This window comes from Hetaerina americana, unplaced genomic scaffold, assembly GCF_022747635.1.
Source record: "Hetaerina americana unplaced genomic scaffold, ioHetAmer1.1.p SCAF_1, whole genome shotgun sequence".
In the NCBI taxonomy this organism is placed as follows: domain Eukaryota; kingdom Metazoa; phylum Arthropoda; class Insecta; order Odonata; family Calopterygidae; genus Hetaerina; species Hetaerina americana.
Window position 1 is genome coordinate 95,823,758 of NW_027286069.1, and position 72,089 is coordinate 95,895,846.

General features: G+C 39.5%; 2 protein-coding genes and 1 long non-coding RNA gene across 4 annotated transcripts; 1 reads left to right on the forward strand and 2 right to left on the reverse strand.

Moving 5' to 3' along the window:
- Nucleotides 1–4,031: 4,031 nt before the first annotated feature.
- LOC139686720 (uncharacterized) lies at nt 4,032–15,103 on the reverse strand. The gene is made up of 4 exons (XR_011700554.1): nt 14,980–15,103; nt 7,451–7,540; nt 7,057–7,241; nt 4,032–4,125 (listed from the first exon to the last, which is right to left on the reverse strand). It is a non-coding gene; the product is annotated as an uncharacterized lncRNA (long non-coding RNA).
- A 3,500-nt stretch (nt 15,104–18,603) lies between these two features.
- Nucleotides 18,604–39,984, reverse strand: atos (atos homolog atossa). 2 transcript variants are annotated; one of them, XM_071593752.1, is made up of 12 exons: nt 39,596–39,984; nt 38,004–38,182; nt 33,023–33,279; nt 31,165–31,459; nt 29,860–30,053; nt 29,125–29,408; nt 26,002–26,521; nt 24,999–25,362; nt 24,309–24,538; nt 22,870–23,332; nt 21,242–21,492; nt 18,604–20,590 (listed from the first exon to the last, which is right to left on the reverse strand). In XM_071593752.1, exons 1-12 carry the CDS (start codon nt 39,612–39,614, stop codon nt 20,419–20,421), a joined length of 3,228 nt encoding a protein of 1,075 aa, XP_071449853.1. In that variant the 5' UTR covers nt 39,615–39,984; the 3' UTR covers nt 18,604–20,418. The 2 variants fall into 2 exon arrangements, with proteins under 2 accessions (XP_071449853.1, XP_071449863.1); XM_071593762.1 differs by lacking the exons at nt 38,004–38,182; nt 39,596–39,984 and adding an exon at nt 35,452–35,668.
- Nucleotides 39,985–53,933: 13,949 nt separating this feature from the next.
- Nucleotides 53,934–54,347, forward strand: LOC139692353 (uncharacterized). The gene has a single exon (XM_071590537.1). It carries the CDS (start codon nt 53,934–53,936, stop codon nt 54,345–54,347), a length of 414 nt encoding a protein of 137 aa, XP_071446638.1.
- The last annotated feature ends 17,742 nt before the right edge of the window (nt 54,348–72,089 follow it).

The following is a 72,089-nucleotide window of genomic DNA, read 5'->3' on the forward strand; positions in this document are numbered from 1 at the left end:
ATAACAAAGCTTATGGTTTTTTCTTTGATTTTATTTCACTTATGAAGTAAAATTTATATCCTACTTCACATTTTTGGTGTATTTCATGAAATTGCTCTTGATAAAAAATATGAGGATTTTCTCTTATGAGTTTTTAACTGAAAATACCTGCAGCTCACTCAATTCAATGTTTAATGGCAAAGAGTCTTATTTTAGAATTCAAACTAACCGGTAGATCATTTACATGTTTTTTTCCCACCCAGGGCGTTCAATTCAAGTTGCTCTCATTTGAAATACATCCTGACATTGTCAAAGTTAGGAGATTTATGCAATGAATGCCTCATGATGATACTGTGGTGGCGCTCGCTGGATGTTTCCACGTGGATATCCATATCCACTATAAATTACCCAATTATTAAATCAAAGCATTACTAAAACATTTCCTTGATTCAGACATATTCAGATGCATTTTACTTATTATTGGGACCAATTATCTGGATCGCAAATTATCAATGGAGAAAATGACGTCTATTATACAGAAAGTACCTCCTGAAATGAGTACCAATTCATTGTATTTTTTCCTCAGCATTAAGAGGAAATTTTATTTCCCTAATATAGCTCTGACTCATTGACACATTTTTTTAATTTTACAAAAATGTTAATGGTCAAATTAATATATATATGATCTAAGATGACATTTTCTGCAATCAGTACAAAATGTTGGATGTTGAAGTCACTTCTAAAGCAAATTAAACTGTAAATAAAATTCAGTAATAGGATTTGTATTTTATAAATAATTCATATGTTGTTTATATGTATATTTGCATGCATATATGTTTTAGTTGTATGTATTTTATTGTTCTGAGCATGTGTATTGATCATGTATACAAGGGGATAAAATGCTATCACCTTAAATTCTCCACTGGCATGCTTAAAATAAACAAACTTTTCAGTTTGCGAAGAACATCTTCTCATTTACCATTCACCATATTGTCCCTGTGGTGCATTATCCTAGCATGTATGCATAGTAGCAGTGAATTGAAGCGACATAATCGCTCATCACTTTTTGATGATGAATTTACAGCAATGGTTGCTGATCCATTTTTATTTGAGACATGCATTGTCCAAAAAAACACAGCTCTTTATGACATTTAATTACACTGACTTCATAAAGTCTTGATAAATATTTCTGATTCTTCTTCTGGCTCATGTCAAGTTTTAAATTCTTATTCAGATTCTAAATATATCTCATTTTTTACCTTAACATCTAGTATGTTGATAAATATTATTTCATTATTGCTTTAAATGTCAGAATTCAATTATTTTGACCCATTGTGGATTTGGGAATGGATGTAGCTTAGACATTTACACAGTACATGTAGCAGAGAAATTTAGATATTCGAGGAATTTTGTTGAAATTAAATTGAATAAATTCATTAAACTTTCCTTATATTTTCTATGATGCGTGGGACCTGAATTTCCATTTGCAGTTGCTAATATCATTTCATAGATCGTCAAATTTTTTTTTAGTGTGCCTCTTAATGTGGGTAATATTTTGTAGGCTAAAGATAAATTTAGAAAGCTTGTACAGTCAAAATTAAAAGAAGAAACATCATATAATTGACGAGTCTAAATTAGTGAAATTATGTGAGATGGAAGGTGAAGTTGTTAATTTCATTTCAAACAAAGAAAATAAACTAAAAATGTTTTATTGTAATATATACAGTTGAAGCTCTTAATATTTACGGGTTCGTGTCAAAACTGCTTGCATCAATCCCATTTGTTGTTGAAGATTTTTTCAAGCTAGTGCACTATTTATATGTTTTAGGATGTGGTTCTAAACCTGGAAGTAATTGATCGTGGGTACTGACGAGGAATTTGAATGATATAGTCATGCTTTGTCAGATATTATACATGTGCAAGAAACAAATTGCTCTGCCTCAAGAGAATTTTTAATTAGCTTGATATATTTTATCAAATCGCTATTTAAATTTAGGGTTAATCATAAGGCCGGTATCCCAACTGCATCCAGCATAGGATATAATTGCTAGTTTTTGTAGGAGCACATTTATGTTTTTCATTTTTGAGGATCATGTCTACGTTTTTCCAATAATTAATTTTAAAGGTCGTCAGATATGATGTTCTTACACTGGGAGACTGACTTCCTCATTCTTTTGCTGTTGTTGATTGATATTACATCCCTCCGAAGTGCTTATTCACTGCATGTTCACGAATATATCTATTTCATCACCCTTTGTCCCTATTTATTTTACTAATTGTGTATCGTTACCATGAGTGTTTCCACACTACACCAGACAAATATGGGTACAACTGGAGGAACTGGGACCATCTTTTATTCCTACGATGTAATTCGCACATGACTGCATATAATCAATCTTCTTCCAATGCATGCCCCTCTCTTTGATTGGAAAACTTGCTATTTCCATTACATTCCTACCTACATTCATTTACATGCTAGGTAATAGGTTGCACCATATTTTCATATTCATCAATTTGAAATTATTTCTCATAGTGAACAAATTGTATACCTAGTCATTCCCCTAGCCCTAAGTTGTTCCTTCTCCCATTCTAGATGATTAATGCAATATCCATCGTTTAACTGGGACATCTTTCTCATGAAATTCTGTAGTACATATTGCTTTAGAGGATCCTCAACTGTTCACAGAACACCCCTGGAATTGTGACACTAATGGCGAAGAATTTAAGGGTGATGGTATTTTTCTCTAAAGCCTTTCTGTTGCTCATCTAAGTTGCAAAAAGTTTTGAATGGTGTTCTTATTGCATTATATTTTCCATTGTCCTTTTTCTTTCTTTCGTTACAAGTCTCTTTTGCCGGAGCAGATGGCAACCTTGATCCGATGGAATATCAGTTGAGAGATTTGCACTTGGGTGCTTCCAGAAATAGCTTCATCAATGGGCCTCTGTTAATTGTACTGGTGTTGGACTCGTGCCATGTGGGATGAAATCCAAAAGACGGCATCACCCATGGTGCCCCAGCAGGAGGAGAACCAGAAGACTATTTGTGATTGTATTTTGTTGAAACCAGGTTCCCTCTTAAGGTGCCTGTCAACATAATTAATGGGACATGGAAACAATTTACAAAATTGTTGAATGTAGGCCATATATTCTGGGAGTAGTTGACTTCTATAGTTGGACATTGTGGAGGAGTGCATTTCAGTGGCTTAAATAGGTCATCTTTGATCTCTTGTTTAAAAGCCACTGGAGTGCACCTCTCCAAAATGTCTTCCTTTAGAAGTCAACTACACTCAGAATATAGTCTACATTCAACAAATATGTAAAAGGTTTCTCATGACCACTCTATGTAAAGTAACATGTAATTTATTTTCAGGTGAAATAAAATTTTTCTAAACCCTATCCAAATTTTAATTACCAAAGTCTCAACGTTGGACAGAAACTATTTTTAAGCAAATAGGACTTAAGGGTATATTGTAAGCATTTTTGCACCATTTTTGCATGAAAATGAGCAAATTTTGCTGTTTTTTTTCATTTTGGTCCTATTTTTTATTAGAAAATGATCTTTTTTAATATTGCCAAATAAAATTATATATGTATTGTTAATGTAATGATTAAAATTTAAGTTTTTCAGCAGCTTTTCATGGAAAATAAAAGCTGAAAAATCGTGCTAAGTCCAGAGCAAAAAATTCTATGGCCAGGGTAGTAAAAAAAGAATGTGTTCAAGGTTAAGAAAATAATTTATTGACATGGCTACAAGAAAAGTTTGACAAAAACAAAGACAAGATTTCCTTCAAGGAAAAAGAAGCCTCTCTTCCACGCAAAAGTACTTTATTGGCGTGGAAGGATGCTGCACAGTGGTGTTATGTTGCATGATATATTCAACAATTCAATCAATTAAAGTTCCAGTTGTTGATTGAAGTGATTACATCAGTGGACTGGTGCTGCAACCCACAGGAAGGATGATATATTCAACAATTCAATCAATTAAAGTTCCAGTTGTTGATTGAAGTGATTACATCAGTGGACTGGTGCTGCAACCCACAGGAAGGATGATATATTCAACAATTCAATCAATTAAAGTTCCAGTTGTTGATTGAAGTGATTACATCAGTGGACTGGTGCTGCAACCCACAGGAAGGATGATAAGTCCTGCAATAAAGAAAAGTTCATTAATCACTTGTGGGCATTGAATTTAAGATTAATTTCAAGCTGGATACGTAACATGCATCGCACTATTCTCTTGACAAACTGATAATTTGCCACAAAGTAACCTAACCCAAGTTGTTCCCTTACTATTCTCAAAGATATCAAGTCTTTAACAGTACCTAGCATTGATCAGTTTAGACTGACAAATGGATTTAAATATCAAGTTTCAATTCATTTTATAGGGATCATGAGATTATTTAAATTTCAGTAAACACAAGTAACTAATCAAGTTTCTCCAAATTATTGATATGGACGCTTTTTCCTTTTCACCTAGGGATTCAGTTAATATCGACGATTCACTAGAAGAAATTTAGTAGATAAAAATGTTATCCTGGCGTTTGAGTCTATGAATTTGAGTTTGAGTCTACGTATTTATTCCATTAATGGTTCTGCAGTGTGACTACCAATGCCGACTTTACATGAACGACCGTTTCTAAACTTTTTAAAATGGATCAGAATGTTCTCAAGATGAATTAAATCAGGAAAAATTGACTGATACAAGCGTAATGGGTCAGGAAATATAAATAGTATAAAACGAAAAGATAGAAATCCAAAAATTAAAATATTGACAACATTTATTATAGAGAATGTGATAACATCTTACATATCAGATACATCATGAATTGCTCAACGAATATGACATTTGGAAAAATTAAAAAGAAAAATCGAAGTTTCTATAAATAAATAACATTTCTAAAAACTACAGCTAATTTACAGTATGTTTGGTGATTACAGAAAATTAGGCATAGTAAAATTTGCTGCAAGTTACCACCACAGTATCAAACAGACAATTTTAAAAATGTAAATCAGTATTGAATTCCTAAGGATTTTTAAGTTATCTTCCAATTTCAAATTAATTTAAGTTGATTCCATTCCTGATCAACTACCCAAAAATTACCAGCCTTGCCACCAAAATACCAACACTGAAAAAGAAATTATTTTTACGGCCCACAAAGTAATCTACCCAAGCACATGCATAAATTAATATGAATATTAGCATTTCCAAGATTTAACTATTAAGCGCTAATACTTCAACTATCAGTGGAGAACAGCAAGGTAAGATTACTATTCAAGGTGAAGCTTCAGCAGCATAAGTCAACTTCCACAAAGAGTTCCGATTGCTCCAAACTTAATTTATGCATTCTTTATGTTTACAAATAAACTTGAGAGAAAAACCAGGAACTTAAGGGCAAAATATACTGAAATACTGTAACTACTCTAATTTTCGTCTCAATGGGTGATCATTGACAATGTAGTGTTTTTAGCCTAGAACATCTACTGAACTTCGAATCGAATAATCGAATAATAAAGTATTTTTAGTTCAAAGTTAAAAAAATTAATGTAAAATACCGAAAAATGACTATCTCTCGTGCACCCGTTCTTCCTGAAATCTCATCCACATCAAACTGCGTACACGTTTATAAGTATCATTGCTCGGATAGGTTGGCGTCTAGCTTAAGCTATGGTTTACTAAAACCACCCAAAGCTCCCATTTAACAAAAATAACATCTTACGTCTTGCTAGCAATTAATGTGTACAATTTATTTGAGTGAATTGATATGCATGTATACGCACGCGAAAGAAATTTAAAATATTCGATATGCCGAATTCCTTCATATTCTGCCCGGCCCTTGAGAAAACTTACTTCATCGGTCACCCAAACTCGTTTCATCACATGAATACTTAGGTCCTCCCATATTACTAACGAATGAAGGATAGTATGATGAGAGAGAAACTTTAAACTGACCATCACCAAGTTCGACTACTACTCAAATTTTGTAGTGTTCAGAGCTCTTCGCTTGTTTGAAGCAGCTGTCTTTCGGTAAACAGAATACAAGTCGTGAAATGCTGAAGTCAACGAAGCAGATATTAAAATAAGAGATTGAAGATACACAGGGAAATTTCAATGATTTTGATTGAAGTAATGGTGTTCGCAGATTCAGGAAAATTTGAGAGTAACCTGTTCCGAAATATTATAAAAGAGGAGCACAGTCGATGGAAAAAATTGGCTCAATTTCGGTTATGTAATACCACCGAATCAACAATTCATATTTAGCTAACCTGGAATATGGCTGAACTGAGGTTAACACCAGATAAGATTTAAGGAGTGGTATCAAGAAAAAGGAAGCCGAATCAATAACCTGCTGCTGAAGCTTTGTCAAAAGGTGTAATGGTAAAACGTTGAGGCTTCATATATGTCGGCAAATGGTACAACAAAGTCCGATATTGTTCCAATTTTATCTATTTGGTTGATTAAGTCAGTAGGCCAAGTAAACCTGTCTATGCTTAATGAAATAAAGCTGAGCACAGAGCAACAATATTTACTTGCTAAAATATGTTCGCTAGGGAGATAAATGACGTCGGCCTCGCCAGATATCCAGGACCCTAAAAGTAGAAATCATGGGGAGACAGGACCAATAAATTTCTTATGAAACAATCATCCGACATCATCCACTGCCTCCAAGAGAGCAATCGCCTGGCAGATGATTAATGGTTAAAGAATAAATTAAGTGGTCTTGTTTGTCCCTATTATTTCTACAGCTAAGTTCAAATCTATGTGATAATACCGCCAAAAGCGTACTTTAGTCTACATCATTTTAAGTTAATTTCTCATAACCATTGAATCCACGTATCGCGCCACAGACTATAATGCGTGTAACATAGGTTCAGCTCCTTAAGTAAAAACCTTTTCGCACATTACGACGCCAAAGCAAATTAAGAACAATATTGCGAATGAATATTAACGTATTAATTGTTTTACCAATTTCATAGTTTAACTGGGTAGGTAAAAATTACAATTAATATAGCTAAATGAGTTTTCAAAGTTGACAAATTTCACAGCAAGGTAAAATTAAATTGCAAAAATTGAATTACCTTCCCGGAGTTTACAAATAGCATCATCAGGAAAATCATTTCGCTGATCAGCTGATCACAGAGCATTCTCCATCTTCCTATTTCGAAGCGTATCCCTCGATTTGATGAAATGTTGATGTCATCAATTTTTCTGCAGTGGAATTGGTCCTCCAAGGAATACCACCGGCAGGTTGAAGTTGCAGCGTCTGTAGCACGTGAAAAAAGTTATTGGCGTTCAGAGAAAAAAGATAATTGCTGATTATTTCTAAGATATGCGTATTACAGTCATAAAATTGGCAAGTTCAAAACATGATATGGAACTGACATTTTAAAATCTGGTAGATTCAATCTTAAAATTAGTAAATAGACAATACTCAGTCAGAGAAGAATCAATGCTCAGGGACGGGGAAATCACCATAGGCGGGAAATGGTCTTCCCTTAAACACCACTTTTTCTCTCCAGTTTCCACCAGTCTCTCCCGTTCACACTCGCACCTTCGGGTGAACTGAAAGAAGAAAGTCGCCCCGAAAGTAAAATTGCATCACATATTCTTAAATGGGAGATTAAATTCATATTTTTTTAAGTTTTCGTATTGCAAAATCACGCATAGAGGCAAGTGAAATTTGACTAAAAATTATTCCCGAATAAAAAGTTACTAGATTCGCTAATTCCTACACATTTTCACATATCCCGAGTACTCTTTAGAGGAATACTTGGAAAACTTACTTCTCTCTAGTTTAAATGTAGGTCTAAACAGTAAATTCACTCAAAAAGAGAAGAACATTCTCCTTCGGTAACCTCTTGTCAAATCTCGCCTCGCCCAAAATTTCGAGAGTTGCGATGATATACCTCCATTCGCTACGGGAATTTGTAAAATATGTAATCAGGTTACGAAAAATAAAAATGAGTTGAAGGCAGTATTCAACGATCTCTGGAAATGCATTTTATGAATATTGTCAAGGGTATTGAATATTTTTCGAAAAATGACCGAGAATTAAAAATACATGGCAACTTACTTGACTTATTCGATACAAGTGTGATATTCAGTCGCTCTCACTACGTCTGCTTCAGAATATGCAAAAGGGTATGGGCGTGAAGATTTGAACAACGTTTTCATGCATGCGTTTTTACGTCGCCGTCATACCGTTTCCGTACCTACGGCAGCGCCGGACAGAGGCAAGACGGTGATGTCCCATGTGATGCATGCTTTGATGGAAGTTTAACAAATGGCAAACTACGAGCGTCGGATTTGCCTCGCCGCTGCAACTACGGTACCTCAATAGTTGTGAGATAGGCAATGCGGCCCTGCAACATGCGGCGGCGATCCTCGTCCTGAATACCTGGGCAATCTGCGTCCCCGCAAAGACGGACGCATGAAACCGTAACTTTATGGGCCGACTTTTCGTTCATCCTGGGCAGTACGCATATTTACTAACAGTTCCGTGTACAGTATTGCATATATTCGAGGATACCACATAGGGTTGAGCGTAAACATTGATTACTGCCGTTATCGCTCCAGAGGAAGTTCACGGGGCGGAACTTCACGGCAGGGAGGGAATGGAGGAATGTAGATAGCGTTCAATAGGGCCCATCACTAGAAATGGAATCACAAACTAAGGTTTTATAGAATGGACGAGAATGTGACTAACTGTATCAAAGACATCTTGCGTAACTGTAGGTGACCGTCGATGGTTGAGTTCTTTAGAGAGAGACGTGGCAGAGAACCAAAAGGAAGTGTTATAGGACCACTAATATTCTTGATATGAGAAGGACGAAATCTCCCATGTTTTCGGCAATCTAATATTAATTGAATTTCAAATTGTGAAGCTTCCACAGATTTCAAGAAAAATGAATTAAGGTTGTTTATGCACTTCCAAAGAGAAAAGGAATAGGGAGAGATCATCTGAAGGAAATTAAATACATGTTAACAATAAAATAACCTTTTCAAAGCATGTTATGAAAAATATGCCAAAAAGTGGATCCCCATTTGCATCAAATGGCACACCACCTCTCATCATGCATATCTCTATACCTGAATAGCCCAGACAACTTTTCCTAAGGCCATCATGTGTCCCTTCCCACTTGAGGGAGGCACTTTTGACTGCTTGGAGAACACTAGTGCTATCCTCCATCATAGGCATTGCATGAAGTGTATTAAATTTGAATTCCCAAGCACCTGATTCCAATTGTCTCAAAAAAGTAAAAAATGTGACATAATTCAGTAAGTTTATCATAAGCAACTCATATTCCTGTTTTCATTGAAATACTTAACAGCCAAAGATATTGTACTGAATGTGAGTGAAACTAGCATAATCGTGTCCGGAAGTGGCAACAAGGTTATTAAAAAGGCATGGGTTACAAAATATCAGTAAATGGAATGTTAATGAAACCTTGTACATGCTCTATATTATTCTATTCTGCATCCTTCTGGATTTCATTCTGTATTCTATTACTGTATTCATCGGTGGGGCATTTTTAATGCATCAGAATCCCTGCTGAGATAACAGAAAAAAATTACTTAAATGTTTATCCTATTATTTCATTCCATTCCACACTTTTATGAAATCTCTTGAAGTCATCAAACATAACGCATAAAAGCCAATGGCATAGCTGTTAAAAAATGTAATTATACTGTTAAGTTTTAGAGAATTGTACTTTGCCCTTTGGAATAGGGAAGCAATGTTGTATGGCATAGAGGACCAGCTGGAGAAATTTCTAGTCACTGAAAATACAACTGATTGAGAAATGAATAATTAAACCCTATTTGACATTGGTTTTGGCTCCACTGAAAGTAGAGTCTCTAGAATAGAAGGATTTGCTTCTACCTGTTAGAGGCTAGTAGTTTATCTGTCTACAAATCCATACTTTCTTTAATAACTAAAAAATATCCAGTAAGCTGCTGTAAGGGCATGTGTTATGATACCAGCCATATATACACATTTTATACAGGTATATTAGTTTTTACATGTATTCAAATGCATATTAGCTCATATAAAAACACTTGACTTGCACATATACATGCCTGTATACATGATTGAGTATTGGTCCTTAAGTACACATATTTGGGTTCTGGGGTTCCAATTTTATTTTTGGTTGTGTGTTCCCTCTTCATTACTGTTTTCTGCCGAAATCTCAATGAATTGGCAAGAGCCAAGAAATTGTGTAAGCAACTTATTTTTGCATAGAGATAACATCAGGATATAACATAAAAAATAAATGAAGTCTTAGAGTATGCTAGTCTAGTGTATGCCTTTCTGACTCGTTCAGCTGAAATCCTAGTGCAGACTTGTGTTACCTTATCCTCCCTTTAAGAACATGATTATGGTGTTGAAGTGCGTGACTACAGTGATATTGATTCTGCCATTTAAGATGACTTTTCACCAGCAACCCTGGTGCGTAATTGGGTAGAATAGGAATTTTTGGGAGTAGGGGGAAGGGCGAAGAGAAATCCAGCATCAGCATTTCCCTAATCTTAACAACAGACACCAAGGGGCCTTCAGTTTAACTATAATGGCATACTCACAGAGCTGCTCTTCGCAAAACATTATAAGAACAGATCAGGTTACTGATGAAATATTTTGCCTCTGCCATGATTAAACCCGAGTCCTAAGCGTGGGAAGCTAGAACATTAGCCACAGCACCATGCTGATCCCCCTCTAAAGTCTGGTGTTTTGGACTCATGTAAACATAAGGAAAAATTAAATTACTTGTGGGTAGGCGAGGTTTAAAATATCAGTAATTTCCATCTTAGGATTTCAGTGAGAAAGAATTGAATTAAATGACAAATTTTAAAATAAATTACAAAAAAGTGATTATGTCCATTTGGAGAGTAAGATATGATCACAGAGCTCTCTAGAAAAATAAAGTAACCCTTGTGTTTTTTTTGCTGTCATCAATAGTTTTTTGAAGTATACTCTATTAAAAGACATTTGGTTGACAACCTTTTTATAGATTCGCTCTTACATGTAGTCCTCAGGTCTAAAATGATCATTGGTACCCGAAGTACTAAACAAAGAAGAACTATAGGTGAAAATTTTTTCTTTGCATTGATTTGATCAAGGCTTTATCGCTATGAAAAATATCTGCCGACAAAATGGCAATAACCAGAGCATACAGGTAAGGTGGAATGAATTAAAACATGTATTTAAATACATTTATCTGAAAGGTACTTGAAAATTAAAGAAGTACATGGTACTTATACTTAAAATAATTTTAAATTTGAACTTAAAACTTAAATTTGAACTGCAAAACATTCATGATGATTTCTATTTTAATATGACAAACAAAAATTGATGGGTACAAATAAATTTTTACTCTGATACTCTAAATAATATATCGTTATATTTAAGAATTGCTTCCTTTCCTAGAAATCCAAACTAAAAAAAAAATTTCACAACCACTAGGTGTACTGGATGGTTTATGGTTTTTCCAGGTGATAAATTAAGTAATATGTTTAAATGCAAGGACCTTTTTGTAAAACTAGTAGATAAGTATGCTGAGACTTGGATAGTTTCACCTAAAATGAGACTTAATTTACTTAGTTGAGTAACCTTTAATGATTTAATTTATTTTTTCTATTGACATTTCATCGTAATGCATTTTATAAGAAGGAACTGGGCAAAAATTGACATCAATAATTAATCCATCTCGCAAAACACCATTATTATTACAATAATTTTTCAATATAAAGAATAGATGAAAGAATGATAAGAGCAACTTTTACATGACACTTTCACATTATTTAGAGTAATTTAAATGTTCAGTAGATTTCATAATGATTTATTTATCTCTTAGAGAAATCGATCAAGTTCTTGAAATAACATTTATTGTGGGTAAAAATAGTTTTGTTAAATTAAGTTGAGGAAATAAAGCTATTTCTGATTTTACTGAAATTATTTTAATTTGGTTTAACTTAACTCATTTAAAAATATATTACATAAAGTAAGAAGGGTGCGTGGTAGTCAAGTAGGTAGTGTTTTGGTTTACTGCCCTGGGGGTCTGGATTTGATTCAGAGTGATGCCTCTTGAGACCCTCTGCCCTTCATCCATGACGTGGGATTTATAGGGTGTCATATCTTCCCGGGAAGCCACAAAGTGGCACAAAAAAATGAACTGGCCACTATTTTACTGAACCCTGTTGATTAGTGAATGTCATGAAATTCAGCTCATTATTAGGTGAGGTTTAACAAAGCCAAACTGAGTTTATTAATGTTTTTGGATAAATTAAATGAAAATAGCATCCCAGTCAGCATAAGCTTAGTATGTACTATGGTTTCACCCAAATCCATGATACATAAGGCCAAATTTGAAAACAATTTAAAAATCAAACCAAACCAAATGATTAAATAAGAGAAATCACAGTGATCAGCACAAAGATTGGTTTTCATAAATATGAGAGAGCAGCTCACCTCACGAAGGCCAAAGGCAAATGGGATTAAAAAGTTTGACAATACTTCACACCCAGTTGCAAAGGTGTTTGACAAATTAGGGCATCATGCCAAAATTAAGGAATGGAGATGAGGCAGTTCATTTTCTTGGGCTGCCTGTGGTTTGCAAGTTGAGCACCCTAAAAACAATAGAATTATGGTGAAGCTGGCAATTTTCCAGTCATAAATACTTGAGTCAGGCCTGGCCCTTCAGATTTAAATTGAATCATCAAATCCCTCGGCTACCACACCTTACAGGAGAAATAATTGTATGCTATATTTTCATCATAAGAATATGATAATTTAATGATGAAATTTGAAAAATCCCTTTTTTCTACAAATATTAAGATATCAACAATCCTGCATGAATTGGATGATTACAATCTTTGGTTACTCTTTGGATCTTTTTTCCCATGGGCTACTTTACTCTAAAAAAGCTAATTTTAATCTGTAATTGCACCTCAGGCATAATAAAACTGCTAACTTTCCTCGTCTTATTAATACAAAAAATCTGCGTAAGCACTTAATTTGGCAGATGCTAGACATTTAAGATGGTCTCTCAAAATCTTTTGCCACAATCCTAAATTGGTTCTATAATTTACAAGTAAGTTTTCACTGTAGAATGATTTTTTAATTAGGTAAAATATTTCACAACAAAAGGTAAAACATACTTTTAACTAATATTACTGAATAATAAAATTAATTTTTCAATAACATTAGTTCATCTGAGAATAAAAGTTTAAAGTTTGTATTGGAAAGACATTAAAATACAGCCACTTCACTTCTCACCCTTGCCAAAAAGAATACCTGACACCACTCACATTGATCCTTCCATTCCACATTCATTCGACCTCCCTCCATTCCACTCAACATCCCTAGCATATTCCTACTGTCACCTGTCTTCATACGTTCTCCCCTTTAATACGCCTATTATCAGGCTTGATTACATGAAATTTATTTTTGAATGAAATGAAAATGCGATATATTTCCCACAAAACTTTTATCGGCTACATTAATTTCAACCCACAGGCCTCACCTTAAGGTACCCAAGGATTATGACTGAATTGAAACTAGTTGTCGCAAATGTAAAGCTTTATGAAAAATACATAGTGATCTTTAATTCTCGGCTCTATTAAAGGGTCAAGGTTGACAACATTTCTACTTACTTAGACAAAATATAAATAAGTCATCATCGTACTTCTAATACTTGGGAAGTGAGTGAAAATATTTTCCAATTTGTCTCATTAGAACCAGAGCAACCTTAAGTTACAAGATTTAACCCATATTTTTTCCTCTTGGCAGTAAGTGGACATTTTTTCAGGTGAAATTCCTGTATTAGGCCTAGGATTAAATGACGAGGGAAGCTTGACATGTTTCAGCCTATGAGTGACCTTATCTGAAGCGTATCTACATAGAGCGCAATTTCAAAAGTATTTTTTCAATACCGACAAAATTAAGGAATTGTTGGCTAATTATCCCGAGCTGGAACGCGCCGGGACGGTTGATTTGGTCTCCTTACAAGGATTAATGGAAAATACAGTCCAGTCGCTTGCTAACCCGACGCTACATTTGAGCGCACAGCCTCTGTGCTTGGATGGCGAGCGCGATACTAATTAGGGTGCCACCGTCGCGTACGAAGGAATGAACCACAAAATTCAGGTTGAATTTTTACCTAATTAACACGCGATCGAATTTGCAGTCCCTCCCTATTCCGAATCACAGGCTAATCGAGGGGTAGATCATAAGGTAATAAGAATATAATTTGTGGAGCGTGTACAATGACGAAGAATTGGACGTCGAAAATCGAAATTTCAATGCGTGTGCATACAAGAATTGGAAGCTACCGCGGCCGTGATTGCAACCTCAGTATAGCAGAGGATCGACGATATTTTTAATTTTAATGGGAGGTGTCTGAAAGCAGAGTTCAATAGCGCCATTAGGGGTGGATGAGGCAGGGGGAAGGGTGGAGAGAAACCCGACGTCGGCAGTAGTCAACTCTTATCGAAAGGCGCCAAGGGGTCCGCAGTTTTACGTCCAAAACGACGAACGGTGTCCTCACTCAAAGTGCTCTCCACAAAGTACTGTCATCGTAGTGATCGACACACCACTGAAAAATATCTGCCGCCTCTATGATTCAAACTAGGACCCTCTGACTGGGAAGCCAGTACGTTACCCACCGCACAATTCCGATCCCCGGAGATGACAATAACGGGACCATTATTAATACAGGACAATAACCAACGACATTTGAGCCAAGCCGAAGATCAGATTCACCGCGTACTTAAACCCTTTTCTCAGTGTATGTATTTACGGATGCCAGCAAGAGAAGGCATTTTTCAAAATAATTTTTGTAGGCTATATACGTACCAACATGCAACCGTCAATTTTGGAAAGTGGACCTAAGATCTAGACAATCGAAATCTTACAATTAGAAACTTGATGCACTGAACACGTTTATGAAGAAGCTTGATCTACCACTAAATGTTTGCACGTGGGCTTGTAGGAAATCGCCACTCACCAAATGATGTACAGCTGCCCGTGATTTCGACCGCTTAGTCTTTTCTAGAGTAGCTCGGCGATATGCTCCCGCGGGTTCCATGTACTCCGGAATAGCGATGAGTCCCTCCGCTTCGGTCGGCTGTCTCATCCCGACTCTCAAAGTGAACTGGCGAGACCAAATGCCCGTCGGCAAATAAGGGGGGGCGGGGAAAGGCGGGGGAGGCTAAGGGGGTTTATTGAGTGGGAGACTTCGCACAAGAGAGAGTAAAATCGAATTGGGACGATGGAAAAGAATGCGGAGGGAATTTTCAGCCCATTTCAATTCTGAAAGTGCGCATTTCGCTCAGGGCTTCGCACTGGAGCGACCTGGAGTCCAGCAGTTGACTGCTCCCTACCTCGCCGGAAGCTTACGTGCCGAGTGTACGTACAGCTGCCTCCAAGACCACCAGTCAACAATGCCAATGCGTGCCCCTCCAGGAATGCGCGCGCCATTAAACGAACCATCGTATGACCTCTAAGAGAAATCAGACTTGGGTCTCATTGTGAGTCCATGACTATACAAATACATACCGTGACCCACATGTAAGTAAATGAGCCCAGTGATGATGCTAATGCCTTGCGACCCGGAAAATAATTTGCAAGTTCCAATTAAATTGGCGATAAATTAACGTAAGGAAAATTTCATCAGGAACTCGGTAAAATAAATTTGTTGGCAACCACTATTCATCAGTATGTAAGTATGTAGCATGGACCTGAATATTTCCTTAGTTTTCTTTGAGTTCATTACACAAGGGCATGGCAGCCTATGCATAACGGGGAGGGTGGGTTGGATGGGGGGTCAGAGGAGAGGGGAAGGGAGGGTTGAGGCACAGGTGAAGCAGCATTGCCAATCCCTCCTCGGAAGTGCGATGAGTCAACTGAGTCCCATCCGACGGACTGTGCAGTGCACTGGGATATCCTCGGGTAGTATTCAATTCCTCTTTTGCGGTGACTCTATCTTCTCATTGGTTGGTGTCAATCCCCCTACCCTCATGCGGGTAGGGGGATTGAGAATTCTCCCGCAGTATCCCTGCCTGTCGTAAGAGGCGACTAATAGGCGGTGAGACATACCCGAAAACTAACCCCTAGTAAGAAAGTGATACTTAACAAGCAGTCTAATGGATTTACTGTCTGCCTACGGCCATACTTACCGGCCTGCGATCCACATGGGTGTTTACCGCGCCTGGAGGAAATGGAATTGAGACGCATTAACTGGATTGACACGAAAGCAATATCAGCAGGCTGAATTTCAAAATTTTCTAGAGAATATTATATCGAATTTGATGACCCTCAACTGAAGCTAATACTCGAAAAGGAAGAATGGTGGAAGAAAAAAGAAATGAAACTCTTTGAAATAACTCCAGTATCACTAAATTTCAACTTCTAACCCTATACATTACTGACTCTTTTGTCTCATTATGACATAAACGGAACATAAAAAGATAACGATTAAAGGCACGGATTACTGCTGATGGGAAATAAAATCTCTTGTCGCACTGAATTTCCAATTCACTAAGCAATGCTTGCAACCCCTTGGCTGACTGACAAACTAAAGCTTGGTCATCAGCGAACTTAACTAATTTCACGAATTCCCCGCCCACTTTCATTCCTACCTCCAGTTCTTCCCATGCCTCTTTAATGATTTCCTCTGCATACAAGTTGAACAGCAACGGTGATAATGGGCAACCCTGCCTTACACCTCTTACTAACACTGCCCATCCGGACTCCCCGTTCCCCACCTGCAACTGAGCAGTCTGAGACATGTACAGGTTGCGGATTAGCCTCCTTTCCCTCCAATCTATTCCCATTTTCTGCAGAATACCCATTAGTTTTTCCCAATTCACTCTATCAAACGCTTTTTCGAAATCTACGGAACAGGGAAATACCTCCTGGTTGTGTTCTATATTCCTCTCGATTAATAATCACATTACTGCAATGGCATCACGCGTACCTCTCCCCTTCTTAAACCCAAACTGATCATCCCCTAAGTAATCATTTGCCCTACTCTCTATCCTTTTGTTTATGATCCTGAGAACAACTTTAGCTGCGTGGGATATCAAATTTATCGTCCTGTAGTCCTCAAATGATGTAGCCTTTACCTTTTTAGGCAACTCTTATATAATATTATTTATATTTTACGAAATCCTCTGCCTTCAACATGCCTCTCTATTGTAACCAATAAAAAATGATGATCAAACAATAGAATAATGCCTACAAGATAAATTGCAAGATTTCTCCACAAATTTAGCGCTCACTGTATCGACTTCAGTCAAAACTTAATATCTTACTTCGTTGCAATGGAATATCGCAATAGCTTTAAGCGAAATATCGACAGACCTCCGAACGCGGGAGTTTGTGTTACGATTTTAACTTTTACTTAGCATGTTTATATTTTTATTTAACTGAGAAAACTTGTATCCTTCACCGTGTGTTTTTTCGAGGTACCAAGTAAGTACCGAGGAAATCGTAAGTACCAAGGAATATTCAGTGTACCAAACACTATTTTGCCGTATTGATTGACCCCACCAACAACATGTTGACGAGGAATTTACTGCCTGCATCCCCTTTCTCCACATTGCCCAGCCAGTAGTGATATAATGTACTGAAATGCATGAATCCTCCAAGAATTTACTTCATACTCCCAGTTTAGTACCAATGTTTGTGGGGTACTGGGAATTGAAAAATCATTGATGGTGACCGATTTTGGTTTGAATTTGTCCAATTTTAGGATGCTGCCCATTGATGGAAGTAAATTTCATACAGGCACATACAAGCAGATGATGTAATCTTGCCTACTTGTGGCCTTATTCTGAATGACCTAAAGAATTAGAATGTCTCCTTTTCAAGGGTGGTTACACATACTTTTGAAATGTATCAAATCATACATGTAGTTAATCAACTTTGCTAACCATTTCCCCAGACCTGACTGACCAGTATGCATTGAGTTTCTACAATAAAATTGTTAATCAACTACACCGCCATAATTATGCAATAGTTTTTTGCTCATCCCTTATTTATCCAGATAATTGACTTAAAAGGGGCAAACATCAAATTTAGTTTTGAAGCTGAGGTTGTGAAGGGGGTAGGGTGCTACAGGATTACTGACTGTAGATTACTGACCTGGAGGGCTAAGGTTCGATCCCCAGATATGTCTATGGGCACCACCAGCTTCACAGAACTTCCTGAATTTTCAGATACTAGATCTTCCTAGGAAACCACTGATATTAGAGGGAAAAACACTTGCCTCCCTACTGGAACTACTAGGTGAACTTTACTCCCCATTGAGTGTGTCCCTATTGTGTGAGCTCTACATTGGCCTAAACTACTGGTTGATAATGTGCTGTTCTGTGATATTTTCTTACAGAGCCTAACATGTACTATTAATGAAGGACATATGCCATCTCTCTACCATCACACTTTATATATACATGCTATATGATTAATGACATGTAAATGTTTGTTTCTTAATACTTTACTCCAGTCAAAATCTGTTGTCAATTATTTCATTACATAGGAATTGACTCAATGCTAAACATTCACTCTAATTATACTATATATCAGTCTACTTGCATTTAAAACTAAGGAAAGAAAGCCATTGATTAAATAATTAAAAAAATTATGGAAGCATATTTTTGACTCACTGCTAATTTTCCAAAGGTGTTTTTAACAATAAAAAATAAGAGGACAGTAAATGAAAAAAAGCTTTTCAACACTCAAAACACTTTTTATTATTTCAAGGAAAGAAGTAAATACCCTCTCTGGGCCTAAATCTACTTCCATCAGTAATAATAAATAAACTTCTCAAATATTCACTAAACATTTATATATAGATTTTTATGTGTATATAATTATATTATTTTCATATATGTAAATATATTAAACTAAGGACATCTGAATAAAAAAAGATGCACAATATTGAACATCAATGGTAGATTTTTGCAAAGATGTAGTGATTTCAAGGCTATTTGGCATTGTTTCAATCAAGTGAATGACATTGCTGTTCTTTTACAATATGTATTTTTTCTCAATGTCAATCACAGATTGATACAATGCCTATCCTGCTTAAGAACAACCCTACCTACTCAAAAGTCGTCAAACTCTTCCAACATCATCCCATCACAGTTAATTACAGATTTAAGGGAAATAAAGCTTATTTATCAAGGTCGGTTGTTCTCAAGTGAAAGACTCTTTTTGAGTAGACGGCGTGTTGATTTTCACCTGCAATGCTTTCAACCTTTGTGTTGGGAATGGTGGAAACAACACAGCTTTGTTACCAATATGCTGAAGTGAGCACAACACAAAAATATTACCATACCATACATATGTACACATTCCTTTCAGCATTTCAGCACATCACTTATATCGTTACATGTAATTCTCGATCCATTGCATTGTTATTACACTAACATCAGCATAGGATACCTGAGGTCCTGCCCAAGATGTATAATGCTTTTCCATTGATTGTGATTTCAGCTGTTTACCAAGAATGCACTCACAGTGCATGGAATCATACCTTAAACAAGCATCCAATCATCTCTCAATCCGCCTAAAGCAATTACAACCCCCAAAAAGCATCAAAGGATCTTTTACCTTAACTCCAAACCACACAATGGCTCTATAGGAGCTCCTAAAATGGAGACTTCCAATCAAATAGATAATCTACCAACACAAAGCAGAGAAATAGAGCCACAGGGATATGGCCCACATTGACACAAGAAACTCGAGCTAATATCACGCCATCCACTTAAACATATCACAGTCAAGTGTTCTTATTTTTTTTAGTTTTTTTTTAAGTTTCTTTAACAGGATTACACCTGGAGACAGTTCATTGTCTATGATTTGGCAATGAGCCACCCTAAATTTTGTTTCCTTAAAATCTCTCACAGAGAAGAGTTTTTAGTATGGTGAGCACACTTGGAAATTTTTTTGGCACATCCCAAAGAATCACTTTTGCAAGAGATGGTTCAAATAGGACAGAATGCCACAAGAAAGCAGATACCTGGGAATCGATCATATCTCACGACTTACCCCAAGGCAATCTGAACATCACCAAAGGCACTCACCACCCTACCAAGTGAAATGACACAACCTACAAACACCACTGCTGGAGACTCGATAAACCTTTTAAAAAGAGGCAAATTCTTGTCGTACAACGAGGAAAGTTGCACCCATCCCGACTCACAATTGTTCCACAGCAGATGCCTCCCATTTTGGGAGAACAACTGCTGCCAATGGCTGCTGTAGCCAACCTTGACTCTCAAAACCAAGAGCAAATTATTCTCAACCAAGTCTTGCTCCGTCCCTCTCTCTCAACAATGGGCCAGTCTGATTTTATAACTCCTTTGGAGCACACACACAGTTGCCTGGGGCAGACCACATTGGCCTCCCTTACTCTGCCAGGCTGATGTGACAACGGCAGCTACTTGGTAGGTGAAAATTTTGGATTGGTAGGGCCATGTGTGAAAGATCTGAGCTCATAGGCTTCCTCACATGTTGAAGAAGCTGTGGCAGTGTCCATATCCGACTTGCGAAATATTATCATTCTAATGTCTGTGTGGAGGTAGATGCGCCCCGACTTGGAACTTGAAAACCTGACAGGAAAAAAATATTCATTTAAGAGATTTAAACCTCTCATGAAAGAATAAGTTTAAATGACAACACAAAGAATGCATCTCGAATTTAAGTTTCAGTATAAATTCCTTTTGAGTAAGGTAAGTTTAAGACTTCTTCTGACATAAGAAAGATCATTTCAAATTATTATTGGAACAAAATAGCTCGATTTCATACAACAAGTTAGAACAAAATATCACTAACAGGGTGGCATTGCAACAATTCAGTTTGAAGCCTACTGACACAAAACTACAGTCACTGCTCATCACAGTTCAGAGTTATTTATACTCGAGGGTTGCATTGAATATTTCTTCCCTGGTTATTTACAAAAATCTAATACCAAATTTGAGGTTCTGAAGGGCATTATTTTTAATAATATTTCTGGAATAAGCCCTCCTGGAGCCCTTCCTGATCATTTTAAAGAAATATACAAGTATACCATTCCACCATGCAAAATAATATTTCTTTCAATAAAATAAATAATATGAAGAAAAGTTAATATTTTTTCCAAGCATTAGTGGTGTGCGAATACTTATACTACCCAAAGAAACTATACGATCCCACAACTTCCATTCTCTTAGTCAACTATTAATGAACCAAAAATGCATTTGCAACTGAAGCAGGAAACCAACCTGAGATGGATGAGGTAGCGAAGCCATTTGTGGGCCTCTGTGCTGCCAGGAGTGGAGAAGTCTTTAGAGGAATTGGCTGGCACATAGAGTGTACGTTGGCGCAGGAAGGTCTGAGAGAGTGGTGGCATGTCTGCAAGGTCATACAACACCACAAACATCTTCACCACAGTCCCAAGGGGATTGAACAAGGTGACCTGAACTGTTCCAGACCTAGGGACGCAGTACCCTTTCCTCCCCAGGTTTATGTGACTCTGTGAAGAAGAACACCAATTATTATTATCAATAATTAAATCGTATTAAATATACCCCATAAAACAACACAGCTTTCATTAAAAACTAAAACCAATTTCAGCTACATGATAATCTTTCACTGAGTTCCGACCAATGCAAAAATTTGCCCTTCTCTATAATCATGCTATTCTTTTGAAATGAGTCAAATTGAAGATTAAAAAAGTGGTCCAAGGATTGAATGCATGAATAATATTACATGATTTGAAATAGAAAAGTGGCTATAGAACATATTTTCCACAGTTTTTTTGCGCATCAAAAATAAAAAAACTATAAATAAAATCATACTTTTCATTGTAGTCCAACTAACCCTAACCATGTAAATATGGCCTGTCCTTCAAACTTGAGTATCATCTTTATTTAGCTCATCTTTATTTTTCTATGCCATCAATTTACTCCAACTTATGTTCCATAAGTACCGTATTTCCCCATCGATAATGCGCACCCGGAACTTTGCAGTTATCATGAACTTGTATAGATACCTCGCACCCAGTGCTTCTTAGTTATCTTCAACGTGTTAGATGCCGCACATCTGTATATACATATGCGCATAAAAATTATATATAGTGTGTGTAAAAATACGTCTATGTATGGAGGTTTTCAATTTTCATGACATAACGTGCATTGTCATTTTTTGATCATCTGAACATTTTTGTATAGATAATGCTCGTGTTATCGATGGGAAAATACGGTAATTATGACAGCCCCTCACACACGACCGGGGATTATTCTGTAGAGAGGAATGCAGAATTTAAACTAAGGTGACACAAAACCTATCACATGGCCCTTAAACTAATTGAAGGCACAATGAAGAATTTAGTCACCTGTAAAACAAACTACATCATATTTTCCAAAATTAAGTTATGCTTAAACTCATGTAGTCTGTGCACTACTTCATACACTGAGTAAGATACGAAATACAGAAAAAATAAGAAAAGTATGGGGTACAGAAAACAAAATTACCAGTTTTCTGATCCCTCCTGAAAACAATACTTTTTGGATGCAGTTAGTTTTACAAACAGAAAACTCAACGTATTTAAGTCTTTAAATAATATAGTTGCTACAGTTAATAGCGAATCCAATAATAACTGTATTTTTTAATATAACCCATAGGAAAAGAAATCAGTATTTTAAGCTCATTTTGATTGAGAAATATAAAATATTGGACACTCACTGGAATACCAATAAATCTAAAAATCAATATCCTTGAACACTTGAACATAAATCTATGCTTTACCATTTGCTAACATAAATCACTTTAACCAAGGGGAATTTTGTAAAATCTCTTATGGTAATAAAACTAATCATCATGCATTACAATAAAACAGTAGAAATCTTACCAGATATGGAGTGGAAACTTTATCATTGTCTCCAAGTGTGTAAAAGAATACTGTAACAGGAAGGAAAAGATGATTTGGACATCCAGTTGGGCCACTAGCTCCAATTTCAGCTGTGAAGCCCTGGACAGTTGAGACTGGCTCCAGACGACCATTGAGAACTGACTCCTCAAAGGATCCAAGGAGAGATGCCGAGGTGGGGGAAGGAGCACCGGAGGGAAGGAGAGGTCGGGGACCACGCACGGAACGTGGAGTGCAGGAGTAGCCATTGGTCAAGGGCGAGGAGAGGGATTCACTAAAGGCAGCCTTTTGGACAGTGGGAAAACTCTCCACCGGTGGCCTCCTCTCAGTGGTGGTGATGGGGCAAGGGGCTAGGACAATGGGTGGTGAGGGTGTTTCGGGAAGTGAACCAGGCTCTGCTTCCTCCTCCGCCTCTTCTGATCGCTCCCCAGACTCAAAAAGGGCACTGTGAGCAAGCAGAGATGGGTATCACATCAATGACCACAGCAGCAACATAAAAAACTTTTCACTTCATATTTTAACTAATTAATAAGGCACATGGTAAATAAAGGCCTACTTTTTCTAAGTTTGAAATTAAGTATTAAATTATTCACATCATTTTAATGAAGCTTACCATTTACTTCTCCACATTAAATACCATATACATAACCATTATTGGTCACTATTTTCTTGGAAAACTCGTTTGCTTAAACCATCATTTTGCCCATTAAGATGATAAAAAAATACATGCCAACACATTCTGACCCCTATATTATTCCCAATTATTTTCAAACAATCAACACACACTACACCCATGAAAACTGCGCGCTATTGATTCCTTTTTTTAAAGAACATGTCCTCTGTTGAGAAGAACTATAAATATTTTGATTTTTCAAGGCTAAAACAATAATTGGATCCATCCGAGTGTCACACAACATCAATTCCAGTAATTGCCATTATTAACAATTTTGAACAAACAATTCCTTAAATTCCAAAAACAAATTAATGAAAATAAGTGAAAAATTATTAAAATTATTGAAGTGACACTTGAAATAGCAAATTATCTATTTTAAGGGCAGCATTACTGACATATTTATGGACAACATTCAATCAGGACTTTGGTCTGCATTTTTATACTATTTAGTGGTTTTCAAAGTTCCTAACTCTCTAAACAAAGACTAATAATAAATAAAAATCAGTGGAAGTTGCTATATGTAATAACCAAATCTTATTGCAAAATAATGCAAACTAAGATGATTGTTACGTGAATAAAAAATATGAATATAAAATGCTAGGCAATCAGATGAACATTAATTATAGATGTACAAAGAGATTTGAGCCATAAACACAGGTTCATATTGCAGTAATGTCTCCAACTTCAGTTACCTATAACTTTAAAGAAGAGACTTAAGGTGAGTTCACAAAAAGGTAATATTACACACCTTCGTATAGCTGATACTGAATTAAGGGAGCTGTCAAAGTCGAAGCGTGTTCCGCGTCTTATCGGGGCAGGGCTAGAGGTGAGAGGAAGTCCAGTGCGACAATGGAATACCATCGAGGCAGCAGAATCCAGAGATTTTCGGAAGCGAGCTTTATCCTTGGCAGATGGAACTGGTCGCCCACAAGGTAAACTTGAAGAACCAGAGCGTACTGGAGACACATTTGACGAAGACTGCAGAGTTAAAGGAAAACAGAAGAGCACAGGTGAACACATGATGATCTCATGAATACCAGGAGATATGAGCAGGTCGGCATTCTTTGAAACTTCATGCATGAATGACATCAGATCCTCATCATTTGACAGGGGATAGATAGACATCACTAATTAGAGAAATATTCCGTGGCAATGAGAGAAGTCAAAGAATTAATCATTTTAAAAAGCAGAAAAATTGTAGGAATATTTAGCCCAGAGTAGCCACTGCCACTGAAATTTACACTATTAATCAGGAGCTTTTTCTATTACATTTTAGAACAAAGGGCTCAAAAAATGCAGCCACATCATAAAACTTTTCTAATAACAAAAAACAAATGTGATATTAGATGTTCTACATGCATGTTGCAGTTAACCAATATAAAGAGCAAAAGATGGATGTTTCAAAACAAGCAGTATTAATTAAGAGAAATAGACTTACAACATCTGTCTCGCATTTATCTTGCTCATCCTTCTGGCAATCACTACTGTTTTCTGCACCACAGTGTTTTGTGCTTGAATGGCATGCTGCAACCTCAGGGGACTGTGCTTCTGTCTCACTGTGGCAAAAGTTTTCTCCAAGCATCTGTTCCTGCTTCTCATAAGATCTCTCATTGGCTACGTGTGGGAGTGTCTTCTTCAAGGGATTTTGGCACTCTTCTGTGAGCAGCTGGTAGACATGCCGATTGTGGACTCTTGGAATTATGGGTCCCTTTGTCACAGATGCAGATATTGGACTCAATCCACGATCAGAATCTTCCTCCTCCTCACCATTCCTCTTGCGCCTTCTCAATGTGCAACGATTCCTAGGAAAAAAAGTACTTTCAATTGAGTCTTCTTTGATGATAGGATGAGGTGAAAGAACAATATCAAAGAATCAATATCAATCTTACTCGTGATGATGGGTAATCTTTTCAAAATTTATGTGACCTCAAGAAATCTTTACTCAGAAATAAATCTGTGAATCTGTTTATATATTTTACAGAAAGAATAAATATCATGGGAAAAAGATAATGTGACCTACTTTCAATGGACAAAAAATTTTGGTTTTAGAGATTTTTTCCTCGATGCGTATGAATTAGAGTAAGCACTCATTCGTGGAATGCTTAAGCAGATTATCACTTGACAATGTTGAATGGTACGTGATTCCCAAGTGAATTGATCGAGTAGAACAACAAAAGAAAGGATTAATCGTTATATTTTCACTAATTATTTTGATATTTACAAAGGAGTCAAGAGCTGATAAAAAACATCTTCACAATGAGAGACTTATTCTTACAATGTCTCCTCCCCAGAAATAAGTATGGCAGATAAATTATTCACGATTTGAATAATTCAACATCAACCATATACTTGACTTAAATGTTAAATGAGTGATCTCTGAAAACCTTAACTACATTCAGAAACAAAGTGAACAAAATGGGTATCAAGAAGTGAAAACTTACCTGAGAACTTCGAGAACTTCCAAAACCTCCCCCACTTCCATTGGACTGAGTGGAATTGGTGACTTCTTCTTGTTGGTCCCATCACACCCCTCCTCCCTCTCCTTGCTCCCTCCCCTTCCTTCCCGCCTGTATCCTGCCCCTCTGCCACCCACCCCCTTCGCGTCACCCCCAACTTTCTCCTGCTCCCTCCTATCCTCCCCTTCATCATCCTCCTCCTCCGCATGGCGACAATGGTGCTTGCCAGGACGGTTACATGGCATGCGCATCCGGTCGTCAACGACAAATTCAACAGAGGGGCAGGGAGGGGATGCCTGCCCACGGGCCTTCATGTGCAGTGAGGTGTTCAGGGCCGGCAGGTCCCTCCGCCGCACAAGACCATGCCGGCTGATCCTGGATGTGCACACTGTCTCGGTGGCATTAGACTGCTCATCAGGAAGATGAGGGGAAGACCGCCTGGTTGATGAAGGGTAGCAGGTGTTGTTCTTGCTCCAAGCATCTGCTCCCATGCCACCCGGATCCACTAATAAAACAAAAATTATGACAATTGATAAAATTTGATATTGATGGCAAAAGTTGGTTTTTCAAAAGGGACAATTAATCATGGTATACCATCCAAATTTCAACTGGCCTTCATCAGGATGAAACAAATTAATGTTTATAATGTTCTACACACTTGATTGAGCTCACCCATTACTTTAACATCCAACCATCATGGTCAAGGTTGCATTCACATGGTATGTTTTTAACTTTGACTGTCATGCTTAGTAACTATAACCACAATTGGGACCAATACTTTATGGAATATGACCAAGTTCAAATTTATTCCTAATACAATAATTCCACAAAGTAGGGACTGAAGGCTTGGCAAAAATTTGATTTGAATCCAGTTTCATGCAGCATTTTTTCATTTAAACTGCATTTACATTTTATATGATGGCTTAAGCATAAGTGGGCTGGACCAGAACCTCTTCAAGGCCAATACAGTAAATTCATGTGAAAGGTGATTGCAAAGTAGAAAGCAAACCAGTGAAGGAGTTCTCTGAGTGGAATTAAGTTTGAACTAGTTTGAAGGGCAACTCCAAACATTATTTGCACAGCTTGGTCACATTTTATCTAACTTCATCCCAGTTTTTCAATGACCATGCCATCTTTTCCTTCAATTTTTATCTGAAGTGCTTCGAGCCTTTCTAGGTATGTCCTTTGACCTTCATTTCTCATCATTTTTAGAGTAACTAACATAACTCCGTTGAAATTAGTTGGACTATAGTCTTAATATATACCAGTTCATGCACTCATGATGACCTGCAGCAAGCATTAACTGTGACAGACAATTATCAATAATTCCAAATGATGATATTATATTCTTCATTGGACGACAAATTGTCAGCTTTTACAAAAAAAAGATTCCTAATTGTTCCTTAACATTTTTCAAAAGACAAGCAATTTGAAGCTTTTACTGATTTCCACAACTAAGTGGTCACCCTCCATTGGGAAAATCAAGTGATGTCATCTCTTTCATTATCCAAGGCACCAAAACATTGGGAGTGTGCACGTCATGTCCCCAAAAAGATCTCCCAGTTGTCAAAAAACAACACTGAGTACAGCTATCAGAACATATTTGCAATTCTTTTGTATCAAGCATGACATTCTTGAGCCATTATGCCACCCAGTACAAAATCCACCATTTCAATTCAACGGCCAGGGAAAAATTCAAAATAATTCAGGTCACCCCCTTTGAAGAAGTCATGAATGCAAACCATGATATCCAACACAAATATGTTTTTTGCCAAGTGCACACAAAGCTGGAACATCACTAGAGAGAAGTTAAATCACACTTCACATGCCGGGGGACTACTTTTAGAAGTATTTAAATGCCATTTGGGACAACATAGGGTAGGGCTTACTAATTTTCAAACAGTCCTTAAATATCTTCATGATCAAAAGACAATTCTTAACTATATGAAGACATTCTGTATGATGAGAATGTGAAATTTTTTCCACACAGAAAACTATCAATCTTAAACACAGAACTATGCATAATAGTGACTATATTAGGCATGCCTCTTTAAAAATCCAATAAAATTTAAACACAGGGATGGTGACTCATGCAACCCTCTTTTCATTTTGGCAAGTGCAAAAATGCATTCTCTGTAAGAATCTCAAACTGGGGGGGGGTCATGAGAATGCAAAATACAGAAACAAGGAAAAATACCCAAGGTTACATATTTGGATTTTTGTGTGGGTAGGGAGAATGGTGAATGCGGTAAAGGGAGAGTAACACAAATGAAGTGCTGGACATGTTGGGGGAGGAGTGAGGGTTCCTGACAGAAATACAAAGGTGGCAGAAAAGGTGGATGCAGAGAATTTTCATAGGCAAAGGAATGCTGAAGAAGACTTTGTTATAAGGAAAGACAACGTTAAATAAGCAAGGCAGGGGGAGGAAAAGGATAGAAATGTTGGACAGAAGAAAGGGAAGCAGAAATTAAATGGAATTGAAAAACTGGGTCACTTAATTTGGGATGTCAGGCTGTGACTTCTTAGGTGAGGTTAAGAATCTGCGTGTGTTCAGTCTACATCCATTCAAGACCTAGACTACCAAATAAATGAATATCTGGATTTGATGACATGAAAAATAACTTGCTATTACCTCTTCCAACACCAAACAACATTCAATCATGTCCTGCCTCATAATCTCTCTTCCTTCACTTGATGAGGAAGGCATGTCAAAAAAACATTTGTGTTTTCTGTTTCTTTACCAAACTGAAAATCACTCAGATAACCCACACCCCATTACTTTCATCCTTTCAACTGAATTTATCGCCCTGTGACCACTTCCATTATTTTTACACTGCAAAACCTCTAACATCATAAGATCCAAAACATTTCACCTAAACATCTATTTAGCAATTGTGTACTCGCTGACAATTAAGTGCAATCATCCACTGCAATACTTACTGACAATTAAGTGCAGCAGCTCATGAATAACCATCAGAGGGGTCAATGGTTATGGGCTTACTCAGCCTACCCCTAACCTTACACCTCATTACACCCATATTTTCCTCATCTTCCACAATGGATAACTACCAATATAATGCTTCAATATCATAAATAAGTTAAACTCACTGTGATTAGATGAAATATTTTTCCCAAATAATGGGGTGTCCCTGAGAAATAGAGTTGTGGTAGATGGCAGTGGGTTGCGATGTGATGCCGGAGGTGGCGGTAAGTGGCCTGGACCATGGATTGGCCCACGTCTTTCCCATGGAGGCGGATCTAGCAGACTCTCTCCAAGGAGAGGTTCTGACAGACTTGAGTCTTGAGTCTTATCTGCTTGAGGAAGACTGCTCTTGGAGCCCCATCGCTGGCAAGATAGTTTTCGTCTTCCACCTGAACCACTCACAGCCTCACTGCAATGGTTTCCAAGGAATGAATATAGAATTTGCACATAAATGAACTAACAACAGATTATGACATCAATGCATGCATGAAAAATTAATACAATAGAAGCAAGACATCTATCTAAGCCATGTTTATATGATTGCATTAAAGTGTCAGAGAGTCACGCATCATTATAAAACATAATGACTAGAATATAATGCCCTAGATAATTTATCCAATGGAGCAAATCAATGCCTTTGATGAAATCCCTTCCAAGAAAGCAAACCCAAAGTAACTTTTGGAGCATTTATTAATTAGCTGAATGGTCCAAAAAAAATTTATACTAGCAGATTAAGCATATCTCAGGAATTTAGTAGGTATATGCATTGGAATGCAATCAAAAGAAAGAAATTAGAATTTGACATTAAATAAAGTACACAACTTGATAGCCAGGGTAACCTTATTGGTACAAAATCTCACCTCCAACCCTTGGAAGGGCTCTCCTCCTTCCTGGTCTTTTGGCCCTCTTCCCTTACTGGGCATGCAGTTGTGGTATCTGCAGCTCCAGCATCCTTCTTTTCGACACTCCCACCATTCCATGCATCAGCTATCATGTGGATAGGGCATGACAGCCGTGGCACAGATTCCATCCTAGGTAGACTGCTCAAGCTCACCTGAAATATTAGTCATGATTCAATGAGCCTAACTTTTGAAACATAAGCACATTTGAAAGGTTATCTTAACAGTTTCATCATATAATGTGTATTACAGTCTGATTCATAACTTATATTAGGCAAATACTCTGCAGAATGTTATACATTAATGTTTTCTTGAAGGAAGTTTCTCATGAAGAGAATAAATCCAAGTTCTATCAGATACTATATGATCATTTTTTTAAGGTAGGCTACCAGTCTAGGTACATTTTGGGTGGTCCCTTATGAATATTATATTATATGAATGATAAGAATTTCATTTTGTTAACACTACATTAAATCTTTCTTCATGCCATCCTAATTCATGTTATCTAGAAAGCCTATTCCTTTCCTTCCTCTACCCTACTTACCTAACATTCTACCTTCAATCAAGGGCTTCAAAATCTCACTACCCTGATGAATTATACGTTAAGAATGAATACTAAGTGAGCAATGGCACTTATTGCTTCGTAAACTGAGCAAGCTTATGCTGGAAACAGGCAAAATAAGCTCAAGAATTGGACCATGGCTTGCAGATTCAATATTTTATAGGCAATCTCACACACTTTTTCAAATTAATTAAAGTTATCTTCCTCTTCATTAGGTGCCTACAATCAAGGTAATAATGATGATGGAGCACACAAAAATGTATCTTGTTGCTTTTATAGAACAAAATCAAAAGTCAGATGAACATGTGGATAGGGATGGTTTGGTGCATGGACCTACCAGAAAAACATCCTCCAATTGGAACCGATGGGACATATTGCATAGAACACTTTTTCTTCATGTTGGTTTGTCTCTCACAAACCAAGTGCAACAAGCTACATGTTAATGTAGCATATAATTTTGTTTTTAAATATGCACTTCCCTTCTTTCACATCATTCTCCATTTTCACTTTTTAATTTCCAGAGATATTGATGGTTTGGTTATGGATGCTAATTCAAGATTACTGTTTTGTACTATGAACTTATCTTTCATTTCATCTACCATGATGATTAGACCCTTTAATCACAGGATTCACCAGAATTTTTGGCTAATTAAATGACCTTTATTGAGGAATATTTGCCTGGTGCCAAAAAACAAACTACTCACCTCAAGAGTCGCGGCTCCTCTGCCCAGCGGAGCACTTGGGAAATGATGGACGGATGGCGGTCGCACAAAGGATGATGCCATTAACATGCCAGTCGGCACAGAGAGTCTGTACATAACGTGGGCAGGTGACCGGCCTCCACTGCTGCTCCACCATGCACCAAGTTGGGAAAAGTGCAGTTGGGAGCGCACTGCTTGGAACAATCCCTTCAAACCAAGAGAGTGGTGTCTGGCACCACCTACCATTGCTGAAGATCCAGGTACAGGTTTTGAGCCAGGAGCACTACCTTCTTGAGTTCTACAAAGATGAGTAACAATTTTTCCATGGTAGAAATAAAGAGGAAATGATCAAATTTCAAAGGTAGTAACCACCATCATATGCAGTCCACTTGTCATATGTAGGTTTAGATTTTGCTCTCAATAACTAACTAATACACAGAGTATAGTAATTATCGTATTTCTTTTAAAGATGAGATTTCACAAAGAAACACAGAAAACCTTCATTTGTTTTGTTTCAATGATAATGCATCAACCCTTATTCACACAACCACCTGCTAGTAGCCACTTCCAGAGTCACAACAAAGTAAAAATTTCCACTGAGGTCAGACGTTACAAGACAAGAGTGATTACAACAAATAAAACCACTGCATATGGGGCAGTAACAAAGAACTGCATGATATGGCCAAGTGTGAAAGGATTCTGTCAAAAATTTTTGTGACAATAATTATTTGAGACGAAATTTCCCATCATGAAACCCCTTGAATGAAGCAGTTAATTCTATATCCAAAAATACCTTCCTTATATCCCTTATTTTCCGCTGAAATTGAACAATCTTTCCTACTCTGTCACTGCATATTTTTCTGTTGCTTTACTTATGAGCTGATATGAGAATTGGAAAACTGTGTGATTAGCATGGTACCAAAAGCTTTTAGAGTTTTTTGCCTCCTTTTCATTACTTTCTGCACTCTAGTTTCACTACTGTAAGAACAATGCCTGATGCCATACATGGTACTAACTGAAACACCATTACATGGGAATAATGTTACGACAAACCTAACATAGATAAGCAAAACATTATCATATGAAGTGAAAGCAATTCCATGCTTTGGCATGATTTGTTGCTAACCATGCTCTTACATTTTAAAAGACTTTGTCCTGAAAGAAAGTCAAAGAGTTGCACCAGCAGCAAAATTTCATGTCGAGCGTTCTTAGCATAAGGCATGACTTCATAACAGCCTTGCTGTATAGATTCAACATCACAGTACAACATTCACAAATAATATAATCCCTGGAATGGCGCATTTGACAAACTACTACCACAGCAGAAACCCTGATAGTATATCCTCATACAGATCACCTCATTCTATGACAATTGTACATTAAGAATGAGGGAACAGGTTACTTTCCTATGGTACCAATTCATTACTCAATCAGGGCCTACATACAGGAGGTCACAATGGAATCACCTGCTTTCGGTAATGTAGTAAGCAAAACAATTACATTGAAAAATAAAGGGCTCTCAAAACAATTTATATAGGACTACTCTTGGCATGGAAAACAAACTCACTATGTCCAATAATTTAAAAATCATCCTGAATCACTGAGCAGCATATTTATCATTAACTGACCAAAGTCTTGAACTAGTTTGAATCTAGAATCTTCTAACCTGCAACTATATACTCTACCCCATTGTTGCCATGGCTACTGCTAAAACATTCATTTTAATAAGTTGGTAAGGGGATGCAACAGCCATCCAGGGAGTAATTACAGGGAGGTGTGTGCATGTGAACACAAATGAATGTTGACATACATGCACATTTGGACAAATTGACCACATTAGAACAGATGGCAAGTGACTCACCTGTGATGCACAATGGTGAGGGTCCACTGCTCAAGGAGCAGGAGGTCAGGGGTGCTTGTGGATGGGATGCTGCTGGTTGGGGAAGGGATAGAGTGGGTGGCTGGGGGTGCAGGCGGAGGAGGGCTGGCCACGTCCGGTGAGGATGCCCGGGCTGCGCCGCAAGGACAATCTGGGCAAAGGAGGACCTCGATGCACAAGGGCACGCCACTGCGCCAAAGGAGCAGGGCATGCTTCCGCAAGTTCTCTCCACGCTTGCACTGGAGGTAAAAAAAAAGTATATTGTTGAGAGACAAATTGTAGAAGTATTGCTTATATCACATTAACAATCTAGTAAGTTCATCAATTTAATACAAGCATGGGTCACAGAAGTACAACAGATATCTTAATGAATTAAAAATGGATCATATTGAAAAAGCTTCATGTGTACTCTGGAAAACAAATTTTAATATACCAAGTCAATAAATCAACAAGAGCAACACAAGTTCCCTCTGTCATATCAAGCATTATCATTGAGGTAAAGTCTAAAGAGGGAGTATTTACTAATGACAGTGGCATTTGCTTGTAAAAACATATCATGGTAGTACTAGGTTTTGGGTTCACAATTTGCTATGAGATAAGCTCGATACAAACTTTTGCCATTCAAGGTTCCCTTCATGCCATCTGCGCAATGAGAGAAGGCAGCCATCTCATTTCACATGGTTATGTCAAATGTCTGACACCACATGCACCTTTATCAGAGGCATGATGTGCATTATTTGTAACAAGTGAAATCATAAGTACTTTCAATGCCACTCACTGGAATGGGCCATTTCATTTGAGTCGCTCACCCCTCTCTGCATATTGCAACAAAGGTGATTCAATGTTGGTAGAAAATTTTAATTCCATCAAGACAAATCTGCCTACTTTCAATGCACACATTACCAGTGGCAATTCAAATTCAAAAGAGCAAGGTTAACTTTTGGAATTGAACTACTCAATAAAATTTGTAATCAGTTTTATAAATGATCCATTCAGAGGATAAAATGCCACAATGTCATCACTACTGCAAATGTACTTCACAAATTTACAATCCAGTCCATACAATTATAACCACTGATTTCCCTCATAATGAGAAAATGATTACCATATTATGACTTAGCATTGAAATTTGCCCAAGAGATTTCCAAATTATGATGTAACTATTAATGTTTTCATATTAATAGTCAAGCAACACATTTTTCTCATCATTCAGGAATACCATGGAATCCTAGTACTTATACTTTGGAAAATTCAATTAAGAAAATGGGAATGATCTAGTATTACTTCATTACTCATGTGTTATGATTTGGGTATGGTTACCCAAAAACAAGTAACTACTCTCGTGGAGAACTGTCAAAGTATCTAATCCGTTTAACTTGATAACAGTTTAAATTAGTAAATTAATATACATGAATTTAAAAGGATTCTCTATGAAAAAAATCTCATTTGGTGCCGTAGTAAACAAACTGGAATGAATATCTTTTAGCACCCACTTCATCTGTCCACAGGCAGATCCCAGCCTCAAGGGCACACAGTAACTTAGCTTTTGGTCTGTGTAGATATCACTGATATATATGGACCATTTTTATAAGAAATTTTACACACACCATTATCTGCAGGTGTGGATGCTTCCAAGAGGTATTGGAAAATGATGAAATAAGTTATAATAGAGCTCTCATGTGTCCCAACTGATGGCATTCACAGTTAAATCTAAAATTCCTAAACAAAGTAGAACAAAATCTTTCCAAATTTTTGAATTATCACTCAAGTGTAATGGAACTCATCAAATTCACAAGGAAGTTATGCACAAATTTGGAAGCAAATTAGGGATGGCAAAAGACAAATTAATACTGGGATATATCAAAGGAAAGTAGAAACATTTTTATTAGTTGTACCTATTACAAGTATTCAGGAAATCTCAGGATAACTACACCTTGAAAATTTGACAGAACAACAGGTAGCTGACATATGGCACAGAGGCATAATTAGGAGTTTCACTTGGGATTGGTTTCTTGATTATACTGCTAATTCAAATATTATCCCCTCAATGCCAGCAACTTCACAAGATTCTACCCATTTCTCTCATTAGAACTGAGAGTATACAAACCCACATTATATAAAAATGAAATATCTACCAACCACTTTTGTGATGACTTTGACAGCTCGTTCTTAAGATTGATTGATCCTAAGACTGAGGTGGAAGATGATATCATACTTTTTCTCCTTGGGTAATAAAACAGGGTGCTCATCACAACAAAGAGACTGAAAGTTCTCAATTCACCAGACTTTAATGAATTCGAAAATTCTTTTTTGATGGGGTATTGTGGAGGGCAAAATAAAAGGGAATATGGGAGGGGAGGAAGGGGCAATACTTAAAAGCTAGAGCAAACTGAACTGCTCCCATGGCTCACAAAATTTAACAGGAAAATCTCTCCCTGCTCTTCACATCCACGGTAATTAGGAAAATGGTGCTGGTCACGAGCCAGTGCTTCAGATTTGCACATGCAGAAGACCATCCATGCCCCATATTGGTAAATTCAGTCATCGGTCAGTCACCAAAACAGCACATCCACATAGGTATGTTGAATAATCCTCTCTATCAGCACAGAAAGGCATGGCAGGTGTATCATGTTTTTCACCAACAGCCAAGAGGTGAAAATTCCAACGACGGTCCCTAACAGCGGAAGCGAAATCAATGAAGCCCAAAGTAACAAGAGTTTTAACTGTAGGGTCCCCCATGTAAAGTACATTTTGAATGGCTCATTAGTGTGTGAATTACAAGTTTTTCAAAGGCTATAAGAATGACAAACCCCAAACACACCCAAGGGGACAATGATTTACATGTATGAATACTGCTTGAACCATGTTTCTTACCCCTACTCAAAAAAATGTATTTTTACAATAAACCCCCGCAAAAAAAGGACTCATTTTCCAGGTAGTGAAGTGTCTCAAAAGGAATCACATTGGGACAAACTATCCTCAAAACTAACATCCCAATGATATAACACCACAAAGATTTTCAAGATATTGGCACTTTAAATTAAATTAGGGACTTTTAAGACGATTTTAATCCTTTGATGAGCCTGTTAAATGAAAGGGTAGGTATCTTGAGTAAACTACAAACAAAGAGTTAATAATGGTCACCCGGGATATTTCCCCGTGAGAAATATAGCGAAATATAACAAGTGTGACTGTGCAAAAAGCTGTCCTTTGGGGAGTTTCATCGTTTTTCTTAAAAGCGACATATTTGCATATCACTCATCGTTAGCTTAGCAATAAGCAAATAAACGTTTCAAGTAGTGTTCCTTTGCAAGGCAAGCGTAGAGGAGAGCGAGCTGTCTGGGATGTTTCCTGGGAAGAATTTTGTATAATTATCGAAAAAGCGGCTTCAGAAATAAATAATACCATGTGATTTTCATAATAATCAAAATCACAAAACATAGGTAATGGAGCGGATTGGTGGATGCCACTTCACTCGCTGCCTCTTTGCTTTACAACGGGAGAACACGAGTGACCTTCACATCAAGCGCACAGCTTGATGAATCCAATTAAGAAAAACGACTTCACTCAATTCGAATCACATTGGTTCTTGAACAAGAGACATTTTACACGTGTTATCTGACATAGATTAAAGAGAAAGAGAATATTTGAAGTTGAATTCAATTGAAGAGGGCATGTCTCAAGTAGAATATTCTTTTTTTTTAAGTTCCCGTTGCTATGCTGGCGGACTCACGGGACCGAATTAGTTTCAACACAAATTGAAGCCCACCGGGGATACGATGCATTTAGCTTTCTATGAACATAAAACTAGAAAGTTAGATACGAATAATTATGAGGAAAATCGATTACCCACTCCATCATTATCGTCACACAAAAGATCATATTACTGTGAAATCGAAAGGCACCGACTTGGACCCACATTGCATTACTACACTAGGACTCGTTCTTTTTCTTGTCTTTTTAAGTTCTTTTAAAGAAAATTTTCCTTAACCCCACGAAAGGCACGTTTACTGAGTGAAGGGGAAAGTATCCAACAAGAATATCGCCACATCTTAAGTTCACTACGGAGCTCAGAACGACACGAAGCACGAACAGAAATGAAAACAGCTTCTCACAAAACTAATGTAGTTGCGAGGTAACCTGAAAGAGTAGGTAGGAGTTTACGTAACAGAAAATTTATCTATTATCTCATGAAACTCCTTCGAAGCTTATTCGCATAGCGGGGGCAATAAGTTCATAAAATCTTCAAGATATTTCTCAGTTGATTCTAGGGAAATTGAAGGTTTATTCTGCGTGAGAGCCAACCCTAGCAACAAACAGAAGGAGCGTAAACAATCGAAACCTGTGGCTTAAGAAATTTGTTGGTAACGTGTAATAATCAGAAAGGATAGGGACGTGGATTTAACAGACCTTACATGCCACCGCTATACACATTGATTTCACCCGACCCATTTCCCCGTTTCACTTTCATCGTTTTTCTCGCCGAATTATTCAAGCGAGGATGAGAGGACTGAACCGCCAGCAAAATAAGAACCAAATAACATTAACAGTGAGTCCCCGACAAACCATTTATTCATCGTTAAATATATTTCCTAGCGGGGAAGGGCGGTTTCGTCGGACGTCGTGACCACAGAACGAGAGGTCTTACTGAGGCTCCCCCACTATCGGGAGAGGACAGCGCCCGCACAGCTGACTCCCCACCCGGGGCTCCCCACTCGGTGGGCGGAGGGGGACCAACGCTCCCCAAGTCAGTAGCTCACTCTTGGGGGGGATCTGAAAACACTGAAGGAACACTCCGTTCCCCCTCCACTCCATACACGAGTCGCCAACGGAGGAGAGAAGTGATAATGGTGTAATCTACGACAGCCCTCCCTCCCGCTTCCTCCTCCGACGGCCAACGACAATAACATAGGAGCACACCCTCCACCAGAGTCCACAGGCCACCCAAAACAACAAGACTCACCAGGAAAGCCCGCGGGTCGCACTCGTGCCTGCACGCGGAGGCGGTCGGGGGAGGGCAGTGGGGCCCTTCCCCGTAACCTCGACCCCCGCCAGGCACCCGTCCCTCGACGATCAGAGTGGCCAGCCCCACGAACATCTCGGCGGGATCCATCTCCTCCACCACGGAGGAGGTCAGCATCTCTATGTGCGAAAGAGCAGAAGGGAAGACGCCATTGGTCGTGAACAAGAACTTGTTTCTTGGGGGTTAAAATTGTTTCCCGATGAACATTCAGAGGGATGCGTGGGGGGCATGGGAAATGGAAAGATGACATGAACAACAGAAAGCGACAGGGCAAACTCTTCCTAGTACATGCTCAAATGCGTACCTAAAAATCTGATAAGGCAAGAGATGCATTACGGCTGCGGGCGAGGGTTTAAACATTCCGTGCACGGGCGAAAAACAAACATTTTGCAAAACACGATTCGGTGCGATGGGATCGCTAACGGATCTTGAACAATTGAGGCAAGGTAACATATAAATCCGTCGATGCAACTCGAACACCGAGTTTCCGTTTCTTTGCGATCTCTCTACGAGAAACGAAATAATAAACAACGCGGGTGGGAGCGCAGCGTTATGCGCGAGAGTGTGGGCATTTCGTCACGTGCCCTCCATTCCGCTCCTAACGTCCGATCCGAACGAATGTTTCTTCATCACACGAAAAGAAAAGGGACGGACGGACTTGCGTTGCCTGCTGGCTTGGCTGGCTGGCTGCTGCTGAAATTGAGGCGACCCGTTTCGCAAGAGAGACTGAGCCGTGTGCCCCACTATGCGACTCGGGCCAGTCCCTTTAAAAATGCCCGTAGCCCATCCGCGTTACACGGCCAAGAAGAGATCCCGTGGCGGGTGAAGGAGAGGGGTGAGCGCAATTACTTTAAGCCGAGGTGGGATCTCAAAAACGAACAGGTTGAAAAGGGTCAGACCATCGCTCGGTCTAAGGGACGACACTCCAACATGCGCGGCAACGAAACGAAGGTGAAGGGGTTGACAAGAATAAATATGCACTTCCCCCGAATTTTTTAAACACGTCAGAGGGACGTGGATATCCGACCCCGATGGGAGAAGAGGATAGCAACAAAACGGAATGAATTAATGGCACAGGTGATCTCTCCCAACAGCGTTCCGTTATCCACAGGTCCACCACGCGAAGACTCCCACCCGAGGAGAGAAACAGCTACTCCCAATGACTAGACCAGTGCTTTCCCTTCATACAGATTCCCCCTCCCCGCGCGAGGATGAAAACGACAAGTGCCGAAAGCAATGTCAGTCACGGTTGCACTCATTTCCAGCTGTTCAGGTGGAAGAGTGACGTGTCACGGTCTAATCCCTTCAGTTTTCATTAAAAAATGAAAATTCTCTAAAATCGACGAGACTTGAGGACACGGGCACGAATAAAACCTCAGCTGGATCGAGACAGAACAGCCCAAGTACACACGTGAACACAAGACACACGAAATCTATAAAAAAAAGGTTTCGTCACCGCGCAAGTACACGGACGATCGAAAATAGAAGCGATGGGGTAAATACATTAAAGGAGATGTTTTCAGGGAATTTACCTCCTCCGCAGGTCTTCATCTTCCGTCGATACTTCAACTTCTCAAATTGTGATTCGACACGATCCAACGACGTCGAGGACCAAGAGACACAATTAAGACGAAAAAGCACCAGGCGCTCACACACAACAGAGGTCGGCCACACCACCCAGACTATGTGTCGCCACTCTCTCCTCCATTAGAATTCAACATTAATCAGGACGTTCCGTCTGCTACTAACAATCGTTCGTGATTCTGGGCTATATCCATTCTCACTGTGTGCTCTCTCAGCGACATTTGCAGCTAACTGCAATCGTTTGGGAAATGGACGAAGCTGGCGAATGAGAGTGCGAGAGCGGGCTAACACAAAAGCGTCTGCCTCGATTCACTGCTCAGCTGCAACTGAAGAGCAGACGACGATGTAGGCTAGAGCATGCTTTCAACGCTCGGCCGCTAGATGTCTCCACCGGCTCAAAAGAGCTGTCGAGTCGCTCCGAACCTGCCTGCCCTCTTTCCGCTACTCGGTCGATCATATACCTTTCCCGAGTTGCTCCTTGTCAAGAATGAATCAATTTTGTTGGCCAACCTCACCTATCTCCCCCTCGCTCACTTACTTCCTCGCTATCAATCCCTCTTTTTCTACATCCACTCTCTTTACTAATTCTTGTCAAGCACCTTGGATGATATGGGAGGAGCGTTTCGTTAGTGGGGCGTGTAAAAGAACTGGAAAATAAACAGCAATATCACCCTCTTTTTCCACCCCCATCCACTCATTCCCCCCCCCCCCCTAAGACGTTGATGTAGAATAAAATTATACGTGTTGTCTGGCAGGAGTAGAAAAGAGGATGGGTTCGAGGGGAGAGGGAAAGACGGGTGGGTGGGGATATGTTTTCCCACCCACCTTCCTTCCCCTTGTTCCTCCGGGTGGCAACCGACAAGAGAGGGCGTCCAACGGCGCAAATGCGCCTCTCTCTCTCCGCGAAGGACTGCAGCCATGTTTACAAACCTCGAGCTTACGGATAAGACAGACAGGAGAGAGTTGTTGGAGAGGTCCCCCCCTTTGGTTAAACAATGGTGGAACGATTGCATCAACTCGCACTCGACGTTTGTTAAGAGAAAAGTTAAGCACGATCGACACGATTGAGAAACAAAAGTTTCCTCTTCGATCGATTCGTATCGAGTGAAACGGAGTCTATGTCAACTTTGCAAGGCGACAAATGGACGTGTGGCAGGGGGTGTTGTGTCTCGATCCAGTAGTTTGAGATTGATAGCATTCATAGTGTTCAGTTAGTCGTAAGATTGCTGTTCTCTGACTGTTTTCATGAAGTTTTTCTTACTCTTTTGTTACAATGTATCAACGTAAAATAATTGAGATAGTGTAGATCATGATAACAAAAGGTACATTCACTATTCAATGTGGCGTTAGGAATATTCCCTCGGCGTCAGAATTTAGCTCGAATGCTTTTTTTTCAAGTTCATCTATCTAAAAGTTTCAGTCGTGCTCGTAAGCGTTGTGCCTCCATTATCGTTCCCCAGCCCGTTGGCCAGCCACCAAGGAATGAAGTGACACTATATGTACGTTCATAACGATCTGTCACATTATTGCCGCATCCGGCCGCTTAATTGTTACGTTAGGAAGACACTCTACGCCATCTCTTCATAAATTATTGGTGAAATCAAGACTTAAGCGGAACCCATGTTCTACGATTCGGATCGAGAAAAAAGGCGTGCACCGTAGAAAAGTCGTAACGAAATTGCGATGCCAAGAATCGTACGTACATAAACCATGTTCGTACCATGCCCATCGGTCCCGTAGCTATGTAATGATGACAACGACGTGTCCGACAGTGCAATCGGGAAGGAGGTGGATATCGAGGGACGTAGGGGAATGATCGAACCCAAGGTCCTTCGGCCAAAGTCGCGATGTCTACCCAGGAAATCGGAGGAAAAGGAACAAATCAGCTGTTGGGAAGGCGAGGAGCGGGAGGGTGAGGGGAAGAGGGAGAGAGAAGGGGAGGGAGGGAGGGAGTCAGTCGGTGCGCGAGAGGGGAATGTGAACGCCAAAATCAACGGCCCAAAGAGCACACACACAACTACGGAGAGCTAGATTAAGGGGAATGGGAACGTGGGGGTTTTATGAAGGGTGGGAGGGTGGGATGAAACTGGGGTTTCGGGGAGTAAGGATACGGTAGAGGGGAGGTAGTTTTGGTTTGCGCGGGGCGGGGGGGAAGAGAGAAAGGGCGAGGAAATCCTTCGGCGGGGGGGAAGAGAGAATGGGCGAGGAAATCCTTCGGTGGGGGGGAGAGAGGGGAAGATTTAAAGAGGTAGTGGCGGTGTTTCGGGGAGGGGGCGTTTTGAGGGGAGGGTTGGCGGAGAGGGGGGAAATGTTGAGGAGGGTTTTTTAAAGGGATAGCACCAGCGAGAGAGGGTGGACATTATACCTCTCCCTCTTCCCTCCCCCCCTCTGTGTTGCCAGGCGGGCCGGAGAGAGAGAGAGGGAGGGGGCGAAGGAGAGTTAGGAAGGGGAGGCGGAGGTGGTGAGATGGTTTTTAGGGTCCGGGAGGGGAGCGGAAGGAAGGGGGAGGCGGTGGAGGGAGGGTTTGGCCGGAGCCAACACACACACACACGACCAACAACACATGGGGAGTGGGGGGTGGACGGTGTTAGCGGCGAGGTGAAGAGCAGGGTAGGCCAATGTCGTCGACGCTGCTGCTCTGGCGGCTGCAGTCAAGTCGGTTGCATTCCGCTCAGCTGCTTTGGGACTGAGAGAACGCACGGACTAATGTTTCGTGTTTTTGTTGTTGTTATGTATGTGTGTGTCAGGGAGCTCTCTTGGTAACCTCGTCTAGCCACCGTTAGGGTGTGTGGAAAGGGGGGTTTCCCCACCACATTTGAAGCATCGAAAATGAAGTTTTACTGACAACATATTTCCGTTAAACAATTCAAAATGAGAAGATCGTGACAGGTACTCACACTACAGCATCTAGGTGAAATATACTTCTCTAAACTTAAGATTACGAGCTGATAGTAACAAAGACAGTAAGCTACGGTTTATTGATGAAATAATGGCAACATACTCGGGATTGGAAGAGATAAATAAAGATTGCGATGTCCTCGACTCTCAGCATCTGGCTGTTTTTTTAGTCTCCCTATTGACTTTTAATCGATAGTTCGAGGCAGGAAAAATGAACTTGAAGCGATTAAATCTTCTCCAAAGGCATTGAATTCACGTGATAATTAAATCGACTCCATTGGGCAGAGCAATCGGATTAAGTTACTTCTCCGCAGCACTGATCCACATTGACATTGTATTATACCGCACCTTGGGGAATCGATAGTTTGACCTGTAGGTACACGCTGGCGGGCCTCATAGGTTAACTCGAAACAGATCAATTCTTATCGAAAAAATGCTGAATCGACTCAAGGTTGCAAGGTGAATCGAGTTCACGCGTTCAACCTTATGATAAGCATCGTTGCCATGGTGTCAAGCCTTTAAACTAACTGAAACATATCTCGAAAATGTAATTAACTATCAATATTGAAATGAATCATTAATGATTTAAGTGACTAGATTGCAGGCATTGATTAAAATATATATGAACATTTCTCCGCTTAAAACTCGATCCGAACGATATGGTCAGTATCGATTGGATCGACTCTAATTGGATGATGGGTACTACATCAAAGGCTACTCTATCCAACATAGTAAACTGCTCGTATGCAAGTATTTTCCTCTCGTATTGGGCACTTTAGAGTATCACCGACTGCATGTACGAGAATTAAAATCTCGGCGTACTCTCTCTAACGACCTCTCCTGGGTGAAATACACTTGCAGCTTCGTCAGATTACTTTAATGCTATACAACCCTGGTGCGACACTTGGCAATTAGAATTAAACTTAATAAGTGCGTAGTCATAAATGTTTGGAAAAAGACCAATTGCCACCCGAACGCCTACTTTATTGGGAACGCCGAAATGGAATGTGTAGACTCAATTAAATACCTAGGCGTTACCCTCACTCACGATCTCTCCTGGGTAAAACACATACGAAAAATATGTGGATAAGCTAACAAAAAATTAGGATTTATTAGAAGAGTACAGGGTAAATTTGATGAAAAGGTCAAAGAGAAATGTTATCTGTCATTGGTTAGGCTTCATTTAGAATATGCGGCAAGTATATGGAATATTCACGAAGTTGGATTAAGTGCTGAATTAAATATTGAGTGCAGAACCGATAGATTTAAGATGTGATTTTTTACACCAACTATAAAGGATCATAATAACATTGTCCGACCACGGTAGGGTCACGTTCGGGTATAAAACTAGTCTGGTGTGTATTCAACCCCTGCCACACACCCTAGCGGTGGCTTGCAGGGTACTAAAAGAAATAAATGTGTCGAAATATCGCTAGAGCGAGGCAGTAAAATTGTTTCCATCCACTGCATTGACCCCTCAACGTTGCAGCGCAGGGCATCCATATTGCTTATAGCATAACACGTCTGCTATCAATCGGATTTACGGCGCAGCTTCGAAAGTACATTGATATGCAAATATATGGCAAATCGCTTGCCGAATGGACATCGAAATTAGAAATCTACTGAGCACCGCAATTCGCATTCGGCGCCTCTCACGCCTCCTCACACGTCATTGCATCGAGCTCGCTTAATTATTTCGTCAAAAGTTTTCACTGCACTGCTACGTAATCGGTTGAACGAATTCGTATATATTTCGCAATATGGCACCAGCATCGTATCCTGCGGCCTATTTATCAAAGCTACAAGTCACTTCACAAAGCCTTGCAATTTGCAAATTCAGAATCTGCTGGTGGTAATAAATGGTGCAGCAATCGTTACCTAATCCCACGAACATTCGTATGCGAATATAGAAGTTTAATAAAAAAATTAAGAATGTGGAAACTTTTCAGAAGAAATTTTAGTCGATTTTCTAGCTTCCAGAAAATAAAAGTACAGCAGTTGCAACTACGTACGAGTTTAAGCATAGCATAACATTTAAACCATGCTCCTTAAATATCTCTCCGAAATGGAAGCAGTTAAATTTAATGGCGATTCTGAAATTATATTATCTACTTCTACATGGTACCCTGCAAGGCACCACCAGGGTGCATGGTGCACCATATGGCAGGGGGTGGATTAACACCAGGCATGGAACATAAAAATTAGGGATTGCTTGATTTTAGTAACATTATATATGCCAAAAAATGTATATATGATAGCTATACGTACATAGGTAAATTACACGGGTATCTAAATGAGATGCATTTCTATACGAATGATAAAGGTGCAGTAATTAGCTAGAAGAACAAAAAACTAAGGTTAGACAAAAGAATCATGGCCAAGGCTCACATACTGTCAGATTATTTGTAATGCTGAAATAGATTTAGATAGCTAACACAATGCAGCATCATATTCTACAAATTCAATATAAAATTCAGTTATACAATAAGCCTGGTAAAACTTACAGCATACCTATCTCTGGTAATGAACACTCTCATTAAAACTGAAAGGAGAACAGTTAAATCAATAAAAATACTAAATATTTGCTGGTTACTCTCTAAAAAATAGACATGATGATTAATTTATCAAAGAAACAGATCGTCAGAATTTGCACAAATGGTGGTATATATTGATTTATAATCCCAATTAATAATTATTAGCCCCATCTTATAGCTGTAGGAGATGTTATGGCGGTAAGATTCGAGATATCAAGTGTAGTGCCGGGAGTTGCCATTATCCCATAAACTTTAAAGCATCAGAATATCATTAAACAATCGCGCCAGGGGGAAAAAGTATTTACCTTTATTTCAATCAGTGTAGCCTAGTATGTTGCCATTATCTCATTTAACCTTAGCTTATGCTCTTCTTGTTATAAACTGCTCCTATCGTAATTGTAGAGGAATATTTCAATATGTATAATATAGGCCATGTAAATCTACATAACACCCCGTGAGCTCTGGCAAGGGCGTGTCGTGGGGGGTGCTATGTCACCATCGGTAGAGGGGTCCCCCACCACTCAGGCGTACTTTAGTTCAGTCACCTCCGGGCATGCGTTGAGACAGGAGGTGGATTTTTGTGACTTGTTTGTGATGTCGTCGCGCCAGCACGGAGCGCACCGTCGAGCAACGCTACGTTGTAACGTTTTGCGTTTAACTCGGGAAATCCGCGTCGGAGACCCTTGAACTCATTAAACAGGCTTATGGGGATGATTTCTTAAGCCGCACATGAGTTTTTGAGTGGCACAAAATGTTTAAGGAAGGCCGGGAGTTCGTCGAAGACGAGCACCGCGTCTAACACCCGACGCCCGCTCGAATCGATGCTCAGGTGGCGAAAGTGAAAATTTTTGGACTCTGACAGGCGTTCAACCATCGCCCTTATCGGTGAGGAGACCGGCCTTTCAGTCGGAACCGTCCACACCATTGTAACAGAGGATGTTGCGATGAGGAAAGTGTGCGCGAAGCTGGTGCCGAAAGTCTTGAGCGAGGAACAAAAACTGTCGCGGGTGGAAATTTAGCAAGGACTGCGTCCAGGAAGATGATGATTTTCTCGACAACGTTATTACCTCAAAGGATAGCTCAAAAGGTGCTCAAAGGTTATCGGTTCGACTCCATCGGGGCGGTTCAAGCGGCGACGACATAGGCTCTCAACAGTATTCCGGAAACCAACTTCCAGCGGGCTTTTGACGAGTGACAGACGTGCCGAACTAAGTGTATCGATTCAGGATGAATGTATTTTGAAGATTATTAAGTAATTGTAATGGTAACTGCAATAAATTTTGATTTTTAGAATCAGTTCCAATACTTATTGTACGGACCGTGTATACCCTACAAGCCTCCGCCAGGGTGCGTGGTATGGGCTGAAAACACTCAGAATAATTCTACCCGAAAATCACCCTACCGTGGTCGAACAATGTAATTGTGATCCCCTATCGTTCGTGGAAAAAATGACATCTCAAATCTATCCGTTCTACGCTTAATTTCTCTAATTTTATTAACATGATCTCTTCTACCGTAGTACGATGGGGCAATAATACATTTTTAACGCCACTACCAAAGAGACGCCCTTTCAATTTATGAAAGATTTTCAATCTGTAATTTAATTTTATCATAACAACGTTTTACAAATCTATCTCCTCTACGCCGCACGCAATCCTTAATCGCAAATTTCCCCCAGCCACACACCCTGGCGGTGGCTTGATGGGTATATATAAATAAATAAAATTAATCCAACTTCGTGAGGACCCCATATACTTGCCGCATATTCTAAATGAGGCCTAACCAATGACAGATAACATTTCTCTTTGACCTTTTCATCACATTTACCCTGTACTCTTCTAATAAATCCTAATTTTTTGTTAGCTTGTCCACACATTCCCCATATATGTTTCACCCAGGAGAGATCGTGAGTGAGGGTAACGCCTCGGCATTTAATTGAGTCTACACTTTCCATTTCGGTGTTCCCAGTGCAGTAGGCGTTCGGGTGGCAATTGGTCTTTTTCCAAACATTTATGACTACGCACTTGTTAAGTTTAATTCTAATTGACAAGTGTCGCACCAGGGTTGTATAGTATTAAGGTAATCTGACAAAGCTGCTGGGTCTTCAGGATCACAGATATCACGGTAAACCACTGCATCGTCGGCAAATAAACGTATCTTAACAGTGACTACGGAGTCAATTTCGTTGACGCAAAGTAGGAATAAAATAGGTCCGATAACACTTCCCTGGAGAAAACCCTAAGTAACTTCGACTACATTTGAGCTAACTCAATCTATCACTACTCTTTGAACCCGACCATTCAAAAAGTCTTAAATCTAACCCCGGATATTATTATCAATGCCATATGCTTCCAGCTTTGCGAGTAGTTTAATACGAGGTACTTTGTAATACCTTTGAATTATAATGCATACAGATTGTACCAAAAATTAAGAAAAACTTGGATCAGAATAAAGTTGTCTAACTGCACTATGGGGATAAAGTATTCTGTGTAAAAACTAGTCTGGTGTGTAATCAACCCTTTGCCTCACATTCTATCATTGGTTTTGCCGGGTACCATTTGCATGTACGTTTATGCTGCGACTGTATCTAATGCGCAGTTTGGCAGGTCGATACCGTAATATCGATATTTCACGAAGTCCTATTTGGATCCGCTTCGTGCCCCGCCACGTACCCATCCTCCTTAAGCCGCTCGCTTTCAGTGCATCACTTACACGGTCGACTGCGTGCTCTTTGTATGTGTGTGTGTGTGTGTGTGTTTGTGCGCGTGCGAGCGCGAGCGGCCCCGAAGGAAGGAAGGAAGGGGCAAGACGAAGGGGAGGGGGGGAGGGCGAGGTTTTCAAGTGCGCTCGAAAGAACGATGTCATTGAGTGAACTTCAGCCGGTTACACAACGTCTGCAAGTGCGCACCAAGCTGCCTGCTGCGTTGGCTGGCTGCGACTTCGTCCTGCCACGCGGCGTGCATTAGGTACCCAACTCGCTTCCTAAGTCCCAATTTCGACTGCAAAGCCAGATCATTTACCGATTATTCAGTCTATGTATTTCTACGTGGCACCCCGCAATCCACTGCAAGGGTGTGTGCTAGGTGGTGATTACAGACCATACATACAATATCAAAGATGAAGGAGTTTTTCTTAGTTGTTGGTCGAAAAAAATATGAAAAATACTTCAAGTAATGTAGGCCATGATAACTATTCTATATGGAGCAGCGCATAGGAGCTAGATTTGTAAAACGTTGTTATGAGACACTTAGTAGGGTATCCAAAATATTAGAGCAGCTAGACTCGGAATCAATCACGGAGCGAAGGTTAAATTACAAATTGAAGCTCTTGCATAAATTGGAAGGGCGTCTCTTTGCCAGTAATGCTGATAATGTATAATTGCCACCATCGTGTTACAGTAGGAGGGATCATGCTAGTAAAATTAGAGAAATTAAGTGTAGGACAGATAGATTTGAGATGTAACTTTTCCACGAACGATTGGGGATCATTATAACATTTTTCGACTTCGCTATGGTCATGTTCGGGTAATATTATTCTGGTGTGTATTCAACCCCTGCCACACACCCTGACGGTGGCTTGCAGGGTATATACATATAAATAAATAAATAAATAAAATAAAGGAGATATACATGCTTCTCAACAAAAACAAGAAGAGCTGTAGGTGACAAAAAGGATAATAACTAAGATTAGATTAGGTATTTACAACATACTAGGCTACTTGGAATGAAAAAAAAACAATTTTTCTCCATAGTGCGGTCACTTAAACCTACACCTATATGTGCACAATACCCCGCAAGTAATTACGATGGCGTGTGGCAGGGAGTTCTTGGTCACATGCCATACCACATCTAACCCAATACTTCCACAACACATGGCATTCTGTGATCCACTTTAAAGGGCAAGTAGGAGGGGGTGACTGGACATTATTCACGCAGTGTCACGACACTATTGAAAGAATTAGAATGGGAGCCACTAGTTGACCGTAGGCTTAAATACAGGTTAAATTTACAGTTTAAATTTGAGGCAGGTTACTTATCTGAGGATGTTAAAGACATAATGCAGGCCCCCACTTATAATGGTAGATCAGATCACCAACGTAAAATCAGGAAGATTTATTGTGACACGGATATATTTAAAATGTCGTTTTTTCCTCGAAACATTAGGAATCATAATAGATATGACAGAAATCGCGCAGGAGATAATTAGAATTGTTGTTGCACACATTTGTCCATAAACTGCATGCTATCCTTTATATTTAATAGACCCATATTTTTAATAATTCGACTGCATGATTTGAATATACGCATCCTTTCATTGAATAGCGTTGCATGTAAGTACTCTCTTTCGTGTGATTAAGATTTCTCGAGTGCATGATCAGACTAATATGTATGCGAAGGTAACATGATTGCGATTGTGGACGTATGGCTGGTGACATAACTGCCCCCGCCACACGCCATTGCGGCGGCTTACGGGGTAATGCGTAGATGTATTCATGCCACATCCATTATCTTATTACTACATCATCTTATAACTAATTGTTACTACAACTGTTTTACTCTAAGTAACCACCTCACTGACGCAGTTACTGTATTTACTGCCCTGTAGTTGCGGTTATTCTGATTCCTTATGGTTAACAATAGTAACTTAATTTACTTCAGATGTTCCTCGGGGAAGTATCGTCGGACCTCTTTTATTCCTACTTTACGTTAACGACATTGACTCCGTAGTCACGAGTTAAACAACATCTTAAATCAATCTGTTTTGCACTTTACCCAAAGCGCCTACCGAGACATAGCTAACAAATTGAGTGACGACACTTTACAGACAACAATGTTGTTGTCACGATATCTTATGGGTGGATCAGATACGGAGAAATGGTATAGGTTTACTTTATTTCCCTACTTTTTAGTATAACAAATAACTATTTAATTGGGTGAAAATAACACTTATTTTGTGTGTATTATTTACATAAGTCTTTCACCAGCCTTCATATAAATTGGCACGTTTTTCGAATTTTTAGTGGATGTTTTCTTTTCCATTTTCCTTTCCTCTCCCTTATCCATTCCACATGGTTCTTGCACCCCCTGCCACGCACCTTTTTGGTTAATCGCGGGGTATTCCTGTAGATGTAATATTTACCACGTACTCCAAGTATGGCCCCACCAGCTGCTCCTCTCCAGACGTATTCGTACAAATTGTCCCATGAATCTAATGGAAAGGATAAATTGAGCTTCTTACGGCCTCTTTTTAGACTGACTATTTTAAAAGATACTTTCTTAAGCCATAAAACATTTTTTACATCACTGTGGAAGTAAAAAGGGGGTAAATTGAGATTTGCTTTGTGATTTACGAGGAAAGTTAACTTTTTTAAAAAACTTGTTAAAAAATTAACGAAGGACATTGGAGTTTTCCTGCGACGCCGAGGGAAATATTATGACGCCAAATTATACTGGCGGATTCTATAAAAGGGACAATAAGAGAGATAGAAAACGCTATAGAGAGATTAAAGTGTTTATTCTTCTCCCTCACACGATACGCCATTTTAACAGAATCGAACCCAAGCGACCGTAAAATTAGTTTAAAGAATAAATTACACATTGATTTAGCCAAGGATAAGAATTATTGCAAGATGTAAACAGATATCTGGGTGTATGTGAGCGAGTGTCTTTATATCGTGCAAATATGATAAGGGAGATAGACTCCAGTACAGCTAGATACGTGTATTCGTTCTTTTCTTGGACAATCAGGAATAATAAAAGTAAGAAATCAGAGGCAATATAGAAATAGTGAAGGCATTCGATTAGGGAAATAGGTCTGTAATTACTCGGTTCCTCCTTGTCTCCATTTCTAAATATTGGGGTTAAGTTAGCCGTTTTCAAAGCTCTGGGAACCTCGTGATCTACCCTCGACTTCTTAAATTTTTTTTCTAGATACAATGCAAATTTTGAAGCTAAATCCTTAAATACACGAGATGATATTTCATCGGGCCCGGAGGATTTATTAGGCTTAATATTTTTCAGCAAACGTGCTATTCCATTATAGATGTGAGATTTTAATTTTGGGCATCAGTCGACCGGCACGATTTGATAAGCAATCGGAGGTATTCAGTGAGATATTGATGAAGATGCTTTGAAAGAAGGCATTTAATAAGCTAGCCTTTTCAAACTGCTGGTTACTCTTTCACCTTTATCATTTTTGAGTGAATTAACAGTTTACTTATTTCCCTGAACTTCTCTAACGTATGATCAAAATGCTTTTGGGTTCTCTTTCAAATTTTCAGCTAAGCTTTTCCTTTTGAAACCACATAACACTTTAATATTCTGGGTTATTACTGTGAAAATTACCCTTTAGGCATCATGGTCGTACATTACGGAATTGCTGGGAAAGCGTCTAACCACAGAATCCCTCAAAAGCAGCCATGGTAATATACATACGGACAACTCTCAAAAAGCGAATGTTTTAAATAATTCTTTCCCTAATTTCAAAAATTTTCTATGGTATACCCTAGTGACATATAAATACTCAGTGAAGATGACGTCGCACCTAATGCCAAGATGGATGGCATTAGAATTACGCACAAAGGACTCACGAAACAACACCTACATATAAAAAGTATGAAATCATTCGGACCAAAGGATATTCCCGCAAGGATACTGAAAGTGCTCAAACCCGAAATTGCGCCTTTTTTTTAATACATATAGTATTTAGCAAATCGATTTCAGTAGATGTTGTTACTATAGACTGGAAAATAGTCAACATCACACCTATTATGAAAAGTGGCAATAAACAAGACTACGGTAATTACCGACCAATATAGTTAACCTCCCTCTCCTGTAAAGTCTTGGAACACATTATCATTAGCAACGTCATGAAATTTATCGACAATCACGACCTATTATCCATCAGACTATACGGATTCGGAAATGAGAGCTCATGTGAAACGCTGTTGGCACCTTTTATACACGACGTTCTTCAATTGGGGCAAATAAACAAAACAGTAGAAGCGATATTCTTGGATTTCCAAAAGGCCTTTGACAAGGTCCCAGACGATAGATTGATTCACAAGCTGCAATGGTACGGAATAAACGACAGAGTAATATACTTGAGTCGGGACTTCGTTACTGACCGAAAACAAAGGGTAATGATAGATGTTTGAAGCTCTAATTATGTGCAAGTAACATCCAGCGTCCCACAGGGTAACGTCAAAGGACCACTAATATTTCTTATTTACATTAATGATATCACTTGTAAAATAAAAAGCAGCATTGGGCTCTTTGTCGATGACACTGTAATATACAAGGAAATAGTGAATGACGCAATACGTGAAACATTAAAAACTGACTTGAACAAAATTCAAAAATGGTGTGAAGAAATAGGGTTGGATTTAAATACGGAAAAATGTATAGTTATATATTTGTTAAACAATAGAAAACATGATCAAACTTTACCAACTTACACACTCGGAGGTGTTCGGATGAGCGTCGCGGATTAAGTAAAACACGTGGGGGTCACCATTGCATCGGATCTTTCTTGGGGAACACTGTGGAGAGGAACTAAAAAAACTGGCATTCGTCAAATGTATAGTGGGATTGTGTAGCGAAGAAAAAGTAAAGGAAACGTGCTATTTTTCTTCAGTTAGGCCTTACATTGAGTATGAGCCGAGCATTTGGGATTCATTAAAGAAAAACAATTATTACGGTAATGAAAAGGGTACAGAGAAAGGCCGCTTGATTCGTGAAAAACTCGTACCAAAGGATACAAAGCGTCACACATTTAATTCAGAATTTTGGGTGGGAACCTTAAGATATGCGATGACTCAGAGATTCATTAAACTTATTACAAAGATATAAAGCGTATGGTTTCGCATCTGATGCTAGAGATATAATAAGGTCTCCTAATTACATTGGCAAGGCTGATGATTGCCACAAAATTAGAGAGTTAGACTATCGAACTGATAGATTCAAGTATTTGTTTTTCCCGCGCACTATTCGCGACAGCAATAAAAGGGGGAACACCTTAGAAAATAATAGGGACGCGCAGTCGAAAATAGGGTTACACAAGATTAAATTCCAACAAAAACTCTCCAAGTCTGGTATCTTAACGCCCCCCGCCGTGCGCCCTTGTTCAAGGCGGAGCGTAGGGGAATGTCTATAAAGTCTATTGCATTTGTGAGTTGTCCGTCCGAATTTAGAATACTAACCTTTGATAAGACCCAGAATTGCATTTTTGCCTGCCCTCTTTTAATGTATTTTATTGTCCTCTTTGTGTAGGCATAGGAATAGCTGCCAATCATGTAATACTCGTAATATATGTTGGCATGTTTAATGGTTGTGTTCGGTCACCCCATTTTCGCATGGTTTTTGGTGAATCGCGGGGTGCCAGGTGCATGAGGAAATACAAGGAATATAGTATATGTAGAATGGCTGGTGAACTACCACCCCCTGCCGCACTTCCTTACGACGGCTTGCGGGGTATTATGTAGATGTAGATAGCCTAAATAAAATACCAAGTTTATCAGAAGAGCGTTTTAGAAATGTAGCTCCTCTACGCCGCACGCGATGCACTAGGAGACTCAAACAATTAATCCATTTTTCCTTCAAGCGTGGACGCCGGCAGTTGCAGATGGTGAGAAGTTCGCGCAAGGGACTCGCAGCAAGCGACTTGCATACACGGTGGATTGTTCAATACTGAAGAACGCGGGGAAGGGGAATGCGAGTTTAAATGGGGTGTCTCTGGTTGACGAGCCTCTCGCAGGCTTTGGTTTACCAAATCATAAAGCATCCCGCAAGTTTGCCGACGTATGATCTGAGCATCTTGCTGCGAGTAGCAGTAGTAACTTTCGTTCCGATTCAATATGGAGCGCGGCAGAGAGAGGAATCGCTTCTGGACGAAGGCCGAGACGATGGAGCTGATCCAGGAGTATCATGTCCTGCGACATCTTTGGGACCCCAGCAACGAGTGGTTCAAAAATCGTAGGAAGAGGTACCAAGCCCTCCACAATCTTGGACTCTGCTTCAAGACATCTGCGGCAGAAGTTAAGAGGAAGCTGCACAACTTGCGTAGTCAGCTATTCCAGGAATTGAAGAAGCTGAAGGCGAAGATAGACCAGAGCGAGCCGGGAGAGGAAAGCTCTCACACGAGCTCGTGGCCGTACTTTGACCTCATGTGCACCACTGTGACCGACTTGGAAAAGCGAAAATATTATCGGATTTGGAAGATGGTGAGTCTTGTACAGGGTAAAGCCACAGAAATACCACTATTTTCATAGTGCTTTTAATAATCATTCACAGGAACAATGCGAGTCTCTACCCGATCGCTCCCATTACTCCGACTGAAATTATAATATCTTTTCTTTGAATCGAACGCCAAATTAAAAACATCAGTTCAAACAAATCGCTTGGCCCTGATCAAATCCCTGATCGCGCATGCAACACGATGACCTCGGAAATAGCTACTTATTTGAAAATGACATTTAAAAATCTGTACCCAAAGACTGGAAAGTAGCAAAAGTCAGTCCCATATTTAAGAGATAAGTTAGAGAATATCGGAGTAATTACCGATTCATCTCTCTAACATCCTTTTCATGCAAACTTTTACTGCACATTTGTCGACATTAACATTAATGGTAAGTTCAATCATTAAATATCTTGATTCTCAGTATATATTAAAAAAACAGACACGGTTTTCAGAAGGGTATATCTTGCGAAACCCAACAGGCACTTTACATTAATTCTTTTGGCCCTGGGAGAAAATAATGTTCAGGTCCATGCTTTATTTTCAAATTTTAAATACACATTCGATAAAGTCCCTCATTGGAAGTTGCTCCAAAAGTTGGAAGGCTATGGGATTGATAAATGTGTAATGTATTCGATTAATAACTCACTCTCACCCTGTTTCTTGACGAGAACGGACGTGCTCGAGCTCGCTCCTGAGAGCAGGTTTGACCGTGCCTCAGCCTACCTGCGTGTCGTATGTTACTTCTGTGCTTGTGCTTACCTACTAAATGTAGTGTGATATTAGCTCAAATTTTGTGAAATACTTAATTTTATTTAGTTTTTGCGTTATTTGTTGTCCGTTTTAAATAGTATGGTGGTAATCTTAGTGGGTATTCTTAGTGGCTTAAAGTTATTTGTTTCCCGTTCCTCTGACTGGTTATTGGTGAGTACTCTCTTCCTTTTTTTCTTCTTTTCCAATGAATAGCCATGTAAGCTTCAGAGTACATCACAATTATTTAACAGATTCGTACGATTTAATTTCAAGTATCGCCTTGTAAAAAAAAATATTTAGCATTGTACATTTAGGTTAGCTTGTTTATGGGAATTCGTTCATTAAACTAGGATTGCTTCAAAAAGGTCTCCTGTTGCCATGCTTAAAAATGCTGATGCATGTGCGGCTCTAAGAGGTCGTATTGCCAAGTTGGAGATAATGGTGCGGGAGCTTCAATCAAAGATCGACGGCCGGGTGGCTTCTCTCAAGGGGGGTGAAGCTTAGGGTGGTAATTCGAAAGTCTGCCACTTCAAAAGGACTGCATTGGTTCGCCCGAATGGTGGTATATGTGTTTGCATGAGTGTTGGATGAAGGGATTTTGGCATGAGTGTGTTCGCTGCTGTGGGTGTAATTTTCCATGTTGTTGTTTTGAATGTGGTATTGCTCCTTTTTACGGTTAGTGACCTAACACTCCCCGCCACATGCCCTTGCGGCGGCTTGCGGGGTTTTATGTAGATGAATGCTAGAAGTGGCTGGGCGATCAAGGACATACCTCGTGCCCCATCTTCCAATGAAGGAGAGTCGCCCTTCCGTAGATCGGACGATTGGAGGGTTGTTCCTCGGGGTAAAAGGAAGGTAACGCTGCGGCGGGGAATGGATTCTGCGGAGGCAGTTCTTATCCCAGTCTTCAATAGGTGCCAGCTACTGTCGGTTGAAAGTACTAGCGTACCTGTAGCTCCTAACTGTACTCAGAGGCCACTGCCTACGGTGTGACGTCAGCGGACGGGAAGGGAAGAAATGCTAGTGACAAGGAGTTAGAATGTCCGCCGTGTAAGGATCCCACTGAGGGAAACGGCGCGCAACATAGGCATCGATCAACGGGTGACCCAAGTGGAGGAGTTCCTCGGGTGACGAAGGAGATTGAGGCCGCGGTTGAAGACACGAAGAGCTCTCGGCTGCAGGTCGTGGCCCATGTGGGCACCAACGACGTCACGGACCGTGGATCCTAGGAGGTCCTCCGTTCCCTTAAGGAACTGAGCTCCGATGAAAAGCGTGTTCAGGGCGTCGAGGGTGTACAGCTGGGTTTAACGCTCTGAATGATTGTTCCAAGGGAGGATCGTGGGTCTCTGGTCTGAAGCCGAGCGGAAGGCATGAACTTAAGCGATTCTGCTCGGACATAGGAGCTTCTTCGTCGACCTAAGGCCAACCCTCCGATCGTGCAGGACTCCCGTGAACCGATGTGGGGTCCATTACACGGCGGAAGCGGCGACTGAGGTAGTGAATAGGATACTCGACCACTGTAGGCCTATTTTAGGATAGAGAGTAGGTTATTTAGTGGGTCGGTAACATCTGGGGCTAGCGCGTATAATATGATTAATAACATATAAAAGAAACGGCCAACGCTGGCACTGATGTAGAAAGACACTTAGAACAGATCGTTTGAGTTGATATTATATGTATTTGCATTCGTTTAAGTTGAAAGGGTTTTTGCATGAATGTATACACCTATTGTAGGTGTAGGTTTGTATGGATGTGTTAATTTTGCATGTGGTTTAGTATCTTTTACGGGTGATGACTTAACACTCGCCGCCATACGCTTTTGCGGCGGCTTGCGTGGTATTATGTAGATGTAGATGAATACCCTTTTCACAGGCCGCGAGCGAAGGGTCGTAATTGACGGGGTATCATTGGACTCAGTAAGTGTAAAATTGGGTGTCCCACAAGGAAATTTTATTTGTCCGATATTGTTCCTTTTATACATTAATACCATCGGGTCTCAGGTTTCCAGTAAACTTCGTCAATTTACTGACGATGCCGTGTTATAGAGGGAAATATCTAGTCATGAAGAATGAGTATCATTTGCTAATGACCTAAATACTATTCATAAATGGTGCGAGACATGGGAACTAGAATTATATTTCAATGGTGTTTCGATAAATTTGTGGAATAATTTGCGGGATAGCTCGTAATAAACAGTTAGGATTCATGTAAAGAATACTTGGGAACTGTTCAACAGATTCAGGCTTGAGGTCGTGGAAGTTCATCATAATGAAATAAGGACAATTTGCACTTTTCCACAGTTTATTTAACGTACGACGCGTTTCAACTCACAGAGTCATCATCAGTCTTGTACCTGATGATGACTCTGTGAGTTGAAACGCGTCGTACGTTAAATAAACTGTGGAAAAGTGCAAATTGTCCTTATTTCATTACTTGGGAACTGTAGTAAAATGGTCAAGAACCTTTGCTATTTCACTTTAGTTAAGCCCCACCTTGAATATGCTGCAAGTGTATGGGATCCTCATGAATTAGGCTTAATTTTGGAACTAGATCTACTGCCACGTAGAGCAGCTAGGTTTGTGAAAAGTTGTTATGAACAAGTTAGCAGTGTCACGATATTATTGGAAGAATTAGGATGGGAGCCCCTAGTTGACCGTGGGTTGAAATAGAGGTTAAGTGTACTGCGTAATCTTGAGGCAGGTTACTTATCTGATGATATTAAAGCCCTTTTACAGGCCCCGACTTACTCTGGTGGATGAGAGCATCAACGTAAAATCAGGGAGTTTTATTTTAGAACGGATAGATTTAAAATGTCATCCTTTCCTGATACTATTAGAGATAAAATTAGATATGACGCTAATCGCGTAGGAGATAATTATGCTTGATAATAATATTAGTCGATATCTTGCATGTTGCCTTATTGGCGTGGCGAGCTTAGGATTTCCATCTCTGAGGACCATTTCCCTGCGAGAATAATGGCGATATGAGCCCATAGAGCCGCGCATTCACCGAGGTTTTTGAGCGTGGCGACAGGGGACCTAGGTGAAGCCGTCCTAATTTAACAGTTAAGTTCCCACAAAAAGCTAAATTGAATATCATATGCTAAAATTAAAAAAAAGGCTACCTCAAATTAAATCTGTTAAAAGGTTGGTATTGAATCAAAGCCTACGTGGGAAAAATAGTGTTGTATCAAGATCAGCTACACAGAAAAATAAGAAAAGAATAAGAGCACTCATCAATAACCACTCAGAGTTATGGGACAAAAGCAACTACATACCACTAAGAACGACTGCTACCACCACAACAAAAAAAATAACGTACCACAGACAAAACAAAACTATATAAACGAAACAATACATACGTCAGCACTATACTACACTTCAATATATACTACACTTCAATAAACCACATAGCACTAAGTAACAAGCAAGTATGTAGACTCAGGTAGACCTATGGGGTACTATGTAGATGTATTTAGGTAGATATAAAAAATTAGCCAGGGAGGCTTTGGCTTGAATGCGTTAATTTGCAAACTATGTTTGTTCTTTTCCAAAATATTAAAAAATGATACATTGGCCGTAATCGTGTATTAGCAGGTAGAAATGGTATAAAACTACTGATATGGTACAATGGAAAATAATTTTTAAATCTACATAATTCTCTGCATGCCATCGCTAGGGGGAGGTTAAACACCAGGCTGGTGCCGTTACACTCCCCACCAAATGCCCTTATGACGGCTTATAGAGGACTTAAGGGGTGGATACCATTAGTTTCATGTTCATGAAATAATAGAATTACCTCTTCTAACTTTCAAGTTCTTCACGACCTGACTTTGTTGGGTGGAAGTCTTTTGTAAAAGTGGTTTTAGTACAATTTTCTTCCCTTATATTTCTTATAAGAAATTACTATTTTATTGGAGTGCAATAGCCATTTGTTTTGTGCAAATTTTCCACCAGCATGTATTTAAATATGCATGTTCTTGGAGGTTTCTTAGCGACTTTTACCCCTTACAATCCCTAATTCCTTACCCATATGGTGTATGCACTCCCTGCTACACACCTTTTTTGTGGGTCGCAGGGCATTCATGTAGCTGTTTATGTTCCTCGAGGGTTTTCGTCGAGAACGGTTGTTTGTCGTGGGCGTTGAAGGAGAGAGACGGAAAGAGCTAGGGACCTAAGGGTCAGTGAGGAAAGGCCTGTGGGACCCAGTGGAACGAGAGTGAGGAAAGGGGCAAAAAATACAAACCCCATCGCCATGATTTCCCCCAATCCCCCTTACCGCGCACGAAGTCCACCACTAGTAGCTGGCCCCGGTAGGTGGCTGGGAGACACGTCTCCATTATCCGGGGGCGGATTAACCGGTTTGCGGATTATCCGTGGCAAGGGAACGACAATGACCTGTGTTGCATTCGCGAACGAAATAGGAATTACGCAAGAAGTCCCTAACTTAGCTTACGGGTGGGGTGCACTCGAACCGAAAACCATTGTGTTGAGTCGTTGCCAGGGCAACTCGCGCCGTTTGCCACTTGAAGTGGGTTGCTTTAAAAAGGGAGTTTGGAGTCGTTAAAAAGGGATGGTACAAATGAGAGGAAAAGAGGAAAACCGAAGGTCGAAATGATCCTCGTCGTAATGACATACACTTAAAAAGGTGAGGTCACGATGGAATGTCTCATGCGACTTTTTGAGGGTTATAGCTCTTTTTTAGGTAGTCATGTTTCGACATCGACGGCATTAATTCCCCGGGATCCGGCAAAAAGGTGTTTGGCAGGGGGTGCGAGCACGAGGTGGGAAGGGTGGGTGAGGTGAAGGGAGGATATGGGAGAGGAAGGGAAAAAATATTCGTTAAATATCCATCAAATTACGTACAGTTTTGAATACATCCAGGAATAAGACTTCAACACCGACATAAATACCCCGCGATCCGCCAAAAAGACGTGTGGCAGGGGAAAGACTTAATTTAAAACAAAGGGTTAATTCACCTAATGAATTAGTTATTTGCTATGCGGAAAAAGAGAATAAAAATGAATGAAAACCATCAATACAACAGGCTTCCGCCATAACAAGACAGGTCATAAAGAATTGAAAAATAGGAAGGAGAAATTCCACCATTACATGCACATACAACCCATGGGCTCTGTCCCCTAAGATTGACAACTGGCTCGTGATTAAGTTAGTCTCTGGGGAGATCAAATTATCCTTTGAGTAGGATTTTTTTTATTGGAGTAAGCGTCATGGATATGCTGGAGGAATGAGGCTGAAAGTTTCTTGATTAATTTAGAAAAGTGTAGGCAAGACTTAAAGAAATTGAAAAAGATACAAGACACCTGAGTTTTCTTACGCCACAACGGGATTATTATGACACATATGTATGCTGGTAGATTTGACCACTGGTAAAAAAGAGGAGAGACAGAGTGAAGACGTCAAATTCATATCTAAGTCTCGTAATTTCCTCGCACGATTCGCAATCATGACAAAATCAAACCCAATCATCCGAAGGAATTAAATTAGCTTGAGTTCCAGAAAATGACGAATTGGTCAACGCAACAGTTCTTGCAACATGTATAAAGGCAGTGGAATTTCGCCTTCTTACATTTCAAATTCCAGTTTGCACGTTATTGGATAAATTTTCACTACACCCTAAGGTATAACTGTTTGTTAGTTGATAGTATATGTATTAGCATGCGCGTAATTTTAATGGATTTTTGCATGAATGCATACGCCACTGTGGGTATAGGTTCGTATGGATGTGTTGATTTTGCATGTGGTTTAGTTCTCTTTTACGGGTGATGACCTAACACCCCCCGCCACACGCCCTTGCGGAGGCTTGCGGGGTATCATGTTGATGTAGATGAGAAAGACATCACCCAAAGGTGTCATAATTATTCCCTTGTCTCGGGTAAAAATAATGTTCAGGTCGATGCTACATTTCTAGATTTTAAAAAGGCATTCGACAAAGCCCCTCAATTAAAGTTGCTTATGGTAAGTTACGGGAAAGATCAGTGTGTAATAGAGTAAATCCATCAATTTTAACAGGTTACGAGCAAAGGGTTGTAATAGACGGAGTATCATCCGACATATTAAACGTACATCGGTCGTCCCATAGGGGCGTGTTAACGGTTCGTTTTTGTTCCTTCTATACATTAATGACGCCGGCTCTCAGGTTTCCAGCAAACGTCTACATCTACATCTACATAATACCCCGCAAGCCGCCGCAAGGGCGTGTGGCGGGGGGTGTTAGGTCACCAACCGTAAAAAAGAAAAATACCACATGCGCCTCGTCTCGTATTTGCTGACGATGCAGTGATGGATAGGATATTTCCAGTCGTGGAGATAGGCGTATCATTACATCTACATAATACCCCGCAAGTGTATATATGTAGAAGCCGCTGTAGAGACGTGTGACGGGGGGGGGGGTGTTTGGTCACCACTTGTAAAATAGAATACAACCATATGCAAAACCAAATAATGTTACTCCTACACAAATATTAGTTTTTTTCATGCACTCTACAAACCTCAATCACACGAAAGAGAGTACTTACATGCAATAATATTCAATAACAGGATATTCAATTCTGTATACTTCCTTTATTCTGCCCAGTAGGCCTATCCTGCATTTCGACGAGACCTCATCGTTATGAATCATTGAACGAGAGGTATCTCTACATCTACATAATACCCAGCAAGGGCGTGTGTCGGGGGTTGTTGGGTCACCACCTGTAATTGGGAGCAAAACCACATGCAAAATCAACACCTCCATGCAAACCTATACCCACACCGCCGCCGACGGTCGCGCCTGTCGCCGCCAACGTAGGCAAATAAAGGTCCCATTCGATATCATGGTTCCCATTCCACAATAATAATGCGATAAGACAATAGTTTATAATTAAGTGTTCAGTGAAATTCGGAATTAATCGTGGGTTTCGTCTCATGAATGGCATACTGTTATTTTGGCTTATCAAAAATTGCAAAATTATTCATCGAAGTCAATAAAGTAATATTTTTAATAATAACTACATTGTAATTTGTCGCTGCCGAACTTAAACTAGAGTCAATATAATAAGTACAAGCAAATTAAATTTGCAAAAGGATTATAAGGGACATAATGATGAGTGATGATGATTGATCTACATCTACATAATACCCCGCAAGCCGCCGCAAGGGAGTGTGGCGGGAGGTGCTAGGTCATCAACCGTAAAAAGGAACAATACCACATGCAAAAAAACAACACGGAAAATTACACCCACAGCAGCGCACACACTCATGCAAAAATCCCTTCATCCAACACTCATGAAAACACATATACCGCAAAACAACAAAAAACTGCACCTTAGGATGCAGCACGAAAGCCATCCAACAACACGCAAGCCAGGACACAACAAGCAAGAATGTGAAGCATCACTACCACATGAACATGCACCACAAAACACTCTACCCCTCAAATTGATAAGGTATGCTAAACAATATAAGTGTACCTACCGATTAGTATTAGTTCAGATGATTAGTATAGATAAGGCGAAAGAACGATAAAGGTAATGTACGTAATTCTAGCTGAAAATGTTAACTCCTTAACTTAAATTGTAACAGATTTATCATTAGAATCGATGTTAGCGTCAAAATGAAAAGTATAAAGAAATAGTTAGGGACAATCTTGGTCTCTCTAATTTTGTTTGCGTGATCTTTCCTACCTCCTAATAGCCACCGAGGGATATTCTCTGAGCTAACTGGTTCGAGACTACCCTACGAGTATTTTTTTAATCTTCATTTGACTTGGTGGGCTGTCCTATGTTTGTTGACTACGAAGTAAGACAATATAGTACTAAGTAAGACAAAACGGCCGAAATGTAATGGTAAAACAATATGACCCAAATTTACCTACAGTTATTGTAAACCCGGTTTGGTAAACGAAAATCTGATAATGGTGAGCCACCAACGCTACGCTGTGGGTGTAGTTTTCCATGTTGCTGTTTTTGCATGTGGTATTGTTCTTTTGTACGGGTGATGGTACGGGACCTAGCAACCCCCGCCACACGCCCTTGCGGCGGCTTGCGGGATATTAGGTTTTTTAAGTGTAGAAGAGGCTGGGGATTACGGAATACTCTCTTAAAATCCCCGCCACACGGCATTGTGGCGGATTCTACGGTAATGCACTAATGTGTAAAATCCTTTTCCTCTCCCTGCTACGTCTGTCTAAGTTTTACTCCTCTGTCGCACTCTTCAACATCCCTACCTCTTTTGGATTTCTTACAAACGATCCCCTCTCCTCCGTTCTCACCATTTCTAGTTTCAATTCGTTTTATTTTCTTTTACCTCCATTTTACTTTTTCCATCCTTCTTCACATCCACATCTCAAAAGCCTCTAATCTACGTCTATCTTGTTGCTTTATTGAGCAAGTTATCATGCCGTATTAAACCACGCTCATTATTAAAGTTTTTAGATATACATATTGTTTTTAACAATGAAACAGGGTTATCCTTGACCTCGTTTTCCCTTCTGTTTTCTGTCAACCATAACGATTTGACTATTTCCTATTTTTGCGGTTGTTCTTGGGTGGCGACCCTCATTACTGGGACCTTCGATGAAGACACAATAGCGATAGATTAGACCGTCTGCATAAAATTAGAGAAAGGGTCTTCCGCATTTACACACATACTAGATGCATATTCTCGTCCATTCCTCCCACAAATCTAGTGAGTGCTTTGCCACCGCAAAACCATGGTCATAACCAAACATTGGTGATGCATTGAACTTGTATGACAGTCGTCTGTGGGAGTGTGTATTGGTATGGTCTTGTTTGTTTTGAATTATTATGTTTTACGTGTGGTGTCCTAATATCCCCCCGAGTCCTGCTCTTGCGGCCGCTTGTGGGGTATTGTGTACGTACATCTACATGGATAACTAATATACTGGTTATATAATTAAGGATAAAAATGTTACCTCGGTAACGAAGCGCTTTTACAAGAACAACTGTTTGAAAAAATATAATTAGCATTATATTAATGCTGCACGAACGTCGCATTGCCATAGTATATATGGGGTTCATTGTTTACAGCATATCAATGGCCTGCGTGTGACAGGGCTTTTAGGGGAATTAAGCTAGGAGCCACTTGAGATGCGAAGAGAATAAGCGAGACGTAGAATTTTAGAAAGGTTCAGAACAAACGATTTTAACAATGACACTAAAGGCATTATCAGGACTCCAGTCTATCTAGGTACATCAGGCTACAAATATAGGATGAGGGAGCTATATTTAAGTACAGATACATACTCTTTCTTTCCCCGGACAAATCAGGAATCATAGTAGTAAGAAACCAAAGTGACTATATAAATATCCCAGATATTCGATTTAAAAGTTAGGACAAGATTAAACGTTGCCTTTCTCTGACGGGGTAGAGTGTTTTGTGTTGCATGTTCGTGTGATGGTGGAGTTTCGCATTCTTGTTTGTTGTGTCATGGCTTGAGTGTTGTTGGATGGCTTTCGTGCTGCATCTCGTGTGAACTCTCAATGTTGACATCGGTCGTAACATTATGGCTTATAATACCCTATTCATTAAAATGACATTTTCCACCTTTTCGCTGCAAAATTTAGCCCTCATCTACATCTTCAAAATACGCGGTATCTATAAATAACCCGGGCGTGTTATGGGAGTGCCAGGACGCCACCCGCAAAACAGAATTTAACCACAAGCAAAACAAGCAAAAGCTTGCCAATTCACAACCACAGAGTCGTATTTATTTATGCGATGCCCATTTGAACTTATACACGTGCAAATAAATCTACTATCAACTAACACACACATGAACTACGAATACTTGAGATTTTTACGCAGCTTTGATCTTGTACTCGGTTGTCATTCGAATGCGTTCACTATTACTGTTATGAGTTTGATTTATTACGATTATGATTCCTGATTCTCCGAGGAAAGAGCGAATATTTGTATCTAACTGGAGTATATCTCCCGTATTTTATATTTGTAGTCTAACCTGCACAAATAGTGTGGGGCCATAATGATTCCCTCTGTGTCTGGGGACTCGTGTGTCCTAAACTTTGCTAAAGGTTGTTGTTAAAATTATTTTGAAATAATTAAAGTTTTCTGTTTCATTTCGGAAGTTAGACTAATTATTCAGAGTTCAATTCATTTATGCCAATTAGCCATCGGATCATAACCGTTAATTTATGGAAATTGTATGGTTATTGTGGTAATAATTATTTCTTTTACAGCTATCCAACTCCACCGAATCATGGTTTCAATTCACTGCAGAGACCATCTACATCTAGATGTTGATGGTCTCCGCAGTGAATTTTGTTTTAAGGTACCTGATAGTAAAGTGTCCTGCTCCATGGTATCAAATCCACATCCTGTTCTGAAGATCGTGAGACGGTTCCATCAATATACCCACTTGGATTTTCACAAATAAACAAACGCACCAAGACTACCAGTGGTGGTAGAAGTTCGATTTCCTCGCAAAGGTGGGAGTTATCTCCCATTATCCCAACTCCTCCCTCCCAACTTTTTTTAAGCGGTTGATCATCGGACGATATGTAGATGTCCATTAAGTCGTTCGGGTACAGTTAGGCGTTGGGCGTGGGAGGTTCTTGGGCCGGAGGATTGGCGAACCCAATATTACGAGGGGAAGGTCCATGGACGGATGTAGTTGTATCAAACTCTTCCTTATATTTTCTCTCTCTCTCTCTCTTAATAACGGGAAACTGCACGTGGGGGCGGTCAGTTCGGTGAACTCGTGAGAATTTTTTTGCCGAAAACTACTCGGATTGTGGCGGCGATGCAGGAGTTGTCCGAATTCAAGTCGTTCGAACGATTAATTCTCGTGCCTCATACATCTATAAATTACCTGTAATCCGGAAGAGAGGTCATCCGCGGAAAAGAATAGTCACAGTGAAACCTCAAATTACCGTATGCTCATGTGGGGTAAACACTGTCCACTTATCAGCTTCAATTTCCCGGATTCCGGTCATAATCGAAGGAATTTGGTAGACAAAAGCTTCACTCCAGTTCTTGAAGGTGTTCTTCTAGTCGAAGAAGCTTGAAGACTTGCACCTAAAGACGTACAAATCTTGGTAATCGGGGGGTGAAATCATTGTCTCCGAAACGCGGCCGGAATCCATGAAATTGAAGCTGATAATAGGAAACGCTGAAGAAGCCTTCGCACCAAACTGTGGTCTCCATCGAGAGGTAGGTTTATGCATCCGTACCAAACATTACCTATCAGTTAAAATATAGACTGATCATTCATTCTTTGAGGTTTTTATTATGCAATGCGCATTGCTCCATGCTAAAGATCATAATTTTTAATCAAAGGGAGCGGAATTTATTATGTGTTTGTCGTGAGGAGTGATACACGTTTTCCTCTCTAAGAGAATTAGGGAGTCTCGAGCGCTATCGATGACTGTTATTTAGTGGCCTCTATTAGAGAGTCCTTGTTTCACACGTATCCATTCTACGCTGCCCGGGAATCATGAACTCTCCTTTATTGGGTGGTGTCCACTATTACGAGGTATCGGTAAAACAGGTTAAACTGTACATAGTGGTGGTCTAATTACAAGGTGCTCCAACATCCCGGGTAATTTTGCGATATTTCAAACCAGAGGGAAGGAAGAGGGCAGAATAAATACTTACTCATCCGTGGAGTGAAGATAACGTCAGTTGCAGGCATTCATGTTGCGACCAACGTATGTCTTTCCTCTCACACCTTTCCTCATCTAAGTCGGTATGAGTTATATACGAGATCGAATATAACGATTTTTGTGAGGTTAAAATATGCTTTCTGTCAAATGAAATTAAGAACTTTGTCAACCTTGTTCGGTTCGTTTTTTCATGAAATATTTGTTAGATCATCTCATAAAAAAACTTATTGCTTAAATTAAAACTTAATGTAATATTTCTTTTGAGAATTAATGAATCTATCCTTGGGGACTATTGCTGAAAAATTAACACCCCTAATTAATAAACACACTCCAAGCAGGATGATAGAAGTAGATTGGAGGCTTTTGAAATGTGGGTGTGGAGAAGAATGGAGAAGGTGAAATAGACAGAGAAGGAAAACAAATGAGGAAGTACTAGGTATGGTGAGAGAGGAGAGTCATTTGTTGAGAGAGATCCTAAGGAGGCAGGAAAAGGGCTGGATGAAGGGCATATTGATCGGTATTGGGATTTTGAACACTGTAATATAGGGGAGAATGTTAGGCAAACGAGGAAACGGCTGGAATAGGATAGGGATGTTGGATGGAATGAAGGGAGGAAGGAAGTACACAGAGATGAAGAAGGTTTGATGTAGGTTAGGTGGCTGGATTGTGTTTTTTAGGAGTCACAAAATATTTATTTGGTCGTTGTGTCCATCAAAAACCTATCTTAACCGGTAGTTACTCAATTATTTAATAATAATACTTTTCTCATCCATTTATTGAGGTATTTTTTTCCTACATCCTCCCGAAGGTTGGTTAGATATATGATGATAAAGCTAAACTAATACTAAATCCCCATACGGCGGGTGAAATGCATACATCAGGGTAAGGGGGCCAGTTCCTTTCCATGCGCCACCTATGGCTTCCCGGGAGATCTGGTACCCGGAACAACACACATCTTGAGGTGTCCCCGGGAATCGAGCTCGAGCCCCCGGGGCAGTAGCCCACGGATCTATCCACTGGACTACCGTAGTCTATCAGTATATATAATTGTAATAATTCAATCTCAACGAGTAAAAATCCTCTTGCTTGCAGAAATAACAACGCTGTGACAACTGATGGCAAAAGTGCACTTGCATGTGTGTGTTATTTGCATTTATTTGCATGTTTGTGAGTTGTGAAGGTTTTTGCACGAATGAAAATGCTTTTATGGTTATGAATTTTCATGCATTTGTTAGTTTTGCATGTAGTTTTATTCTGTTTTACGGGTGGTGACCTAACCCCCCCTAACCCCCGCCACACGCCCCAGCGACGGTTCTGGGAGTGTTATATATGTAAATGTGGAAGGGTGCTTTATGCGATGGGCCAACAGTGCAAAGGGAAATTTACATCTCGCAATTGGGAATGGACAGAAGTTTCTAGATCTATTAGTATGATATATTTTTGCGTTCACTTGTCTCAAATGGAGCCGTTCATCCAAACAGGGGTAATTCATAGCGAAGTGACTTTGGATCCTATTCATACAGATCTCATAACTCGTGAGATCGTCGCGGGATTTTATATGCCAATATTTATAGTTTTTTCCCAGTCCAATTCCGTCTCACTTCGTTCGAATATCTTGCTTGCGATCCCTTGTTTACCCATCGCGAAATCACTCCAACCTCCGGGCGCCTATCCTCTCCCTGCCCTCGAGACGACTCCTCCTCCACAGAATTTAACGAGGGCATTCCGAGCGAGCATGGCTCATGTGGAAGCGTGTGCTTCGAAATATACACTAATGCGCATTAAGACGAACAGTATTTGTGGAAATGTGAGAACTTTGGCTTAATGCGTTCCTATTTATATTATTAATGTTGTCTGATTGCTCTCGTATTTGCTAATGCTATGCTGAATAATATGCGGAGCTTGTGTTTTTCGGGGATATTTAAAGCAATAGGTGTTTTAAATGCGGTTTTCGCAATTTTTAATCTAAAATCATTTTTAGATATGAAGTATGTTTGAGAAATTTTTAATCATCTCAAAAAGTAAAAAAGTTCCAAAAATTTTACTCTTATATTTTAAGGACTATTCAAATTTCGATTGGTATTTATCTTTAAGTGTATACTTTGGCTGAATAACGGAAACGAGTTATTTTTACTCTGACGTGCGTATTCTAAACCGGTGAACTAGTCAGGAAAATATTATTTCGCATTCTTGGACATTTAATATAGTTAATTTCAATTTTTGAGCATAATTACCAAATCCGATATTTTATAAAGTAATAATTGTGAAGGACAGCCTTCCTTATGTTATTTAGAAGGTTGCGTCATGATGTCACGTACATGTCATTTTCATTAAATTTCTTCTATTTGCTGTCGCAAGTGCAATCTATCAAATTCAAATGATAAAACAGGGTCTTATCTACATCTACATAATATCCCGCAAGCCGCCGCAAGGGCGTGTGGCGGGGGGTAATGTACTTTTTCATAGAAATTGACATCGAAATCAAATATTTAATTTATGCTCTAATGGCAGTGGAGGACTAACACCGAAAACATTATCTACATCTATATAATACCCCGCAAACCGTCGCAAGAGTGTGTGGCGGGGGGGTGTTAGGTCACCAACCGTAAACGAGAACAAAATCAAATGCAAAATAAACACATCCATACAAACCTAATTATGGATGAATGGTACAAAAATACATATCGTTTTCACACAAAACTGATGTTTTGTCCGAAATTATATTAAAGTGGTAAGGGAGTTAGCATAATAGCATTTACCCACTCTTGTTTTAATATTTATTACCATGTGGGGAAAACAGCTGAAATGGTATAATTTCAATTGGTGCCCGATAACTATATAGAAATAAGTTTAAGAGCACATTTCAAAAATTAATAAGAAAATAGAATTGCTAAAAACCCTTATATTCTCAAAATATATTTTTTTAAGAACTACGCATGCATGGATGTTACAATACCTTTAATCAATCGTCATTATTACGTGAACCAAGGAGACACATTGACGGATCACGAACCGGTCCTCAAGGTGATGTACCATTAGAGTCTAATTTCCATCCTTTTCCAACAGTAATATCTTTGTTAAATTGTAGTGACCCAACAATATCTTTTCTGTAACTAATAGGGAAAGTATGGTTCATACAAAAAGTTAAAATTTATTACATAGCATATTTATTTCCTCCAAACCCACCGCTAGTTATGTAGCGGTATCGTTTCTACACTTTCTAGTTATGTATCGGTTCTACACTTAATCTCTCTAATTTTATTTATTTGGTGTCTCCTACCGTTATAGGATGGGGCTAATAATACATTTTGAACAACACCGCTAAAAAGACACCTTTCCAATGTATGCAAGGGATTTAATCTGTAATTTAACCCTTACCGCGTCAGTGATTTCCAACCTAGTTCCTTTAAAAATGTTGGTACGTTACCCACTTTAAGATAACAACGTTTTACAAATCTAGTTCCTCTACGCTGCTCGCAATCCAATTCCGCAATCAATCCAACTTTGGAAGGTAATTGTCCTAATACGAAAGGGAAAAGCATTTAGGGTAATGCGTTATGAACTATTCTCAATTTTTTACTGTCAATATTTACCAATAAAATTTAACTATGAATAAAATCGTCCCTTTTTGACTTGCTAAATTAAACTCTTTTTTTTTGCTTCCGGAATCTACAGGTATGTCGCAGCATCAGAAGGATATGCAACACTTCTCATTTTCTAGTCGCCATTATATCCTAAAGAGTATAAAAGGGGAAAACGGAGTGTATAGGGTGAAAGGGAAATGATTGGACCGAGGGTCAGGGTCAGTAAACCCACGTATTCTGTGTACGATAAGGGTTTGGGGTAATTATCGGATTAACCGATCTAATGATGTTACCCAAAAGAAGTCAACAGGGCTGAGTTGGTTGAGTGTATAACTTCGGGAAACGGTTGGGTATAAGTTGTTTAGTAGATCATTGCAGTCCTCTTTAACGATTTCACATTGTACCCCTAGTGTTCAGTTGCTGGATACTTTGGAGACTGAATTTCTTCCCATTTCTAAATATCTATATTTCGGAGCTACAAAGGTGCGATGTCCATAAGAGGCCGTAATTTAGTCGAGGAACCTCTACCTTCCTAATCTCTATCCACGCGATTTTATTTGTCTCCAATGTTTAATATTTCCGTTATATAACGTCTGAGGCAGTTAAAATTCTTCCATCAGAGATACAAGTAATTATAACAAACTTAGCATTTTTATGGCAATGCATAGCATAACATCTTTTACAATACCCGAAATCATTTTCTATTTCCAACAACTATCTGCAACCCTTAATGCTGTCTGAAACGCCAATTTGTTACCTCGCTCCCATACACTAGCAATAGGTGTAGATAATCTTTGATTCTTCGTTGGATGGAATTTCTTAGGTCCAACAAAACCACAGTTATCAACCACAAAGATTGGTCTGACGTGGGGTACAAATCACCTTAATGTTTATTTCTATTCGGCATGGGTATTTCACACATTAGCACGCGGTAATTAGGGAGCCAGTCCCTTACCCTACGCCCCCCGCGGTCGCTCAAATAATCGCACACCTCGTGGGAAGTCGAGAATGATCAGAGGCGTCACCATGGAAACGAACTCGGGGTACTACGGTTATTAGCCAAGCGTTCTAATCTCTGGACTACAACGCCCTTCACTCGTTGGTCATGAACTTGAAGACTTGATCTAAGGAAAATGGAGATTTACATTGGTGGAAGGCAAACAATGGCCAAACGGGAATTTATTCGGCGTTTAGGGCGTGATTGCTATTCTACTATACCGATGGTTAGTTTAATAGAAGAGGGTGGAGCTCACCTAAGGTATACGGCACGTGAAATTAACGCTACAGGATAATAAGGGGGAGAGGGTATTTCCTTTCCGTATGGAGGGTGATGTTTAAAAAAAATAGATGGTTACGAAAATAGCGAATAGGTGGGGAATAGCTGAGAGTACCCCTTGTCAACATCCGGATTTGGATCGTGGACCCTCCAGGAAGTAATCGGGGGTCTTATCCCACTATGGTACCGCCTAGTCTTCCTTCGCATTACCACTATTCATATCGGCGACGAAGTGTGTGATTGATATTTCCTATGTGAGTCAATGAAAAAGAGTTAATGACATTTTTGAGAAAGAGGAAGGCTTAAGCGTTAAAAAAGTTGATCATAAACTAGAGAAGATGAAACGGTTTACCTATCTTGAAAGTGTTTTGGAACAAAATAGTGGCATTACTAGCGACATAAGAAGAAGAATTGCGTAAGGTAAAGAAGTTAGAGACGTTGATTAAGCATGTTAAGAAAAGATTGGCAAAAACTTTTATATGGAACGTAGTTTTGTAGTACGTTGAAACATGGCAATTG

Coding starts and splice junctions, on each gene's coding strand:
- atos (XM_071593752.1), bottom strand. Junction 33,280..38,003: donor GCGACCCGCGGGCTTTCCTG/GTGAGTCTTGTT, acceptor TTTTACCTCCAG/TGCAAGCGTGGAGAGAACTT. Junction 21,493..22,869: donor AAGTTTCCACTCCATATCTG/GTAAGATTTCTA, acceptor TCTTCTTCACAG/AGTCACATAAACCTGGGGAG.
- LOC139692353 (XM_071590537.1), top strand. CDS start 53,934: ATGGAGCGCGGCAGAGAGAGGAATCGCTTCTGGACGAAGGCCGAGACG.